This window comes from Lineus longissimus, chromosome 7 (assembly GCF_910592395.1).
Source record: "Lineus longissimus chromosome 7, tnLinLong1.2, whole genome shotgun sequence".
NCBI classification, from domain to species: Eukaryota; Metazoa; Nemertea; class Pilidiophora; order Heteronemertea; family Lineidae; genus Lineus; species Lineus longissimus.
The window spans coordinates 14,772,469-14,844,557 of record NC_088314.1 but is presented as its reverse complement, the minus strand read 5'-3'; the positions used below and the strand labels follow the sequence as shown (position 1 = coordinate 14,844,557).

The 72,089-nt window shown below is 42.7% G+C and overlaps 2 protein-coding genes, 1 long non-coding RNA gene and 2 pseudogenes across 3 annotated transcripts; all 5 read right to left on the bottom strand.

Moving 5' to 3' along the window:
- Window positions 1–7,673: 7,673 nt before the first annotated feature.
- Window positions 7,674–12,662, bottom strand: LOC135491595 (uncharacterized; annotated as a pseudogene).
- A 9,096-nt stretch (window positions 12,663–21,758) lies between these two features.
- LOC135491312 (uncharacterized) lies at window positions 21,759–23,372 on the bottom strand. Its single transcript, XR_010447804.1, has 3 exons — window positions 23,286–23,372; window positions 22,657–22,892; window positions 21,759–22,436 (listed from the first exon to the last, which is right to left on the bottom strand). It is a non-coding gene; the product is annotated as an uncharacterized LOC135491312 (long non-coding RNA).
- A 3,723-nt stretch (window positions 23,373–27,095) lies between these two features.
- Window positions 27,096–29,399, bottom strand: LOC135491594 (uncharacterized). Its single transcript, XM_064777567.1, has one exon. The coding sequence runs from the start codon at window positions 29,397–29,399 to the stop codon at window positions 27,096–27,098; it is 2,304 nt and encodes a 767-aa protein (XP_064633637.1).
- A 2,746-nt stretch (window positions 29,400–32,145) lies between these two features.
- LOC135491227 (uncharacterized) lies at window positions 32,146–36,795 on the bottom strand (annotated as a pseudogene).
- Window positions 36,796–43,531: 6,736 nt separating this feature from the next.
- Window positions 43,532–46,955, bottom strand: LOC135491593 (uncharacterized). Its single transcript, XM_064777566.1, has 3 exons — window positions 46,909–46,955; window positions 46,568–46,634; window positions 43,532–45,109 (listed from the first exon to the last, which is right to left on the bottom strand). The coding sequence occupies exons 1-3, from the start codon at window positions 46,953–46,955 to the stop codon at window positions 43,532–43,534; spliced, it is 1,692 nt and encodes a 563-aa protein (XP_064633636.1).
- Between the last annotated feature and the right edge of the window lie 25,134 nt (window positions 46,956–72,089).

Genomic DNA, 72,089 nt, shown 5'->3' with positions numbered 1-72,089 from the left:
TCATGCAGGTTTACAAAGACATGTTTAAAATTAACAGAGGGAAACAATGCAATACACCTGGGAGGTTTTGTTATACAACTAGTGAGAAGAGAAGTAATCATTTTAACAGAAGTTTTACATGGATCAACATTAGGAAAGGTGGACTTAAAAAATTGAAAACATTTAACAACATATTGATAATACAAAGGCATTTGGTTACCATGAGGACAAGAATTTCTGAAAGTGCAAAGCGCACCAGTAATTGGTGAAAGGGTGCCAAGAGGCACCATGATTAATAATATAGGTAGATATATGTTTAATTGCCAGAGCGGCTAACTTTTTACTGATATTAACAATGGCGAGACCGCCTGATAGAAAGGGAAGAAAAACAGTAGCACGAGCTACAGGCTCAAAATGGGCACGAGGCCATAGAAATTTAAAAATAACCAATTGAAATTTATTTACATAACATTTAGGCATAAAATACACACTACCAGTATACCATATCTTAGAACTCGCAAACGTACTAATAATAATAGACTTCTGTTTTAAAGTAAGACCAGATAACTTTGAAAAATTAAGAACTTTGATAAATTTATTCAAAATCGGACCCCAAACATCATCAAAAGAAACCGTATACCCAAAAAGACAACCCAGTAATTTAACCCTGTCCGGCCAAGAAATGCCAAAGGGGTGGTCACTCCGTGACTTCCACTTCCCAAGAAAAAACCCTTTGGACTTAATAAGGTTGAGAGAAAAGCCAGAAGCGAGACAAAAAAGTTTGACAATATTCATGAAAGAGGCCATGCCTCGGTCACTGGTAACCACACCAGTGACGTCATCGGCGAACATTATATTTTTGACAGACCCCGGCCGGCCGGGAAGAAATAATCCTTTAATGGCCTCTTCCTTACGTATTTTAATAGCCACAGGCTCAAGACACAAGATAAATAATAAAGGAGAAATACTACAGCCTTACCGTACACCACGAGAATATGAAAAAGGTTTAGAAACGTAATTATTTACAATAACAGAGGAAGAAACATTATTATAGAGGATACGAATCCATTTCTGAAAAGAATCATTAAAACCATAACGGGTGATTGCCTCAAAAAGAAAATGGTGGGAACATCTATCAAAAGCCTTTAAAATATCCAGGTTAATCCAGGCACAGGGAATATCCTTCTGACTAACAAAATCAAAAATATTACGTAATAAATGTAAATTATCTGTGATAGATCGCCCTTTGATCCCGGACGTCTGATCAATATGAACAATAGATGGCATGACATTGCCTAAACGAGTAGTTAAAATTTTGGACAAAATCTTATAATCAATATTTAAAAGAGAAATAGGCCTCCAATTCTTCATGTCCTCAGAATTGTTGGGATCTTTACACAATAAAGAAATAAAAGAGAGCCGCTGGGACTCTGACAAAAGGCCCTCATCAAAAATAAGACTATAAAGTGAAACTAGTAATGGGCCTACCAAATCAAAGAAACCGAGATAAAACTCCTTACCCAAACCATCCGAACCGGGCGATTTATTATTCTGCATGCCCTTCAGTGCAGACAAAATTTCCTCTAAAAGAATAGGTCCGTCACACAGCTCTGCGTCAGAAGACGAGAGCTGAGGAAGGTCAGAAAGAAAATCATTCATGAGGTCAGCGTCAATACCCTCATCAGAAAATAATTGAGAATAAAAGGTCCGAAAAGCATTAGAAATAGACTCCGTGTCTGAAAAAACTTGACCATCGACTACTTACTTATTAATAACTTTCTTTTCACTACGTTTCCTTTCCTTAATAAAATGATACTTGGAGGGCTTCTCCGAATCTTTTAAAAAATCGCATTTAGAGCGAATAAAAACACCAAATACCTCTTTGTTATGTAAAGAAGAAAGTTGTTCCCTAACAACATTGATTTGATCACTATAGTCTTGCGGACTAGAAGAAGATAATGAAGATTTTTGTAACATAGAATACTGCCTCCTAAGAGAATTAATAACGGATTTAGAAACATTGGCTTTACGCCGAGAAAAAGCAATAATAAAATCCTTTATATCCGACTTTAAAACATCCCAGCTATCTAAAGACAAAGTAAACCCGGTCATTTCTGCGACCAAAATTCATAAAAACTTTCGATAAAAGCACGATCAGAAATAATAGAGTTATTGCACTTCCAATAACTTCGCCCGAGGTGAATAGTATTACTCGTACAATTCGCATAATAATAAGGTCGTGATCAGAAATACTTGATGGCGTCGGGCATACCAGGAATTCTGAGACGTTACTCATTAATTCCTTAGAAATATAAAAACGATCCAACCTGCAGTGTACGGCGTTTGAATGCCAGTTTGTTGTCACTGATTTTGGATAAAGTGATCTAAAAACATCTGACAAAGAAAAATCCCGACACAAAGAAAATAATTCGTCCGAACCAACTAAGCCTCGGGCGGGGTTCCCCCCAACCTTGTCTAATTTGGTGGACATAACACAATTAAAATCACCACCCAAAATAATCTTGCGACTTGTATTGAAATAAGTATAAAGTGTGGTTAAAAAGGTCCTACGTTCGGCCTCATTTGTGGGAGCATAAATATTTACCAATCGGAGTTTTAACCCTCTGACATCTATGTCTATCTATCTATCTGTGTATCACATTTATATAGCGCCCTTATCAGTCCTATATTGGGCCGTTCAAAGGCGCTTAACAAAAACAGAGTCTCTATAAGAAGTATATAGTCTTTGACAACAATAAACAATTCTAATGTTGTTGAAAAAGGTGGGTCTTCAGGAGTGTCTTAAAAGTTGTGATGGAGTCCGCATTTCGAATATTACTAGGGAGGTCATTCCAGAGTGCTGCTGCGGCACACTGGAATGTACGCTCGCCAAATCTAGTCTTTGTGCGCGGGAGCACTAGCGAGATGGTATCTGCTGATCGAAGTACTCGCCGTGACTGACGGATCTCTAAAAAGTCAGACAGGTACTTGGGGGCCTGTCCTCGCATGGCTTTGAAAGCTAGCAGAAGTATCTTAAAATTTACCCGACTGACAATGGGCAGCCAATGCAGTTCACGTAAGACTGGCGATATGTGGGCGAATTTCGCAGTACGCGTGATTATCCTCGCGGCGGTATTTTGGGCACGTTGCACCTTGTCAGACAAAGCCTTGGTGACACCATAGAGCAACGAGTTACAATAGTCAAGGCGTGACATAACTAGCCCATGAACCAGTGACTTGGTAGCATCCCTGGTTTGACCAATGAGTCTTAGCTGATTGTAAGCTGACCTGCAAACACTGTTTACCTGCTGCTCCAAGGTTAAGCTAGTGTCAAATATGACACCGAGGTTGCGCACACTACTCGAAGATGTAATTTGGGTGTCACCAACTTTAAGAACCACATGGTCAATTTTCTTGAGTGAATGTGTTGATGCAAAGAGCATCAATTCGGTCTTTTCATCGTTTTTACTCAGCATATTTACATCAAACCAGGTCCCTGTTCCTGACAGAAATCGTTCAACTGTAGAAATGGTTGCCAGTTGGTTTGAAGGCTCCTTCAATGTGAAAGCGGCATATAGCTGTGCGTCGTCAGCGTAGAAATGGTAATCCTGACCGAAATTTCTCACGACACTTCCCAGGGGCTTTGTGTACATAGTATACATTTTAGGACCTAGTACTGATCCCTGAGGTACACCGTATTTAAGTAACACAGGCTCTGACTGTTTGCCGTCAATAACTACAGTCTGGTACCGATTTCCAAGGTATGACGCCATCAATCAAGTGCCCGACCGGTTATCCCGTACACGTCCTTGAATCGCGTCAGCAATGTCTGGTGGTCAAGCGTATCGAATGCTGCCGACAAATCGATCATAACAAGGATCACCACTTGACCTTTGTCCAGGGCCTTCAGTACATCACTCTGTACCTTCAACAGGGCTGTTTCTGTTGAATGATGTTTCCTGTAGGCGGACTGAAAATCCTCGTACAAATCATTTGATTGCAGGTGTTCAGCAAGTCGCTTGTCTACAACTTTTTCCAACAATTTCGAAATGAAAGGCAAGTTGGATACTGGTCGGTAGTTCTTCAGGGTTTCGGGATCTAAGTTCGGTTTCGATTGTGAGTCAAGAAAAATAAGACGGCCGTCTAGGTCATAAGAAAAGTTCCCAGTAACAACATCTGAAGAAAATATTAAAATGGCAGAGCCAGTACTCTTCTGAGAAGAAAAGGACCAAAAGGCTTTGGTACAAAAATAAGACTCAATCCTCTTGGCCGAGGAAAGAGAAGAAACATTTGTTTCTTGTAAAAATACAAAATCGAGATCATAATGTAAAAGAAAATTAGAAATTAGACGCTGTTTTGAAATACTTGAAAGACCCCTACAGTTTAGGCTAGAAAATGAAATACGAGACATTATAAATCGAAAATTGGAAATTCGACAATGGCTGAAAAAATGTACAGATATGGTATACTAAAACAACAATACTTACAATACTTACATAATACAATGACAAATAACTCCGAAAGGAGGAAAATAGAATCATAGTCCATGGGCGGGTCGAGGTGGTCGGTATTCCAATTAACACATTGCGTACACTACAAGTCCAGAATTCATAGCCATAGTCCATTAAGAATGTCGGTTGTCACTGTATATATAATCTAATCTCACCCTTCCTCAGTGTCCATTATTACACTTTCTAACTCTATTTTCTGTTTCTTATGAGAAGGAGGATTTTGCCCTGGCGGGATGACTTCACTTTGGTGAAATTGAAAACAACTCCTTGACTATTTCTAGTGCATCTAATTGAGACGGAGGGCCCATGGGGGCTTGTAGTTCTTGGCTCTGGGAAGTCTCCTCTGGAAACGGCGACGTCTCCTCCACAATCTGGCTCTCTTCTTCTGGTTTAGTGGCAGGCTCGCTCTCCTCCACTTCTTCCTCGTCCCCCTCGCTTTCACTATCATCGATTATTTCCTCACTTGGGATGAGGGGCACTTCCAACCTCTTTCATATTTCGAATTCTCACGGCCTCTGGCCGCAGCTCCAGCGTACGATGACGGAGGAGCTTTTGTTTGGGGGCAGTCCGCGCGAACATGGCCTATTTTATCACACTTTAGACACAACGGCAATCGGCCCCTACAGGTAATTAGCATAGAGTAGCCATCTGCAGTACGTATCCTATGCGGAATTTCGGACTTATGTCGTTCATCGATTTTTATGTAAAGGCTTCTTACTCCTGTTTCTACAGTATAGTCCTGTACATGAACTTTCTCGTTTTGAATATTTTGCACTTCCCCTAGAACCCCAAATACCCTTGCCAAAAACTTGTTTGAAATATGAGTTTAATCAGCTCCTCACTCACCGAGGAGAATATCACCACTTTCTTTCTACAACATTCCGGCACAACCTGTCCTAACCCGGCGAAGTAGTCAGCAACCTGTTTCGTATCGAAAACAACGTAATAATCCTTGGATGATTCCCTTTGGTAAATGCTCTGAATTCCGTGATCTTTCTTTAATCCGAATTCTTTTAGGATGTTTATAATGTCATTCCTATATGCGAAGAAATGGCATTCTACACGAACCGACCGTCTCACCACGTCTGATAAAACGTATTTATCATCGATAGGCCCGAAAGCCTCCGTCATCTTGAATCTTCTCTGGGTAACTGATACTTTCTCGCAGCAACCGACACTATTGATACGTAGCCAATAGGCCGAGAAGCGATGCCGGCGTCGGCTTCGAAAATTCTACATGTTGCAAACGGCGTGAATTGTCCAAGCCGTGACGTTTCGGCTGCGTGTGACGTAGTTGATTTGGTCAACGCCAGATGGCAGCAGACGACGTTGCAGGTGCCAGTGTCCTCGGGAATCGACAAGGCAAATTGTCCGTGGAGCGAGGAGTGTCCCCCCCCAGTACAGTAGTTCCTTAGAAAGTCGAAGGACGCGCCTCGTCCCGCGGTGGCCAAGCTGTTCTGGGCATGTGACTGGCTTCGCGGGCCCTGTGAGTTCGAGGTGAGTCCGTCCGATTAGGGCGTCTGAATGTAGGTCGCAAACACGGCGCGGAACGACACAAGCCAATCGAGGCGGTGAGCAAGTTATTTCCAAGCGAATCTTCCAGCGACATCGTAGATTCAATTAGCAATTATAGTTCGGATGCTTCGTCATTTGCTTCATCTGATAATGAGGAAGGTGCAGGAATTCATGGGGTCATCCTTGGATATCAATTTGAGCCGGTCGAAGAAGATTCAGGCGAGGAATCCGGGAGTGATGATGGGGAGGTCTCCGATTATGATCAGGAAGAATTTTGGCGTTTGCGAATGGAGGATTCGGACAAGTGGTAAGCTATGTTGGAGATTTGCTGAATTTTCTGACTATCTCTGGTCTTTAAAAGTGCCCAGTGATTGCTGCCGTTGACAATTCAAACGTCTTTCGGTGTCTGCCTAGTTTTCAGTTGGTATTCTTGACTACTTGAAGTAGATTTTCGAAGTTTACCAGTTGGTTGTTTACTTTTTTGTCCGAAAATCGTTTTCCGGACGTAGATTGACGATCTATGTTTTTCTTTCTAAGAACTAATCTAGGGCCTTTGTAAAAATGGGTCCTAAATGTCGGTTGGGACGCAAACATGATTGATTTCCCGTCTTTTTTTAATGGATAATTATGGATGAATCGGTTTTTTCGTTGTACTCAATTATGAGTCAATCATTCTGCACTGGTTGTTTCAGTCGGTCACTCCAGGCCCTGGACTGGACCATGTGGACCATGCATGCTCATGGAACATTGTTGTATGAATATTTTCCCAAACTTAGTTGATCGGCAGCTAGTGTAGGCCTCCCAGTACAACCCTACATGTATGGATATCGTGTCGCACAAAAACAGGTCTGTTAGTGTTATAAATTGCCTGTTTCTCTTCCAGGTGTAAATGTGGAGGCAGGTGCGAGGTGCAGGACACACCCGAGGAAAATGCTTGCTGCACAGAAAAGGGTCCAGTGCAAGACACTATCGAGGAGTTTAACAGGGACCATGTTGGAAACATAACCTGCATCACCGAAACATCCTGGATTCCAGTCGAATTGCTTGGATGTCTGGGTTTTGCGAACTGCCTACTCTCACTATAGGCAGCAGTATCGGACCAGAGTAGAAGGCGAAACAAATGAGAATGTAGTACTTTATATCTGTCATTTTTATTTACATGTACAACCATTTTATCCTAACAGAAATGCCAAAAGCCCAGGTAAATAACAATGCAGTGTATGAATATCAACCACAGCTTGTATGTTACTGTCAAAAAGCATTTTGAATATTGATGTGTTAAAAACTAAACACTACCTGGTGCATGTACATTGTCATTGTTATTATGCAATGGGGTTTATTCTTAAAAACTTTCAGATTCAGATTCATTTCAACATTAAGAACCCTGTGTTGCTTGAAAACTATGGTTCATCAGATACGATTTAATAGGTTTTTCACTGATGTCATTGTATTACATGAACAATACAATTCCTATTTCCAGGAAATATCGTTACATCGCATATCGACAATTCGTGAGATGGTGTTGGGGCATCCTTGGAAAGAAGAATCGTGTGCCTTTGCCCGCATGTGTGCTTGAAAAGATTCGTTTGAAATTTTGGGCCGTTGGTGACAATGTCAGTTTTAAATATCCTGCGATTGGAGAATAGACAATTGATTTACAGTGCAATCTTATTTCTTCCTTGTGGATTTTGGCTTAGCTGCTTTCTTGAACTGTGTTGCAGTTACAGTTGCGTAGCGCTTGTGCTGTTCGTTGTAGCTTTTAACAGCTGCAGCCTCATCAGGGTGCTCATATGCACTGGCCAGTGGCATAGGAAGGCTCATCTCTTCTTCTTCTGGTAGGATATTCTCAGTGCACCTTCGGCAGACTTCCGTCATCAACGAGGCTGCATAAACTGAAAATGGAATTTCAGTTTGATTGTAATACATGTTTGCTACATCACAATGGAAAGGGATTGAAATAATAAATGTATTTAGAAGGTAACTGTATCTATTCTTCTTTCGTATAGACAGGGAAACCATAATTCAGACTTACAATGCACCAGCTATATTTTAAGTTCATGTATTGTTTCAATTCCTACCATATGTAGTGTCAGTCTTGATTGGACGGATTGAATATCCCCTTTTTTGACTTTATGAATGGAATGGACCATCTCAGCTGACCATCCTCTGTTTTTGCCTGTTCCTTGTCACCATTTTCATTGTAGTGGAGAGCTGCCAGGAGGAGTCTGAAAAATGAACATCGACATACTGGATTTGTCACACATCTCCATGGTAACTGTCATCTGCATGTAATGTGCATGTAATACATTAATGTGTCAAAAATATGTACTTTCTGTGATTACACTACCAGCAATGATAATCTAGGAATACATCCATGTTGAACTCTGAAATATTATTCATTATAAAATTACTACCTGGCACGCATTGCCTTGTAGCTGAACGCGATCATTTTCGGAGCGAAATGTAGGAGGAGGCTATGATAAGCTTCCAAGCTTGATGTTTGCTCTCCAGTTGACATCTTTTTCACAGCTGGCTTGAAGTACTGATTGTCAATCAGGTTGGAGACCTTCACTGATGCCTTTGATCCTGAAACAATATAACATTTTTCATGTTATTAGTACTACAATAATGTACAATGTATGTACCATGTTTTACTTTAGTGTGATTACATTCAAGTGTGTGAAATACATACATGTACATTTAGCTCATAAGATGACCCAACAAAGTAATTTGTCACGAGTACATGTATGCATATTGGGTTTTATGTGTAATTTATTTTGCTGTATTTGAAAATAATTGGATACATGCCCTACCTGGTACAGGCCATTTCTTTTTCTTGTCTCTCTTCTTCAACCTGCCATGCCCACACTTTAGATATAACTTGCTATGTCCTCTGTGCTTTTTGTGGAGGTGGTTCTCAAGAGACAACCATTTTACAAGAATGACATCCTTGTCTCCATCCGGGGTTGATGCTGCACAGTAGTACAGATGATGCACTATCTACTTGCACCAGAGGGCAAGAACTTCACAATCCTTTTCCTTGGCCGCCTTGAGGATCTTTTTCTTGAGACCTTGATAAAATAATGTATCATAAAAATTGTTGCAAAAATTTGGCTGACAGGAAAACTGAATGAATGTCACATTTACATTATGTAATGTAAAATATATCTGTATTCTTCGTTTCCTCCCTTTTGAAGAGACAAGTTTATTACTATTGGTTTTAAATTCATTCAATGCCTGTTGTGTAAATTATACTCCTTGACGACACAAATGGTGCATTTTTACAATGTTACGCACATGTAGAAGAAACACTTACCCTTAGCGAGATGCCAGACATCAAAGCAATGATCTGCTTCCGGCAGATTCTCCCTTAGCCATTTGTTTATCTGGACGTGGCGGTCTGTCACTATCTTTGCAATGGTCACATCGATTGATTGCAAAAAGGCCACGCACCGAATTAGTCCCTCTTTTTCGCAGTTTACACTGTTATTGACGTTTTCCTCATTAGACTGAAAAATCGAGAATTACAACTACAATATTACCATGATACTAGTATACATACATGTATAATTGTAGATACCATGAAATATTCATTCGCAGCGAAAAAATGAAAAGATCAGAACCCATAGTGTACATTTTGGTTGAACATGCAGCAGACAATATTTTACAAGCTTCTCCATTTTGTACTGGTTCAAAAATATAAACTGTGTGATATATTAGACAAACCTGAACTAGCTGTACGTCTAGGATCTTGTTGACGTTCAGTTCCAAAAGGGAGTAGGACCCAAACTTGGCACAGTGCCCTGGGCTGTCTGACCTGCCATCTCCTCCAACAACTACAGGCTGTCCAGTTGTTTTCACATGTTCTATGACTTCTTGCTGGTTCTCCCTCCATGCAGACTCTACAGCTGGCCATTAGTAACGCCTCTGGTGCGGATAGAATGTGTTCGCATGAAACGCTTGACAGCCAAGAAATCTGAAGACCTTCAGGATTTTGGCGGCAGTTGATCCCGCAAAAAGGATTGCACTTGAAAGGAGAATGTTGCCAGCAGGCACATTCTTCAAGAATGGCTGACTCTCCCAAAATCTGAAAAAAATACGTTTACTACTAAGTATATAATTGTTTTTAAAAACTTTGGAAACATTTTTGTTGTTAAATGTACATGTTACCCAATGAAAAAGGTGCAGCAATCTCAACATGAATACAAATTGTGACATGTACTTGTCAATCATGCATTTTATAGCTGCAGATACATGTAGGCTACAATTAGAAATTATAAAATTAAAAATCACGCTGCCTTTCGCTGATTGCACTTGCGGTGTTCGCAATAAGTTGTCATGTCCTCAACGCTTGGAATATGCCATGTAATAACCCTTGCAGATTGACGGTCTGTAGCTTTTCATGGATATTTTACCTTTCAAATGTACACTCCTTGTTGGAACACCTTTGTTTAATGGACAGATATGTCCCAATCCTCCTTAGCTGTCTCTCAGCTGGCGAGGAACGAAGTGGGCAAATTTTGAAGAGGTCCATCAAGTTCGAATGAAACACCAGGTATTTCTTTGCCTTGGAAGGGTCATCTCTGTAAATAGATATGGAATACTTTTTAGCCAAAAATGAAAAAAATCTTACTTTTTTTTTGTACATGTTCATCATTGTAACCAATGCATTGTAACTTGTAGATTAACTTTAATACTCGGAATTCATGTTCACTGGTGTTCATCTCATGGACATTGTTATCTCAGTAGTAAAAAACTTATTCATTCTGATCATCATCAAGTTTCCAGTCCTCTTCATCACTTTCTTCATCACTGCTGCAGCTGACATCAATATCTGGCACCCAGCTTCTATCCAGCAGATCTTCCTCATAATCAAGGGATGCATCAGATTCTGACATTTCCTCATCTGATGCATCTGGGATGAGATCAACAGGCTGATCAGAAGAGCAATTGCACTTGCAGATGCAAGATGACCGCTGGCCAATTCCCACATCTGTTTGAGTTCCTTGAAAGGGAGTGAGATGTCTGTATGTAGATGTATGTTGTGATATAAATATTTACTCAAATACATGTATATGTCTACAAATGTTATAGTGTTATAGTGTACCGATGCTGCATTGCATTGGATTTGTCAATGTAATTATACTGAATTACAATTTTAAGTAAACACTCCTTATAATTCTGCTAACCCGACTAATTGTACAACTTACCAATGGATGACAGCAATCGGTTTCGAACAGATGAAACAAAGCCAGCAACCTTCTCAAGCTTCATCGTTGAGATGTTGATCTGTTTGCACCTCTGAAAATACATGTACATGATTGTATGAATAGAAGTAATGCGTGTGTGTGGTACAAGTACAAAGTTTTAAACAATGACCTTGGGGTGTGAACTTATACATGCTTTTTGGAAAATGTAATATCAAAGGGCGCCACCAGCAAAAAGCAGGCCCACTTGCCTTACTGAATTGTACACCAGTACATCTAATTTTAACCAAAAAAATGCACTTACTTTTTGATACTTTTTTTACTTTCGCCTGTGTAACTTGAACAGCACGTAAACGGTGGTTAGGGCGAAGGCGTACTTGGCAGTACTGATCAATGCTGTTACAAAGCTGCAAAAAGATAACAATTATCAGAATTGAGTCATCTCACAGACCCCCCCCCCCCCCCCCCAACAAGGACCTGTGACAGATTTGGCTTCTCTAACGACCTGTGTGAAGCATCTCAAGTAGGCCCTATAGCAAATTATATACAAGCAATATGAACAACGAAATAATGTTTCCCCTGTACATTTAGAACTGTTGCATAGACAGGCCCATAGGCATGGGGTCTGTTAGGTCTGGTACCTCACCTCAATGATCTCCTGATCAGTGCAGTCGCTCATTGGCATGTCAGGCTCAGGCTCAGGTTCAGGGTCTGCCATGGCAGCAAATTCTTCTGAAGCTTCTTTTAGTAACTGGAAAACCAAATAAAATGGTGGTAGTGTTATATTGCAACACAATAACATACTTAAAGATACCTCTGGCCGCAATACAGTTGGTGAAGATGACACTGAATCACTGGAGATCAAGCTAGACCATGGAATAGATGGGGCTTCTATGTACCTTGCATATTACATAAGTAATGACCAGACACTGCATCATCAGAGTAATTCATCACATCATAATAGAAAGGGTTCTCTTCAAGTGTAAAATGCTGAGGACCATGAATTCTGATGCACCATTCGAAGTGGGGCTCCAAGTCAGTAAGTGATAGACACCCAACTGGTTTCAGTCGCTCAGCTCACACTGGTCCGAGCTGCAGCTATAGGCCTACAGCGTACATTCACTCGACATAACATGTATTACCATGGCAACGGGAGATGTGCGTGGTGTTGAATGGACGTGGTGACATCGGCAAAAAAAAGGAAGAAAATTACTGTTTGCCTTCGTTTCTTTACTATGAGGCTTCGCTCAGGTTTCGGCGTAGTAAAATCATGCTGGGTAGCTGTACTTGTACCGGGAGAAGGAGTGGCGCCGGCAGGAGACTGGAGAGAAAACGTGGAAGTCGCAGGCGTTCCATGAGTTGGTCGGGCTGGCAGTCTGGACATAGATGGGATCGCATCGTCTGTACGTGACCAATTGAATTTCTTTTCCGGTCGCATCTTTCTCATCATGTTTATTTTGAAGCGGTTTGTCACGTTGTCTTCGAAATGATCGGAACACACGAACGAAGAGTTTTCGCCGTACATGAAGTCGGCTCTTGTGGAGTTCACAACTCGGGCCCATGCCGCATTGAGCTCCGGGTTTTTAGTTGGATTTGGAAATGAGAAGACCCCAACTCTTGGAGTTAGAATACCAACGTCAGTGCTTTTTTCATTTGTATTTCCGCATCCATACACAGCACATCGTTTTCCTTGATTTTTGCGTTTTCTTATACGTTTCCCGGCTTGCTTCTTACGCCGAGGTGGCTGATCTGTTTCGTCGGAATCGCTAAAAATATTTTTGTGACGGAGCGGGGATTTAGGCTATTGCACGGGCCTGGTCACAAATTAGAAAAAGACGGCTGAATGTATAATTATTTACATGTATTAAAAATTAACCAGAACAAGAAAAATATATTTATAAAATTAGCATTTCACCGCTCAATTCCAACAACTAAAAGTCTGTTTACACATTACCAAAGTCCAAAGCTCCCTCCACTCCGGCTCCACTCCCTGGGCGCGGTCAATTCCCAACAACGGCTCCTTCACCTACCACCGGCCTCCCAACACGTAACACACGTCTCTCCGAACTCCTCTCCCGTTACCACACGACAACACACGACACAAAAGTGTCCGTCCCGACACGCAGTCGGTCCAAGGCTACTCCAGTAGCCACCAAGCACGTAGCTGGTTTACAAATTAACGGTCTGGCGACACCTTGGCCGCAGAGCCAACTCACGGTTCGCCGACATGATGGCAGCAATGCCAAGGCGCTCCAACCCGCGGCTGGACGCAAATAACAGATGAGAACACCACGACTCTCCGACACACAGCCGGTTCACATTCCACCAGGAATGACGACCACGTTGGTCAAACGGAATTGAGTTCGGCACGTACGATGTACAACTTCTCCTTACAGAGGCCAGCCAGGAACTGCCCACACCCAGTCCAGCTCCAACTAATGAACCCAAGAGTTATATAAGTCTATGTCCATGAGTAATCACACAACGTCCTGAAGTTACCAAAGTCCTATTCAACACACTCAAGCCAAAGGTCTAAATTAACATGTAATAATATGACTGAAATACCAGTTACACATTCAGCCTAACCAGACAAATTATGAATAAATAAAACTAATAAGGCCAACAACTCAGGCCTAACACAAAGGCCTGTGATGCCATTCATCACATTCCTTCCCCCTTTAAAAGAAAAACCTGTAATGAAAATACAGTTTTTCTAACCAAAAGCAAACAATAAAATGTCCATCAATCACAACATGACGTAACCCACACATTCAAACACAGACAAACTACAACTTCCACACGAAAAATATCCACTCACACACGAGATAAACAATCCGGTGCAACATTATCTTTACCTTTCTTGTGAACTATGGTCAAATCATACTCTTGTAGGGCTAAACTCCACCTAAGGAGCTTCTGGTTCGAATCCTTGACCCGGTCTAACCAAACTAAGGGGTTATGATCCGTTTCCAGAATTGTCTCATGTCCGAGTAAGTAAGGTCGTAGCAACCTTACAGCCCACACTATTCCTAAGCATTCCTTCTCGATTGTCGCAAGATGCGCCTCACGGTCCAGAAGCTTCCTGCTCAAGTAGGCGATGGGATGTTCCAACTGATCGTCTCCGACTTGTGCCAACACCGCGCCCAACCCTCGCTCGCTTGCATCAACCTGCAATAGAAATGGTTTAGAGTAGTTTGGGGGTGATAACACCGGGTGCATCTGCAGAGCTTGTTTTAGATTCTGAAATGAAGTTTCACACTCCTCTGACCACCGGACCTTATTGGACCTCTCTTTCTTTGTCAGGTCAGTCAGGGGGGCTGCTAACTCTGAAAAACAAGGGATGAATCTACGGTAGTACCCTGCCATGCCCAAAAATCGTCTCATCTCCTTCTTGGTCTCTGGGATCTTGAACAGGGCAATTGCTTCAACTTTGGCTTTTATCGGTTCAATCTTCCCTGAACCAACAACATGTCCTAAATAATCTTGTGAAGCATGCCCAAGGAACACCTTGCTAGGCTTTGCTTTCAAATTCGCCTTTTTGAGGCGCTTGAAAACCTCCTCAAGATGTTTCAAGTGATCCGGGAACGAGTCAGAAAATATTGCCACATCATCAATGTACACGACAACATAGTCTTCAGTACCATCTAAGACTTCATTCATCATTCTCGTGAAGGTCATGGGAGCATTTTTCATAGCGAAAGGCATTACTCTAAAGGACCATGAACCAAACGGACTCACAAAAGTTGAAGCCAATTTTGCTGCATCCGTCAAGGGTATAGCATAATAGCCCTTGCAAACATCGATTACTGAAACGAATTTTGCCCTACTGACCTTCTCAATCAACTCTTCAATACGGGGTAAGTTCCCGCCGCTATCGGTCTCAGTTACCCGGTTCAAGGCTCTAAAATCAACACACATTCGGATGCTACCATCCTTTTTGGGAACTATCACCAAACCAGAACCCCAAGGGCCAGGCTTTGCTTGCTCCAGTATCTGGGCATGCGCCAACTCTTTGATGTGTTGCCACAGACCAGCCTTCTGAGATTCAGGACAACGGTTCTCACAGGCCTTGCACCTTCCACTAACTTCACATCATGGACTGCGGCATTAGTGGCCGAAGGGACATCTGAAAAAATAGCAGAGTATTTAATCACAAGTTGCTTAATTTGCTTGTTCTCTGTAGCAGACAAGCCTTCAGATATATGGACGTCTTTCCAAGTCTGAGTGGGCGTTTGCTTTGGAAGATAATTATCAACGTCAATTTCACTCTCCCCAAAGATATACGCCTGTGCATAAAATGCAACCTTGTCTCTATCCTTCCACTTCCTGAGCAGGTTCACATGGAATATACGAAATTTCTTCCTGCGTTTCCCAGTGTCGACCTCAAAATCAACAGGAGAAACCTTTCGCACAATGGGATAGGGTCCCTGCCATGTTGACTTCAATTTACTTGCAGCTGAAGGGAGCATGACCAGCACCTCTTCTCCAACTTCATAAGTTTTTTTCCGTGCATTACGATCATAGTAGGTCTTCTGTTTTTTCTGACTCTTTGTCACGTTTTCATGTACCAAATCTGTCATAGCCGCGAGGCGATTCCTCGCAGACAGAACATATTCTACAATGTTCTCATCTTGCGGGGTCTCCTCAGTCCAGCTTTCCTTTAGAACCGCTAATGGCCCCCGTACTGCGCGACCATACAGCAACTCGAAAGGACTGAACCCGGTACTCTCTTCCGGCACCTCCCTGTATGCGAACATGAGATACGGAAGAACCTTGTCCCATTCTTTCGGTTCTTCAGAAACAAATTTCCGTAACATACCTTTTAGAGTGGAGTGAAAACGTTCCACCAAACCATTTGCCATTGGATGGTAACACGAGGTCTTCATCTTCTTAATCCCAAGCCGTGGAAGCAATTGAGTCATCAGTTCACTCACAAAGTTGGAACCCTGGTCGCTGAGTAACTCGTCGGGTATGCCATATCTGGAAAACATTTCTATTAACCCATCCGCTACCAAGCGGCCGTCGTGTCCTTAAGAGGGATGGCATCAGGAAATCTAGTGCCATAATCCACCAGAGTCAACAAGTATTTGTTGCCTTTTGAGCTGCGTTCCACCGGGCCAACTATGTCGATAGCTACCTTGTAAAAAGGTCGCCCGACAACTGGAACACTTACCAAGGGAGCCGTTTCAGAGGCCAGTTTTCTTGAACATTTCTGGCAATTGGGACAAGTGCTGCAGTACTTCTCAACGTCCTTGTGTAGACCAGGCCAGAAATAATGCTCAACCAGTCGACCTTTGGTTTTAGTTACACCTAAATGACCTGCCAATGGAATACTATGAGCCAAGTCTAACAAATCTAACCGATACTCCTGAGGAACTAACAACTGGTCAAAGTATTGTTGGCGGCCTTCCATAAAAGAGCGTCGATATGCCAAACCATCCCTCCAGTAGTATCCAATGGAGTCCTTCGGCAACGACCTCTCACATTTTTGCAAAACTTTCTGAAGTTTTACGTCAGCTTTTTGCCGCTTGGCTAACTCTGTGGGGCCCAATCTCCACATATCTAAATGAGGCAAGTCTACAGGGACATTACTCTCCCCCTCCGCTATCTGTACATCACTCAAGAACTCGGCGCTCAAAATATCATCAGGACTTTCAACATCTCCTGCCGAATCTGCAACGGGAGTTGAGTCTAGTGACTCTGATTTTACATTACCCTGAACCAAGTCTCCAACAGCCTTTGGCTTCGCTTGTGGCTGTCTACTCTCCCATTCTGCTACTGCTTCCTGTTCTTTCTGTCTGGCCCTGGTGGTCACGGCAAAAGCTGGAACACCATCCAAGTCGCGAGCATCTGAAACTAGAGACATAGGTGAGAACGGTTCTTCATTTAAATTACCAATGACAACGAAATCCTGCTGAGACAACAAGACATCCACAGGTAACCGCTCAAGCACTCCTACGATGCACTCCTTCTTGCCCCGCGTACCAGACAGTACCACCTTGGCTGTGAGGACCTTTTCCGTCGTACCATTGGCCGACAGAACTTCGAAGCTATTCCCATCATATAAGTCGTCTGAAACCAAACAGGATTTAACTAGAGTATTAGAGCAACCTGTATCCAGCAACATCAAGACAGGGATCTCACCAACATACCCTCGAAGTTCAAACTGCTTGTGATTGACAAACCCCGGTCTTGATGGACTCAGGCAAAGATACCCTTTCTTAGGTTTCCTTCCTTGCATGTTAGCACCAGCGCCACTACCGCTGGCATTCTCCTTCTTATCAGGGCAGTCCGAAGCATAGTGCCCCTTTAAGTTGCAAAAAAACAGGTAACATTATCTTTGGAGGGCTTACCCGCACTGCCTGGACACTCTGCGGCATAGTGCCCCTTTAGATTGCAAGAAAAACAGGTAACATTGTCTTTGGAGGGCTTACCTGCATTGCCGTTTCTAACTTTCTTGAAAGACTTACCACCCGACCCCTTGGCTGGCTCAGCGAACTTAGCGATGTGAGATTTCTTTCTTGAATTGACATACAACTCTGCCCACTCTGTGAGCCTCTCTACAGTCTCAGGCTTTCTGTCTTTCATCCAAACCTGCAAATCTGGAGACAACATGTTAGTTATTTGTTCCATGATCATATGTTCTCTAAGTTTTTCGAAGGTTTTAACTTCGTTTATTTCTAACCATCTATCAAAATAGCGGGACACTCTAGTTCCCCATTCCTGAAACCTCTCTTTGGCTTCCTTGTTTGAGGTTCTGAAGTTTTCACGGTACGCTTCAGACCCAAGCTGGTACTTTTTTAGAATGGCGAGCTTCACCTTATCAAAATCACCGATGTCCTCAGTTGGCATGAGCGCATAAGCTTCCCTGGCTTTACCGGTGACTACAGCCGCCAACCTAGGTGCCCATGAGTCTCGGTCCCACTCATTTGCTGTAGCGAGGCGTTCGAACGTACCTAAGTAGGCCTCGATGTCCTCCCCAGCTGCCAGCTTTGGGATCTTTGGCCCATACTTGCCATACCTCCCAGCCATGTCCGACCGGGAATGATTAGCCGCTCTCTGTGTTATTTCTTGCTCGCGCATTCTGGAGATTTCAAGTTCCATTTTTAACCTTTCTTTTTCTAATTCCAACCTTTCCCTGTCTAGCGCCCTGGCAGCCTCCTGCTGCTCGCGTTCAAATCTCTGTCTCTCACGCTCAATCTCCACGTCACGCTCTCGTCTCTCACGCTCAATCACGGCGTCGCGCTCTGCTTTTTCCCGCTCAATTTGTGCCATGCGAATGGCATGAGCCATTTTCTCTGGTCCAATTCATACAGCCTTACATCCATACTACCATTTACCTTGTTCTCTTTTACAGGAGATAAAGCGACACCGCCACCCTTTGTAGGCGTGGACTTGGCTTGAGGACTGGCCATTACCTTGGCCTCATGAAAACTCTGTATAAATGCCTTTACCCGAGTCTCTTCTTGTTCTTCATGCTCTTTCAGCATGTCTATAACCTGTGACTTAATCAACCCAGAATAAATTAATCCTCGTTCGTCACACAGCACCCGCAACTCAGCAACCGTCAGCTTGGTTAAGTTTTCAGGCAACATCTTTCATGCAGCTGTAAGATTCACACTCAACATATACAGTAATTCAACAGGTTACACATATTGTGACCAAATTCGTCTCAAGTTTGCTTACTACCAAAATACAATTAAAAAACTACAATTTAGCAAATTTGCTACATATATGTGACCAGACCCCACTTCTGGTACCAATGTGACGGAGCGGGGATTTAGGCTATTGCACGGGCCTTGTCACAAATTAGAAAAAGACGGCTGAATGTATAATTATTTACATGTATTAAAAATTAACCAGAACAAGAAAAATATATTTATAAAATTAACATTTCACCGCTCAAATCCAACAATTAAAAGTCTGTTTACACATTACCAAAGTCCAAAGCTCCCTCCACTCCGGCTCCACTCCCTGGGCGCGGTCAATTCCCAACAACGGCTCCTTCACCTACCACCGGCCTCCCAACACGTAACACACGTCTCTCCGAACTCCTCATCCGTTACCACACGACACAAAAGTGTCCGTCCCGACACGCAGTCGGTCCAAGGCTACTCCAGTAGCCACCAAGCACGTAGTTGGTTTACAAATTAACGGTCTGGCGACACCTTGGCCGCAAAGCCAACTCACGGTTCGCCGACACGATGGCAGCAATGCCAAGGCGCTCCAACCCGCGGCTGGACGCAAATAACAGGTGAGAACACCACGACTCTCCGACACACAGCCGGTTCACATTCCACCAGGAATGACGACCACGTTGGTCAAACGGAATTGAGTTCGGCACGTACGATGTACAACTTCTCCTTACAGAGGCCAGCCAGGAACTGCCCACACCCAGTCCAGCTCCAACTAATGAACCCAAGAGTTATATAAGTCTATGTCCATGAGTAATCACACAACGTCCTGAAGTTACCAAAGTCCTATTCAACACACTCAAGCCAAAGGTCTAAATTAACATGTAATAATATGACTGAAATACCAGTTACACATTCAGCCTAACCAGACAAATTATGAATAAATAAAACTAATAAGGCCAACAACTCAGGCCTAACACAAAGGCCTGTGATGCCATTCATCACAATTTTCCATCTTTCAAAATATGTGTAATCTACTGCTGATGATAGCTGTATCCAATCTTGAACTCGTCTGAGGCTAACCATGCTTAGGTTATTTATGTATATTGGCCCAGGATACCATTGTTCTAGTTTCCTGCAATTACAGCAGGCTTATTGCAGCTGTCAAAACACGCATGGACTAGCTATCAAAACAACACTGGCACATCCTTTTACGTCACCACCGGTGGTGGCGCGCAGTGTTTATTTTAGGATTTGCATTTAGCAGACAATGTTTTGAGAGGAATATCAGTGATTATAAATGGCCATTATTTAATTGTGGTGAACCTGGATAACATTATTTTCACATTAACTTTATTAGAGAAGTACTATAAACACATTGATAAGATTAAACATGTATATTTTAAGCGTAGTGGTATCTCTTTAAGGATACGAATCCTTGATTGTGACTTCGTTAACGCATCTGTAATCCAGACAGAATCTGGTTGTTCCATCTTTCTTGGTTACTAGAGTGATGGGAGAAGCCCATGGACTTGTTGCCGGTTCAACAATATCTCGCTTCAACATGTCTTTGATTTGGTGATCTCATCTTGCTTGGGTGGAGGGAACCGTCGTGGTAATGTCATAGTTCGCTAACGGGTCCTTGTTCTCCCTCGGAACGATAGAAGATCCGAGGTGAACATCAGTAGTAATATATACTCTTGACGTCAATCTTCCAATATCAAGGTCACTTTAATAGACGAATCGGGAATTGAGTCGGTACACTAGGCCTCAAAGACGGGATTCCGATCCGTTCGCCTAGCTATCGCTCTCCATACTCCCTTTTAACTTACATGGCAATATTGCAAATCGCCTAGGCCAACCTGATAAACAATATCATTCGATATTCAAAGTCTACATTATCAAACCTTACACAAGTCAAAATGCAGGTCTTGGCGATATAATGATTAAGGCCTATGATCACTTCTTATCAGAGCTGGGCTCTACAACAGTAACTGACGAACGGGCTTCGCGTCACCTGTATCTATTTCATGCTTGATCAGCCCTGTCCTCCCTAAGTCAGCATTTGATTTAGCAAAAACACTCTGGTACTTCAGTAGCAAATCCTTTACTTTGTGCATTTCATTTTCTTCCAAGTCTTCTGTACTCCTTTTGTACAAATCTTGTAAATTTTCCGGTAGGTCCGTCGGCTCAACCGGTTTCTCTTCAGTATGATCTTTATCATCCGCAACATGATTTTCTTGACCAATTTCTATGCTCTGCTCCACTGGATGTAGGATACCAGCGGTTGTTCCCTTGTTAAGTGTCACTGTGTCATCGGTAACGTTCATTATTCTGAGTGGACACGCTTTACTATCTGTATCCATGAAGGTGCGACCCATTACCAAACCTCGCTTCGCCAGTGAAACCTTGCTGGGTTCAACCATACTCCATCTAGCTGCATTGTGCTTGTATACTGGTCTCCCTGGTACAATCATTTCTTGTCCGGACAGAAAAGCTACTGTCTTCTCTACCAGGATGCGACGACAGAAGTGTTTTTCCTCTCTGGTGTAATACAGAACTTCGTGGCCATTGCTTAAAGGCCATAACTCCAGGTATTTTGCCATTTCCTGCTGTAAGACGATTTCAAAAGTGCACCTAACAATTTATATAATACAGAAAACCCCATGCAATTTGCTCCATCCATTTTGAAGATATAGCCTTTCAGGTGTTTGACAACTAGATCACCTAATCAGGCTAGCAACTGGCTTGTTAGAGCCAGGCGGCGGGTTCACCAAAGTTGTGATGTAGATCAGGCTATTGCCCTACTTGGGAGGACACGTATAAATTAATGCTCTTATAATTGATATATGAAGTCTGTTTTTCATTGACATTTTCAATGTTCAAGTATGAAAGCATAATTTTGCCCATGATAAATCAGTTTATTGTATTCCAAAAAATATTTTAATTAAATATTTTAATTTTTTGGGAAAACCGGTGATATTTATTTTAGAAGTCAAATCTCACATCTAGAAAGTGTTTTTTGAGCTAATTCGCGAAGTGGGGAAACCAAATCAATGCCAAAAAAAACATAGACCCCACAAATATGGTCAAATTAGGTTTTCTAGACAATTTAGGCAAATTTATAGAACTTAATTAATTTTTCAAATTCGATTCTTTTTACAGAAAATTGCATCAAATACATCAATTTATACAATACTCAAACTATCGTAATGTATTTCTAATTCAAAGCTTCGATATACCTTGTAATACAGACAAATTTATACTATTTATATTATTTATAGTTCAGGAAATGTTAATAAATAATCATTCCATGTAGTCTTTTGAGAGCATTTTTAATTGTAAAAAATATATGCCTCCGTACACACAGAGTCTCTGCAATGCTCATTTTTATCACAGTAGTCTCGCGCAGCCAGAAGTTCTTTACTTATTAGTCTGGCGCATGCCAGACTTTTTGTACAGGACGTTTTCCCCAACGATGTATGTGAATCTTGTCACGAGCACAGACTGGAAGAGGAAGTCTTTGCTTTTTGCCCAAACGTTGCCAGCACCAGCGCACAAATCTGCGGTATGCAAGGTATCTCCATAACCTGAAAAGACAGTTTGAGAGAAAATTTGAGTTCAGATGAAACATAATGCATACAATGTAGTATGGTCATGAATCCTTTGTGCTGAAGGCAGTTGTTTCTGTTTTGTAAATAAATAGAAAGTGTACATGTACATAATATTGTAAATATAGTTCATACTGTAAAATATAAGTGTAGATAAATAGTCAGCAAGCAGAAGTGCTTTGAACTTATTTCAACTTACTTGTGCATTGGCTGATCATTTCCTATTGGCCCTTGATCTTGGATAAATTCATACATGGCACTTTCCAGGACATATCGGTCAAGGCAGTTGCTTGCGAATCCGGGATGCAGAGTTATGCAGGCAACTCCATCTGGCTCATAACTTTCCTTCTTGGCCAGAACTGGGGAATAGTCACTGCAGCACGTCGACTCTGTTCCAGGGCAGTGATTTGAGCTGTGCAGTTTCCACAGTCACACCTGAAGTGATAAACGTTTACATATTTACAAAAAATGATGATTAACACTAGACCAGTTGCCAGTTGCCCTCCTTCGCTTCCCTCAGTCTCAGTGATGATGAGGCCGAGTCCATGACATGGCAGATGGCAAATGTCCTTCAGAGACTGTTCAAATACATACAACCATTGAACCAATACAAAGCCATCCAAGAAGTGCCAGAGCATCAGATAAAGTCCAATTGTGTATAGTAGTAGTGGATGCATGTAGTGCTGTGTGCATAGAGAATGTAAACAAAACTTGTCATTTTCTGTTGCCTGCACGTTCAGGGCGTTCATCCTCCACTTCCTCATCACTTTCGTCCGAATGATCACTCTCATTATGATCTAGTGATATTAATGGCTCGAACGTGTATACCTCAACGTTTAAATATCCTTCTGTATCGACCAAAACATCCTCAAATTCACTGCTCTCACTCTGAACTGTATGCGGAAGCCATCTTGCTTTGTTCTGAATAGCCTGATCTATGATATCAACAAATCCCTAGCGGCCACATGTGGAACTAATCTAAAGTTGTGTGTGGTGGGAAATTCAAATAGTTTAAAATTGAAAATTGAAATAACTAAATAATGACTTTATTATTAGAATTTTTTTAATGTCTGGGATCTTGTTTTTTTAACCCTCAACATATTTCATGAGTATCAAGCATGTTTCAAACCTAGATATATGGCCTTTAATAAACTGTTCTTTCTCATGTTTAATATGCATTCTGTAGCTCTGAGAAAATCCATCCCGAGAATTGCCGGTACACTGACGTGCGCCACAATAACATCCATTATTGTCGGTTTGTTAAATATTCCTAGCTCTATTGTGCATTCACCAACAATATCAATCTTTCTTCCGCCAGCTGCTGTAAGAACTGTGCTGCAGTTTCTCAATTCCGGCTTTAAATTATTCGCCAACCTGTAGTATGTATCTGCCGAGAGTACCGTGATGGACGCTCCGCTGTCAAGGAGACAATCAATGGTTAAATTCCTTAAACGTCCTGTCACATAAAGCGCGTTCCCTTCATCACTAAGTTTATAACACATAGGAGTCTTGTTGTTCGTCTTGTTAGTAATGTTGGGGTCATCTATCTTGCTTATGATCGGGGGACACCCTTCACCTCCGACCTGTACTCGTTTCCCGACTGGCTTACTGTAGTCTCGGCATTGTGGCGTCCCATGGTTTGACTGTCCCTTGATTCATTTTTGAAATGCCTGGGCTGACTCTCCTTTCATTCATTTTCGAAATGCCTGGGCTGACTGTCCCGTCTAACAGGGTAATAATTCCCATAAAACTGGTTGTCTTTGGCGTTGTAACTTCTAAAGCACTGGTCATTATAGCGATCGTTGTATTGGTCATGGTAGCGCTCTCCGCTGTATCTGTCATATTGCTGATCAGTGTAATGTCGCAGAGGACGGTTGTCCCGGGGATTGCCCCTGTTGTCCCGATTTCTTGACGGTTGGTTGCGCCTGGGTTGTTCGCATCTTGTCGAATAGTGACCGTAGTCGCCACAATTCCAACATTTAATGTTCTGTTTACTAGGCCTGTCACCTTGACTTTGGCTTCCATTGCTTGCTTGCAGTCGGTTGTTATTTTGATGAATGCCGGTTATTACCAGCTCCTGTAACTTAGCGAAGTTGTCGGTCAGCTGATCAATTTGCTCATTCAACTTAGCGTCACTGGAAGTATTCTTCTAAACTTGGCGCACCATTTTTTGCCCAAGCCTGTATTACCCCTTTGTGCTTCTACCTTCCTAAAAGCTTCGACTTCTAGCGCCACCGCTACCGTGTCATTCAGCGTCTCTGGCCTAGCTTGAAATAGACGTATCCTCGATCTCGCTATTATCAAGCGTGTCACAAAAATGAATCTTAGCCATACGCTCTTTCCCCGCTGTGTTCAGCTCAGGATAGGCTTGACAGTCTAGCCTGAAAATGGCTTGTGCCATGTCCTTCAGACTCTCATTGGGCCGCCTTGCCTGTGCTCTCAATTCAGGCAGATGGAGCTCTGTCCTATGATTACCTCCAAAACGACCAGCAATACTGTCTGTTAGCGTCCCATAGTCGCGACGGGCTGCAGGCGCTAGATTCGTATAAATTTTCTGGGCCGGGCCCTGTAGAGAGGCAGCTAAAAACTCGCCCTCATGTTATCATTCCAACCATTTAGGTTAGCAATATTTTCAAAATGCGCAAAGAAATCTTTCCAATTCCCCTTGTCATCATACTTTTCTGGTAACACCATATTTTGGCTCACCAGCACAACTTGAGGTTGCTGAGGTAGAAATCTCGCACCATCATCCCCTCCCATATTATTGGGCATCTCTGGAACTTGTCCATTCATCTTACTTTATTATATTTTCAATGAGTGCAATATACTTTTGGTGCACGGGTGCAAGTGTGAGTGCACGGGTGAAAAGTGTGGGTGCACGGGTGCAAAGGGTGCAACAGTCAATTTCACTGGGTGCAGTGGTGCACACTTGAATGAGGTGCAAGAATCTCTTGTTACTTGGGTGCAGGTGCAAAAGTGCTAAGGTGCAAGGTGCAAGGTGCAAAGTGCAACTGACTTGGGTGCAGTGCAAGCTAAGTGTCTTGGTGTCAGGTGCAAGGTGCAAAGTGCAACTATCTTGGGTGCGGTGCAAACTTGTAAAATTGTTATTCTATGTCAATCTTTAAAAATTCTTTGCCGGTGCACGGTGCAGGGTGCAGGGTGCAGGGTCGGTGTATTCAATTTCAATATTCGGTCTATTCTGCGATTTGCCCCACGTTCAGGTGCCAATTGTCATATCCAGACAGTTCTTCAACTCATGGGCGACTCTCTAAAAGAATCCAACAGAAAGACGAATATTCTAAAAAGCACTTTGTTCAACGTTAATTATAATTACATACACTATAGCTCTACTCTGATGCTGATGCGATGCGATGCTGCATCCAACTCTGAACTGCCCCGAGACACGGCACGCACGTGGCAACAATGTAAACTGGGTCATCCAATCACGACGCGACTGCAACAGATGTTGTGACGTCAAGCTCTCAAATGTGAACAAACACACACGACGGAGAATGGCCGCAAATGTGGTTCAGAACATCGCTGATAAAACGGGGAAATATAATGAAATGAACACACAGGTTTGATTCTACATTGGCAGACGAATCAAACCTGGTATCTAGTTTAGAGATACCCAAAGGGACAGAGTCGTAATCATTGATGGGAGACGGGGCAAAATGCCGAGTTTTAGCGAGAATACACAGTGAAATATACGCGCAGAAACCGCGCTCAAAGAAAGTTCTGAATCACAAACACAACGATGATTATACTGATAAAACCTATATATAACTAATCTGAGAGTACTAGTACATGCCTCCCAAGAGTATCACCCTGCTATACTTAGCCAAATGATAATAAAAGCAATAAATCGAAGTGCGTTTGCACGGATGACTCACATAAATTATCTCCCGGAAGAACGGCTTCCAAATAAGGCAATGATGTCGTCATGACGATAGAAACATTTAGTCAAGACGTGATGTGACTGCTTGGGTCCGATGATAATACCGTTGTGAATGACGATCTGTCAAACTTGCGAGTCTTCCGTTTGATTGTCCTATACGTCATGACGTCTGTGTGGTGTTGTGCGACGACATATTTCCCCTGCGACGACACCTTGTGTTGTGATGTTGTGGCCAAGATGATGTGTGGTTGTCAGGGGTTCTTTTGCGCGTATTTGGACATTGTGGCGCCAAAAGGCTTGTGCGGGGATAGGCTCGAAGTATTATGCCTGGGTAACGGTTTCGGTGTAGATATAACCTCGTCAGTTATCTTATAGTGGTTCAACTGGCCTGCCATTGTAGTATGACAGCAATGACCCTGATGTCGATTAATGGTGACGACTCAAAAGAATCTTTTAGATAAGAGACAATGGATGGTAGGCCTGGGTGGTGCCCAGATTGGGGTCATAGCTTGGTGTAGCAAAGGCTTACTGGAATGGTATTTTTCAGGTCGCCCAGTGACGTGATTTGTGGTGAGGACAGGGGCATTGGGTGATGCCCCGGCTGAGAGCTGGTGAACGGAGATTCGGAGAGTAAAGGACAGCAGCGCTGGTTTAGTGCTGCGAGAGAAGAGTAAAAGGGTAAAAGGGTAACCTACATGGAAAAGGAAATAGTAGATACGCTAGCAAGTGTAGGTTTCCTATTACCAGGACGTGTTGTCCTTGATGTTGAGACCGAGCAGTGACATAGTGCGCAGTCGATGGATCCATGTAGACTCTTTGGCGGGTCTAATGTTTTTGGAGTTATCCGCATCTGGGGAGGCGTGGATGAATTCTAGGACGAAGATGCGTACATCATCCAGTCCATGGTGGTCGGTTTGATCGAAGTGATAGCCGATGATTTCAGCATGGTTGTGCTTGGTTATGTTATAGAAGTGTTTCTGGAAACGACCAATGATTGTCTGTTTCGTTTCGCCCACATACTGTTTGTTGCATGTTATACATTGGATACAATAAATGACATTATTGCTCTGACAACAGATGTTGTTCTTTGTTCTGTAAGACCGGCCTGTGGTGCGGCTGGTGATCCTACCTGTGGTGTCCAGACGTGGGCAGTATCGACACCTGCTGGGTGAGAGACAGATTAGTTGGTTTGTCTTCGTGGTTGTGCTTGTCAAGTTGTCAAGTTTTGCTCTAACTAGAAGGTCTCTCAGGTTTGGTGGGCGCCTGAAGCCTTGAGTGATGGGGCATTCGAACAGGTGTAATGTCGTTCGGTGCCTGGCGAGAATGTCTTTGTTTTCGCTGATGATTTTGTACGGTTCAGTTTGGGCTGGGTTGTACGTAGTGACAAAGAAGAAAGGTGGTTGTGCCTCTTCCTCAGTTGGTGTATTTGGTTGTGCGGTGATGAGGGCTGCTCTGTTTTGCCTGTGGGCTTTGATCAGTGATTCCTCTATGAGTTGGTTGGGGTAACCTCTCCTGGCGAAGTGTTGTGCTAGAATGAGTGAGTGGTGTTCAAAATCCTCTAATCTAGAGCATATTCTGCGGACTCTCAGGAATTGTCCGTATGGGATTCCCTGTTTGCAAGAGGCAACGTGGGCTGACGAGTAGAGAAGGTAGTTGTGCGAATCTGTAGGATTGACATATAGGTCAGTATACAGTTCGCCAGTGGGTAGCAGGTTTACCGTTGTGTCCAGGAAGTTGACACTCGAGTCTGAAATCTCTGCTGTGAATTTAATGGTGGGGTGTTGTGAATTCAGTGTGTTTACAAAACCATCCACTTGTTCCCTGGTGTGGGTAAAAATCGCAAATATGTCATCAATAAAACGTCCCCAGAAGTGTGGTTTTATTGGTTGGTTGTACACATAGCGGTCCTCGAAGTCCGCCATGAATAGATTGGCAAAGGACGGTGCAACTTTGGTGCCCATTGCTGTCCCAGATATCTGTAGGTAGTTCTGGTTGATAAACTGGAAATTGTTCTTAGTAAGGACTAGATCCAGTAATCTAATAATCGATTGGTTTGTGGGACCAATGACGTTATGTCCACCTGGTCTGTGTCTTACGAGGTGGCGGGCTACTGCTCTCTTTCCTTCTTCTGTGGGGTTGTTGGTGTAGAGAGATGTGACGTCTAGTGTGACTAGAAGGGCGTCCGGTGGGAGTGGTCCCAGGGAGTTTATTAGTTGGAGGAAATGTGTCGTGTCCTTGATGTAGGATTTGGTCATTTTCACCAGTGGTTGGAGGAAGTGGTCTGCTAACTGGGAGATGCGTTCAGTGGGGCATCCGTTTGCTGACATGATGGGGCGGCCTGGTGGTGGCGTTATTCCCTTGTGTATTTTCGGTAGGAGATAGAACTGGGGTGTTCTAGGTTTGCAGGGATCGAGATATGCATACATTTTTTCAGTGATTTCTCCTGTGTTAAGCATATCTGTCAGGAAGGATGTGACCTGAGTTGCATGGAGGGGTGTGGATTCCTCCGGGATGGAGCGGTAGTGTGTCAAATTTTTGAGTTGACGCTCTGCCTCCGCAATATAATCTGTTTTGTTCATAATGACAATGGCTGAGCCTTTGTCTGCTGGTTTGATGACAATTTGGGACAATTTTTGAAGTTGGGAGATTGCTGCTTTCTCATTCTCAGTGAGGTTCTGGGTGTGAGGAGCTCGGATTGGGATCCGATCAAACTGGAATTCATTGGTGCGAATGAAAGCCTCCAAGTCGGGTGGTCCCGGTGGGTTCCACTTAGAGGTTAGTTCTAACTTTTGTTCCAAAGAGTTAACATTCCCAGGGGTGGGTGGGTCCGAATCAGGGTCATCACTGTGGAAGAATGCCCGTCTCCTGAGGCTGACATGGAATTTGTCCAGGTCTTTGAAAAGTTCCCCAAAATCTGGTTCGCCCGGGGTGGGGCAGAAGTTCAGACCCTTACTCAAAAGGCTCGTTTGAGATGGAGTGAGAGTAACATCAGAGAGATTGATAACATACTCAGAGTAACTGTTCTGGGTCCGTGTGCGGCCCATGTTATTTATTTCTTTAATTTCATTGATTATGTCAAAAAATCGGTTTTCTGTGTTCGAAATTATTGACGGAAGGCCTTGATGAGGGCCTCCTCCCTGGCTGTCAGAGTGTAAGCTGGACTGGGACGTCGTCTCCTTGGTGAGGCGGGCCTGGCTTGTCGTCTCTGTTGTTGTGCTTGTTGTGGTCTCCTCGGAGACCTGGCTCGGCTGTTTGGCTGTGTCTTCTGTTGTCGTTCCCTTGGTCGCGTCGGCTTGGGCTTGGGGGCCTGTCCTCGTGGACCAACTTGCATGTCTGTTGTGGCTATGCGAGTGGTCCCTTTGTAAAAAACCTGTTTTGGGATTTGACGGGTTTGGAGACTGTCGCTGATGGCTTTGTGGGACAGAGCTGTGCGATTCTCTTCTCTGGTGCGGAGTGCGGCGCGTACTTCCGCTCTATCTTTGGAGACCAAACTGTTGAGAAGGTCACAGGATTTGGTGAACTCGTCCTTGTCATCTTTGAAGATTGTGGCGATGGTAGAGATGAGGGCCTCTCCCCTGGTGGCGTCCTGTTGAGCTTTGGTGTAAAGCTCGTCGGCCGAATGCTTTAGGATGCTGATTGCATGTTTGGTTCTAATTTGTAGACTCACCTCCGAGCAAGGAGTTAGGTATGGTGGTAGTCTATCCAGACCGTAAGCCCAGGCTGGTGGAAGTCCTGAGTCAGCTTGTCTGCGAAGGTCATCTGCTCTGGCAGTAGTTTTGACGAAACTGGTCAAATTGTTCCTAGCTTGTCGCCAGAGTGGAAGGGCATCCGCTCTGACGGGATGAGCGGACAGAGCATGATCTTGTGTTGTTTGCCCGATACCTGATGAAATATCGGTGCGTGAGCGCTTTCGGGTAGGTTCCGTCCCTTCCTCTGGCAGAGGTGGTGTGATCATTACAGACAGGATGTCTGCGTGCTGTGGTGGAGGCAGTGCCAAAGAAGTGGCGCTTGAACTCGGGGTGTAAAAGTCCGTGGTTTGCAGACTGAACTCTCTGAGAACGTCTATTGGGTTGTTGTCCCAAGATGGTCGCCTGAGTGGCGCGATGTCCCTGTGAGGGAGACCAGACCCGTTTGCGGCCCCACCAGCGGTGGGGGAAGCGGGTCCAAGGTGGGAGGTGTTTTCCGCATCTTGGGAAGAAGTGGGGGTGGTGGTCCCATCCGGTAGGTCCATCTTGGTAAGTCAAAGTCGGTGGAAGATCTCTCCTAGCAGTTGAAGTTAGAGAAATAAATAGTCAAGACGTGATGCGACTGCTTGGGTCCGATGATAATACCGTTGTGAATGACGATCTGTCAAACTTGCGAATCTTCCGTTTGATTGTCCTATACGTCATGACGTCTGCGTGGTGTTGTGCGACGACATATTTCCCCTGCGACGACTCCGTGTGTTGTGATGTCGTGGCCAAGATGACGTGTGGTTGTCAGGGGTTCTTTTGCGCGTATTTGGACATTGTGGCGCCAAAAGGCTTGTGCAGGGATAGGCTCGAAGTATTATGCCTGGATAACGGTTTCGGTGTAGATATAACCTCGTCAGTTATCTTATAGTGGTTCAACTGGCCTGCATAGATAAACATGACAATAAAGTAACATTTAGGAAGCTATAAGATCACCGGGCTGCAATGTCTGTATTAATGGGCCATGGGGGTTTTGCCTAATGACCATGAGGTGCGTAGATAAACATGACAATAAGGTAACATCTAGGAAGCTATAAGATCATTGGGCTGCACTGTCTGTATTAATGAGCTATTACTGGGGGCTTTGACCACTGATTATGAGGTGCAGAGGTTGACATGACAATAAAGTAACATCTAGGAAGCAATAACATCACAGGGCTGCACTGTCTGTATTAATGGGCTTTTGTCCAATGATTATGAGGTGCAGAGATTAACATGACAATAAAATCACATCAGTTTTGGGAGCTATAAGATCATTGGGCAGCACCGTCTATTGATGGGGGCTTTTCCCAATTACTGTGATGTGCATAGATTGAGATGACAATAAAGTAACATCTACACGATCTAGGAAGCAATAAGATCACTGGGCTGCACTGTCTTTATTAATGGGGTTTTGCCCAATGGCTATGAGTATGAGGTGCATAGCTTTCAAGACTGATGTGATGTTATTGCTGTGTCGATCTAAGATCACAGGGCTGCACTGTCTGTATTAATGGGGCTTTTGTCCAATGATTATGAGGTGCAGAGATTGACATGACAATAAAATCACATCAGTCTTGGAAGCAATCAGATCACTGGGCTGCACTATCTGTATTAATGGGGTTTAGCCCAATGGCTATGAGTATGAGGTGCATAGCTTTCAAGACTGATGTGATGTTATTGCTGTGTCGATCTAAGATCACAGGGCTGCACTGTTTGTATTAATGGGGCTTTTGTCCAATGATTATGAGGTGCACAGATTGACATGACAATAAAGTAATATCTTGGAAGCCATACGATTACTGGGGTGCACTGTCTGTATGAATGGGGCTTTTGTCCATTGAATGTGAGGTGCAGAGATCGACATGACATTCAAGAAACATCAAGGGAGCTGCAATGTTTGTATTAATAGGGAGTTTGCCCATTGATGATGAGGTGGAAAGAGTCGGATTGTTTTCCACAAACATAAGAAGCTATAGGATCACTGGGCGGCACTAGAGAAATAACTAGAGAAGGTTTTCAGTTTACAGTTTACAGTTTCTGTTGTACATGAAGTTTTACAAACAAACAATGTGCAGAATTAGAACTTTATTCTTCGAAATATAATGCAGAACACAAGGCACATGTTCCTACCTGTAACAATGGAGGACATACACTTGGTCTAAAAAGGAATGGCTTTCCAGCTGCAGTCCCCGCTGACACTGTCTGCGCTGGTCATCAGTTCGAAGTTTTACTTACTTAAGAACATGTACTTACTCAAGAACAATCTGATAACAATAGGCCTATACATGTAAATTATGTATAGGCAGAATGCCATATAGGCAGAATGCCAAATTAAACTTATACAAACTAAATTAAACGAATACAAATTATGTCTGTGCTGGTCATCAGTTAGAAGTTTTACTTACTTAAGAACATGTACTTACTCAAGAACAATCTGATAACAATAGGCCTATACATGTAAATTATGTATAGGCAGAATGCCAAATTAAACTTATACAAACTGAATTAAACGAATACAAATTCTGTCTGTGCTTGTCATCAGTTCGAAGTTTTACTTACTTAAGAACATGTACTTACTCAAGAACAATCCGATAACAATAGGCCTATACATGTAAATGCTGAATTACAAACTTGAATACAAGGTCTCATTATGGAATAGTAATGCAAAAGTCTGCGATGGACGCTAATGCAGCACCATCTACATGTACACTCTAGCTCATATTAATATCATAGTTATAGTTTGTCAACCATGCGAAAAACCTTCTTTTTAAGAGTGTCCTTGCTTCTATGCTGTATGCAGCCATTGTTTTTTTTGCTGAGTTTTAGACATTTTTCAACCTTACCGGGAGTTGGACGGTTTTTTTCTCAAAGTTGGATTTAAACAATTTCTGTATTTCCTCCTCTTCTGCGTGAGACCATTTAACTCTCGTCTGAGCACTGTTTTTCGCGGCAGTCTTCTTCTTCTTAGCGACTGGTTCATCATCTTCTACGAAACCATCAGAATCAACTGTTTCTTCGAAGACCTCAACATCGACGATACAGTCAGCAGAAGGGGCATGGGAAACATCCTCGATGAAGTCTTGATCAACTTTCTCTGCATCAGCTGAGGTGGAAGGTTGTGGAGTTGCATCACTAATTGGAGGAAACACCAGTCCTGAAATGGTATTTATAATTGACTCGGTATATAAAGATGGAATCCTAATAAAAACGCCGGCCACAACCATCTGCGGTTGTATTTTTGCCTTTTGTAAATTTTACAATCCATGAATATACACGTGTGTGTGCGAAAAGCATTAAAAGGAATATCAGGACCCTTTTAATTCACAATCAATGTTAACGCTGAAATGTTCCTTTAGGAACTTCGCTGCATGTCTTTTGAAAATAAATAAATTTCAGAAAAAAAAGTATTTAAACTCTTACCATCCATTTGGATATCCGCCAGAGTTTTGTTGTTGAACCTCGATATCTGGTTGTGATCTTGCAGCATCAAGATCTTGGCCACTTGGGTTCGCTCCAAATCAGCTGATGTGCAGCGATAGTAGATCTTGTGGACATCAAGTGTGTGGCCAAGGTGATTCAGTACCCACTGGAGTTGATTGGGCTTCAGGTCAAGCACCTGGAGAGCAGATTAAACTATTAATGATATTTCACAAAATAATTAGGCCGGGTTTATTTGCACAATATTGTGTATGCAAGGGAAATTTTAGTCCTTACATACACAATGGTTTTATATGCAGTGATCTCGATTCCTTGCGTACACAATGAGCTTTGGGTATTAATGTATGAGTTGTCGAGCTTCGCACTCATTGGTGTGAACGAAATGAATATTAATTACCTGTTGTGTCTCTAAGACAAAATGCTTCATTGCATACACAACAGGCTTTGTGCAAATAACCACTTCCAAATAATTATTTCAGGGAACATCCAACCAATATAACACTAGTTACACAGGCATTGTACCTCAAGTTATTGTCAAAATGAGTTCCGGTTCCTCTATTAAAGCAGTGGAAGGTTCTTTTGAAGGCTACAGGCATGAACTGAGGCATGCAATGCAATGCTGTCATTGAATAGGTAATGTAGTTATATGTAAGTTACCTGCGTAACAGTAGCCATGTATTTCCGCAGTCTAGTACTGGTGATTCTCGACGGGACTTTCAACTCTGCCTTCCTTGCTGCCTTTGCCAAGGAGTCATATGCTCTCACGACGCCTTCATCTGCAAAGAGAATCAGACCATTATGCCCCAATCAATAATGAACAACAACAGCAAAAAAACAGCATAAATTCCTTTGAGCAAAAAAGTCAAATATTTTGCAACCTTCTCTGAGGATACCCGGCTAAGTATAAGCTTGATAACAGGGTTGCCCTAGATAATACCTATGAAAACACAATAGGTGGCATGTGCTTTGCAAAAGGCAAGTCAAAACATCACAACGGCTGCAGAAATAGGGGTTGTCGCTGCCATTGGCGACTGTCTATACTTCAGACTGGGTTTTCTCAGATTATGGTCACATTAGGGGACGTGCTAATTTTAGAAAGGCCAACTTTTAAATGACAATTTACGAGTGCATCCTTTTTGGCAGCCCTTACCTCTGTATAGGTACTTGTTTGTACGTGATATCCCCACGGTGTGACGAACAGCACTACTTGCCAAGAAGGATAGCCCATCACGACACTCCTGCGGTACAATTACTGGCACCCCACGGCCTCTCTGGAAACCAAGGACATGATGATTAGGTGATGAGTACAGTTACAAAGATTGCGAACTGATGATCTACGCCAGCAAGAGAATACTGAAGAGTTTTTCTGGGTGTTCTGAATGATTCGTGTGCATCGACATCATCAAGGAATCTATTCATATATTTAACAATTCACTGACCTTTCCTCTGACTTGGAAAACCTCTTGTGATTCTAACAGCTGCTTTTCAAAATTGGACAGTTCACCAAGTAGGTTTCCATGACCAGATTCTCTGGCATGGTAGTCTTTCAACCTGCAAAAAAGCAACAAGGAAACTGAGTTAGACGAACAGCCAGTATGCTAGCTCCCTCTCTCCGAGCACATTCCATCTTTGAATGTAGAGTACATTGACTGGTTTACGATTGTCCAAAACAATGCAAGGTGCAACCCACGAATGATTACTGGTTAGGTTCAAACATGTCAGTGTGGCATTTTCCTCTTCATTAAAGAGGTCATCTACTGGAATTAAACCAAAAAAGAAATACTCACCTTGCAGCCTCCATCTCCCCTGTTCTGCGCCTGTTATACATGGTGAGACGGGCACTGATGCTCTCAGCAACATGGCAGAAGTTTGCATAGTCCGTCTTGGTAAAGTTTAGTTGCGCTATTTCATCCTTCAAGTGTTGATTCAGTTTCTCTATATCTTCCGTTTCCGGCAGCTCCTCCTTCATATTGAAGTGTCGCTCTTCCAAGATGACTCTGGCCAACTTGTTAACCTTTGTAGACCAGAAAATTTTCACAACTGACAATAGGTCCTCAGCTTCAGTGCGACGTTCTTTGTCCTTGTTCTGAATTGCCAGCCCTATCTTCACATTGATCATGCGTCGGAGGTCTTAGCCGATCTTTAGTGCATTACTTGGCTTTGCCAAGTCTTCCACATCGTCCATGTCAGCTGCTGCCGTGAGAAGAGTGGCTTTAACTATGTTGTCAAAATGTTCGTGTTTGAGATACTCTGCTAAAGGTGGCTTCACCCCATCTGTCTTCACCTCGGTCACATGCCAGAGGTTTCGCAGGAGCCTAGCACTAAGACGCATCACTTGCGAAGCATATTTCCCACGTTTTAATTTGTTCCCGATGTTTTTCTCCATCCAGATGTTGCCTAAAACAACAATTAGTTCATCATTGCGTGCAATGTTACCTACTTCATTCCTATTCATTGAACGGAAGGCTTCTTTCAGCAGCTGTTCTGATGCGTTAGAAAGGACTCTCCCTGCAATGGTATCGGACTGTGTCAAGACGGAGGCAGAACTCAAGCTCAAAGTTGACCTTTTGAGGCAGTGATACTTCTGATGTCGCCACAAGAGTGTTTTCTTCATCCATGTGTAACACCTTGGACAGGGACCATATTGTGCAATGTCCAATCCAGTAGTTGGCCATCTATCTAAAAGTATCTCTCCATTCTCTTGCTTCTGTGTTGTCATGTTATATTTGTGATTGAATCTCGCCCGCAACAACGTGAGCACTCTCGTTTTTCCTTGCTGAGCACCATTTCCTGCACCATCTGGGATTTCTGCCGAAGCATCACTGTCACCACTGGATGGAACGAAGTCTGAGTCGTCGTCGGCATCATCCATTTCACTGGCTTTTTTGGCTGCTGGTGAGTTACTCACAATCAGAGTGGAGCAGGAAGGAGTTTCAATTATTCGTTCAGTACTAACTGGAAAGATATAAACAATAACACGAAGGTGAATGTTATGCATGAAAAGACTGGGTACCTTAGGCCTTTCCACATTAGCACATACATGTAGATGACAGTGTATACCAGAAGAATTATTTGTTTAGGGCTACGACTGATTGACAATGGCAAGGCTGAAGGCTAAGTCCTTGTATCTGGTGCTAAGAGCTTCAGTTCGCTGCAAGATATTTATTGTAAACTGTATCATGATCAGTTTACAAGTACCCACCATGTTCATCACTTCCACTGTTTTCATAGACATTCTCGTTGTCACTGCTGTACGTGCAGCCAAACACATCTCTGCACATTTCTTTTACTCTGGCGTATGAGGCTGGTGACAGCGGGACTGCCAAATCTGTATTGTCGTCACTTTTAAAAATGAGATCTGAAAGCATGTAAGACGTGGATAACCTACATGTATATACTGGAGTTTTGCATTCCTAACGTCCAGCTCGATTTTTACACGTTTCGAGACCCATATGGGGTAATTTTTAGGCCTTTTATATACTCCTGTATGATTTGATAGTGAATAGCAAGAGTTGTAGGCGGAAAGTGAATGACAGGGTTTATATATTGATCCACTCTCAATTGTTCTGCCTGCTGGGTGGCTTGCACCGCATACACCTGTTCTATACTACTATTGCCGCTGATGAAATTGACACTATTGCTGGTCATTGAAGTAGGTCTAAAGAATATTGTTCCCGTCGTAGTCATACCCAAATGTACACATCACTGGCTTACTACAGTGGGCGTTAGGAGTGCGAAAAACTTTTATTTACTTGCTTGGTGATCTGAATGCATGTCCAGTTTCTTGTACCCAAGTTGTGCAACACTGAATTCAGTCTCAACTACATCAGCAACCAGATCACTGCGATTATTACTGTTTTAATGGAATCTGCCAGTGGGCAGTAAACTAGTACTTACCATCAGCATCACAGTCTTTTACATCATAATCTAGGGAAACTGGAATGAAAATTCAGATTGCTTGATGACCTAGGAAATCATTGGGAGAATATCAGGCACATACTAGATCATGCGAAGAGTTACAGCACAACAGTGGGACATCTAAGAAAACACTTGCCATATTCAGTGACATGCACAGTGAAGTGTCAAAATGTTACTACTGGATCCGAGCACTTAAGAGATAATGCCAGCGGCCTTGCTATTTAGCCCTGCACCGCCCTGTAATTAATGTCCTGTACTGCCCACATTGGGGCCTGTGAAGAGCTATTCTGCCCTAGGTCATTGATAGGCCTACATAGGCTACATAAGCTTTAAAAGGGTATCGCCATTGATATATAGTGAAATCAGACAAGGGTAATAAAAGATTAGCACTCCCCGAGAGCACTCCATTTCCAAACCACAGATCTAATGCGAACGCATGCCTATGTCATTCAGTAGCTTTTGCATAAACCAATTTGAAATGAGCTTTGAGTTTCTTTTATTCAATAACTATCATTCACTCACAATACCATGCCCTCGATCTATAGGCCTAATAAATTCACGTACTGGTAAAAGTTGTCCTTTGAAAGTCTCAAATAGACACACCTCCAAATCAATCCATGGCATTATCTCTTAAGTGCGCGGATCCAGTAAATACATGTATGTACATGTATCATCCACGCCACATTCATCTTGGGATTTGGCCAACAATCATCATCCGATCAATGGTGCAACAATAAGATACAAAGAAGTTAGATAGTAATGGGTACATACATGTAACATCCTTGTCAACAACGATATCCGGATTTGTAGTTGCACCATCAGTAGAAACACTTGTAGTTGCACCAACAGTAGAAGAACTTGTAGTTGCACCAACAGTAGAAGAACTTGCAGTTGCACCAACAGTAGAAGAACTTGTAGTTGCAACAACAGAAGAAGAACGTGTAGTTGCAACAACAGTAGAAGAACTTGTAGTTGCACCAACAGTAGAAGAACTTGTAGTTGCAACAACAGTAGAATAACTTGTAGTTGCAACAACAGTAGAAGAACTTGTGGTTGCACTAACAGTAGCGGTTGTCTCAGTTGTTAGTTCCTGGATATCACTCTTGGAAGTAGGAGCTGAAATTATTTATGATGTTTGTTGAATGATGGGAGACCAGCAAAAGCAATCAACTTTATAACTAAATTATTATTGGGCTGTACTACACTGCGTTGACAACCATTCATGTAGAATTGCTGAGCACCCGGCTGTCTGTATTGATAAGGTATTTTTTTAACCATTCAATGATTATGACTGAGGTGCAGAGATTGCCTTTAGTATTAGGATGCCATAGGATCATCGGGCTGCACTGTCTGTAATAATGGGGCTTTTGTCCCTTGAATGTGAGGTGCAGAGAATGACATTGCATTAAAGTTACAGAAGTTAGGTAATACATACATGTAACATCCTTGTCAAAAACATCTATATCAGGATTCGGAGTTGCACAAACAGTAGAAGAACTTGTGGTTGCACTAACAGTAGCGGTTGTCTCAGTTGCTCGTTCCTGGATATCACTCTTGGAAGTAGGAGCTGAAATTATTTATGATGTTTGTTGAATGATTGGAGACCAGCAAAAGCAATCAACTTGATAACTAAATTATTATTGGGCTGTACTACGCTTAATGACCTTTTTAACATGTGCAGAAGCTGTTCTGTGCCGTGAATCATTTGCGTAACGTCCCATGGTCTCTGGATAAGATGTGGCAACGAAAACGATATCACGTGTAGCGCTTGCTTGGGGTTTTACGGTGGTGTGCCCAGTTTGCTCATTGACTAATCTGGGAAAAAGTTATCCCGCAGTGAAGTTGATACATTTAAAGGGAAAATGTATTAGATTTGTATTACTTGTGTGACCCCATATGCAGGCTAAGTGACAATGAACATAATCGGTTTTTATTTGATTTCCTAGTAAACTACTGCAAGCAACAACTTTTTACTGTAAAACGTGTTTCATCTACGCAAGAGCAATAAAAAAATCACTTACTGTTGGTGTTCCGGCAGGGGTATGTGTCCTTTCCTGAAATTTCAATGGAATTTAGTGAGCTGTTGAGCAAATAGAAATATTAACAGTAGCACCATCTTGCAATAACTCCGATCAATGGTCTATGGACCAGAGGTGCTCGCCTTGTGAGACAAAGGCGGGTAGATGTCGTCACGGGTACAGTTAAAGTTTACCCAGGACCAAACTGGGTAATCCTAAAAGTTACCCAGGATTGTCCTGAGTAAACTTTAGGACACTTAAGTTTACCCAGTCTAAAATTCGGCCACTTAGCGGGTGTTTTGGTGCTGTCAAGGACATATTTATGTGATCTACACTGTCAAGAGAATTTAACACGAGTCCTAAGCCAATGCCGATATTTTTATCAATAAGTGGGAAAAGAAAGACCAAAAGACGTATAATTATGTCCCTGGCAAAGAACAAAGCACATGAACATCCTGACAGTGACTTGAACTCATCCACAGCGGTTTGGATAATGAGCCCTGCTGAAAGACTACATTACAATAGCAATGGAGCCATGACATGAGACCACCGGCCGTCAGAACCGGGGGGGGGGGGGCATGTAGGCTTGCGTTGAGGCTGAGGGGCAATTTATTTCCACAAGGATGGAATTGCGGGAAGTACTTCTCACAGCTTATGATTTTCAAATTTTAAGAGAGGTCCTAGACCGCCGCCAGGCGCTATTTAGCACCCACTTGCGGGCACTTGTTGGATGTTCCAACAGGCCTGACCAGGTGAGATAAATGTTACCTGTTGAACATCTGTTCCACCTTGTTCATTCACAAGTGTACTGTTGCCTGAAAAAAGGGAACACTGGCGATAATGAAAGCGGACAAGATGGGAAGGGTTTCTGTCATAAGGGTTAAACTTGTGTACCTAGGAGGAATCCCTAAAAGGGGAGATGTGTGGGCTGATCTAGCAGGATAAGAAGCAAAAACAGTAGGAAGATTCGTCTATTGTAAGTCTACTCTAATTGAGTTAGAAAGGCAGTAGAAGAGGACAAGAAATTCTTAAAAATAGTGCCAAAGGCACTGTGCCCGCTTGGATACAGAGTAAATTATATGGGTATGGGTAGAAATGTGATGCAGAAGAATCCATGCCGAGTTGGGGTTATCACAATTTGACCTACTTAACCCCTAAGAAGTTAAGTAGGTCAAGGGCAAATTTGCTCACAAATTTGATGTGTCGCATCATGCTGCATCTGCGGTATGAATTTGAGCAACCCAGCTCAAGGAATTGGCCAAATTTTAGAAAATTTTTACAAAAAGCCCCCCAGTGGTCAAATTAAGAATCCTCTTGTGCCCAAAATTAAACTTGGCTGAGATTTTAGGCTCATACATAAAAGTCTTCCAATATGAAATAATCCGTGAAAAAAACTGAAAACGGTAGAGTACAGACAAGGGGAAAACAGACATTTATTCATCTTTCACTATTTGACCTACCTGTGATACAAAAGTAGGTCAAGTACAAACGTGCTCCAGAGTATGATGTGTCATATTAAGATACACTTCTGGTATAAATTTGAACATCCTAGCTCAAAGCATCAGCAAGATATGGTCATTTTAAGGTTTTTCACAAAAGGCTCCCTATTGGCCAAAGTAAGAATCGCATCGCACCCAAAATCGAACTTGACCGAGAGATTTACCTCATAAATATGCATGTGTCAAAAACTGAAGGCGCTAGAGCGCAGACAAGGGGAAAAACTGACATTCATAATTTTTTCGCTATTTGACCCACTTATACAACAAAAGTAGGTCTAAGACAAAAGTGCTCAAGGGTATGATGTGTCATATTAGGATGCACTTCTGGTGTAAATTTGAACATCCTAGCTCAAAGCATCAGCAAGATATGGTAATTTTAAGGTTTTTCACAAAAAGCCCCCTATTGGCCAAAGTAAGAATCACATCGCACCCAAAATCGAACTTGGCCAAGAGATTCAACCCATAAGTACATATGTGCAATATGAAAATGATCCGTCAAAAACTGAAGGTGCTAGAGCGCAGACAGTTTACGACCGCACGCACAGACGACAGACCACAGCTTTTCATGCCAACCACAGCATAAGCCCTTCTGGCCTTTAGGCCAAGCGGGCTAAAAATTAGAATTGGTCTTATAACCAAGACAAAGTTACTGGAGATTTTGCGGGATGGTAACGGCATCTGCCAGATCCAATACTCCGTTACCCCTTTTACCCTTTGACACCCAGTTGTCGGTAGTTTTATCATTGTGATGTTGATTTTTGAGTGTTTGGTGAACTTTTGAAGGGTTGATGACGGCACTCAGGAAGAAATTTTAGTTCTGTTGATGGTACTGGTAGTGACTTGGAGGTCAATGATGCTGATGCTATAATGGCATATACATTTGTATATAGGTGTACTTTTCTTAGTTCTCCACCTGCTGGTGTGTTGGGGTTGGGAGACAGAATTTCAAGGAAAAAACAATTTGGTCCATGTGACCTTGACCTTTGACCTTTTGATCTGGGGCCAGTGTAGAGAACATTTGGACAAAGTTTGGTGAAGATCGGATGACAGGAACTTGGGATACAATGTATAGCGCAGACAATGAAAAATGTCAGATGGACACACTACTGTTCTTGAATCTTGAATCATGAATGGTACTGTGCCTGACCGCGTTTCGCGTATTGATGGCACAGGGGTAGGTAGATATTACTGGTGGCGCTGGCTAGCCGAGATACAGGTGGTATCGATCTCGGCTTGGCTCACTTTGTTCCAGTCAACCACGGTTCGTGGAAAAAAGGAGTTTTTGAAGTCTTCCGTTGCGGTACGGATCACAAAAAGTTTGTTAGCGTTTTTTGCTCTAGTTTTGCTCTGTCCTGGTGTTATGTAGTCTTCCTTGTTAAGACCAGTTTCGTCGTTTACGATTTTATGCAGCATTTTAATTCGATTTTCTTTCCTGCGCTTTTCGAGGGTATCCCAGCCAAGGTTTGTGATCATATCATTTACACTGCTGTGCCTGCTGTAGTCACTGCATACAAACCTGGCTGCTCGTCGCTGGATTCTTTCTAGATCTTTTATGAGTTTTGCCTTGTGCGGGCCCCATATGATGCTGCCGTATTCCAGTCGTGATCTTACTAGTGTCTGGTATGCAATTGCCTTAAGTTCTTTTGGTGCGAATTTAAGTGTCCTTTTACAAACCCAAGGGTGCTGCTGGCTTTTGCACAGGTTTTACTGATGTGGTCGTCCCATGTAAGAGAGCTCGAGAGGGTGAGGCCTAGGTATGGGGAGGAGCCGACTTCTTGCAGAACATGACCATTCAGTTCGTATAGGTATTGTAGACTGGAGCGCTTGGAAGGGTTTGTTCGGATGATGTAGCATTTACTAGCATTAAACGACATCCCCCACTTGGTGGCCCACTTCTCTAGTTCAGCCAGGTCATGCTGCATAGCGTGTTGGTCTTCTATAGTCCTGATTGGCCTGTATAGGAGACAATCGTCTGCGAAGAGTCGAATTATTGATAGTACCACATCTGGTAGATCGTTTATATGTAGCAAAAAGAGTAAAGGTCCCAAAACTGACCCTTGGGGAACCCCAGAATCCACCGTTGCTATGTCGGATTTCTCTCCCTCTACCACTACCTTTTGCGTTCTACCCATAAGGAACTCCTCAATCCATTTAAGGATTGTGCCGTCTACCCCATAGTGGCTGAGTTTCTTCAACAAGCGCTTGTGGGGGACAGTGTCAAAGGCCTTACTGAAGTCCAGCACCGCTATGTCGACTTGAGTCTTTTTGTCCTTAAAGCCTAAAAGGTCGTGTGTTGTGGCCAAAAGCTGCGTTTCACATGAATGTGATCTCCTGAACCCGTGCTGTACCGGTGACAGCACATTGTGGGTGTCTAGGTGTTCCCTTATGTGCCTGCTGATAACATGTTCCATAAGCTTACTATACACGCATGTGAGTGAGACTGGTCTGTAATTCGACGCTGCATGACGGTCCCCTTTCTTAAACACAGGTGTGACATGGGCCTTTTTCCAGTCATCTGGGAGGACTCCTGTCTTGGCGGAAGTGCGAAAGATCGTTGTCAGCATTGGTGCAATCTCGGTTGCTGCTTCTTTTAACACTCGGTCGGGCAGTTGATCTGGTCCACTGGCTTTCTTTGGGTTGATTCTTTCAAGTAGTGCTTTAATATTTTATCCTCACTGATGTGTAGCTCCTCTATGCTTGGTTTCTTGTCCCTAGCTGGGGTCGGGATATCGTCTATTTGATCTTTGGTGTATACTGACTTGAACTGGTTGTTCAGTATTCGAGCTTTCTCTCTTGGCTTAGTGTGTAGCTTCCCATCCTGTCTTAATGGTGAGATTCCATTATTGTCATTCTTCTGTGACTTTACGTACCTCCAGAAGGTGTTTCTGTTTTCAAGGTTGAGCGTGTCAGTGAGGTACTTCCTGTGGGCTTGGTACAAGTCCCTCCTGGTCTTCTTCTTCTGCTCCTTATATTTTGTCTTACTGGCTGCAGAAGGTTTTTTCCTCATCTTTTTTAATAGTCTGTTCTTCTTCCTGATCGATCTTCTTGTAGCTTCTGTCGCCCATGGTAAGTTCTTGCTTCCTGTCTTAACTGTCTTCTGTGGGACGTGACGTTTGGTTGCATCCATGATTGCTCCCTTCAAGGTTGTCCAGTTCGCGTTCACTGATCTCTGGGCCGCATGTTTCTCGAAATCTAGACTCGACTCTTTGATGTCCGCTCTGAGTCCATCCCAGTTGGCCTTGTTGAACAGTGGGACGTCCCTCTTGGTAGTGGCTGCTTTCTGTGGCCTGATGTCGCAATCTGTGATTACCATATGGTGATCTCCTATTCCTGGCGCAGTTTGTATCTTCTTCACAAGAGATGGGTTTGTAGTAAAGAAGAGGTCCAGGTTGTTTTCCCCCCTTGTTGGTTGAAGCTGTAGCTGTGTTAGGGAGAATACATTCGCTATCTCAAGCAGCCTTTTGCACAAGCCTGTTTTCTTCGCCTCTGGCAATACTGTCCTCGTTTCCCAGTTTATTTCACTGAGGTTGAAGTCACCACTCAAGTGTATCGTCCTGTCTCTGCATTTCGCTGGTAGCTTGTCCAGAGATTCCTTCAAGCATTCCAGATCCTCCAAGGTCTTGTCCGGTGGCCGGTAGTAACTACCCGTGACTAAGGACTTTGCTCCTTGCAGATGGATTTTAACCCAAATTATTTCTGCTTCTGTGTCTAGATCAGTCAGTTCTTCGCACTGGTAGCAGTCTTTGATTGCGACAAACACTCCCCCTCCGTGGAGAGTTCTGTCCTTCCGGAACACTTTGTAACCTGGCGGGAATTTTTCAGTGGAATTGATGGTGTTATCCAGCTTTGATTCACATCCTATGATAGCATCAGGTTGTATGTACTGCACCGTTGCTGCAAGTAGGCCTGTTTTCCCTTTGATGCCTTCACAGTTGACGGTCATCGTTCTCCAGTTGTTGTGGTTCCCTGCCTGTCGTCGGTTGTCGTCTGCTTGCCCCCTAATGCTGGAATGGCTTGATGCGCTCCGGCAACGACTGGTGCTCTGGTTGTGGGGGGAACTCGCGATCCTGGGAGAGAAACACGAGTCGATTGATGCTATTGTGTCGTTGACGCTATCCTCCGAGTTGCTACTAAATATGCTATATTGGTTGCTCACATTCAACTCGTACTGGTGAAAAGTAAAAGACATCACATTAGGGCAGTCACATTTGGCGCATAACCACGTAATGTCTGATTGTTCTAAACTCTTTATGTGTTCTGAGCAGTATGACAAGCATGAGTAGTGGTACCAGCAGTCGCAGTTGTCACAACAAAATGCGTCTGCTATGACTTTCCTTTCACATATGCCACATGGAAATATGTCTGCTTTGGCTATTGGCCCTGGGTTCGACTCGATGTCTCCGGACAGGAGTAGGATCAAGCTGCATAATGCTGGATATTGCTTTCTAGTCGATGGGCTGCTGTACAGGATTACTTTCCTCATCTCAGTGCAGTGGTGATGGGCCAGTATGGCTAGGTTGATCTGCGAGTCTTGCGATGGTGGCAGAATCGGTGAGAATATTGTTGCTGTAGGTCTACATCTAGCATGGTTTTTAGGTTTGCATTTGACAGCAGTAATGATAATAACAAGCGTCAGAAGCGTGAAGCAGGGCGAGCTAGCAGGTCTCAGGCGCCTACCTGATGCTCTCCGCTTACATCGTCGGGCCGCCATCTTGGTTTTATCGGGACTTTTTCTGTTGCTGTTGACAAAATTTGTTCCAAAGGCATATAAGCTGGTCAAAAGTCGGGAATTTGGATACTCCCTGATGCTTGTGTCTTCACTTCCTTATCTAATCAAGTCCTGGAACCCTAGGGCGTGTTTTTCTCTGATAAATTAATACAATTTGTGGAGCCGTTCATTCACTGATGTTGTTGTGCCGAGCGCCACCTACCTCTCTGTTAAACATAATATGACCCAACCCTTCCGACAGGCAATCACACCTGAATCTAAAGCCATTGTTAAATGATAGACTGATAAAACAATCCTACTGTCAACAAGGTTGTGCTCATGACATTCAAGCTTATTGGTGAGTGAAGGAGTGTTCTTAGATAGGTGTATCAGTAAAACAAAATGTAAGCAGCATGTGAGGCAGGTTTAATAGCCACTAAGGGTGATGATGCATGTGCATATGCAGATGACCAACAAGGACCGACACCAAGTATTTACCTATCCTGTTGTGCATCTTCAGCCTAAATTTAAAAAAAACAAGAAAATGACACTGATGTATAGGGAAGAGTCAGTTGGTGCAAGGAAGGCCAAAAGAGGGCTCAACCTATGGCATGTATGATATTCAAATAAGGACTGATGCCAATTGGCACACAAATACAAACATATCTTTTTAAACCATAGAAAAAATTATGAAGTTACATGTATGAAGTCAGGTTAACTATCAACTGGACAGTACTATTCTTAAATAATTATCCACTTGACTTCATCTGAGTTTGTATCTAACCTAAGCTTCAATTACCTAGACTTTTTGTTGCCTGAAGGGATTTTGTCCTCTGGCTTAATGAAACATGTACCTAAGTAGCTGAGAAAGGGTTTCTTTTTCCCACTGGTTGAAAGTGAAACAACATTGCAACTTACTGTTGTCCTCATTGGAAGTGCATGTGTCAGCTGCACGAGGACCTTCACAGCTTTCATTACTTCCATCCTGAAAACCAAAAGGGAAGCTTTAACTAGGCTTTGTTCTGTTTTTGTTTTTGTTTGATTTCAAGTATTGGTACATTGTAATTTCAAAGAGATCAGTATTGTTATTTATCTAACTGACTGTCACATCTTTAGCTGTGGAATTGCCCACTCAAAATCAGTGGCCTAGAAAGGGGTGCCACTTAAAGATATTTTGTGAAAACTCTGCTGTCTTAATGCACCTGTTGCAATCTTTTGCTGATACATTACTGTAGTTCTTGGGAAATGATCATGCTTACTTATGCTCAGATGGCATTGAGAGAGTGAGATGTGTGTTTCCATCCATCTGGCATATGCCTACAGACAGGACAGATAATGCTTACTAGCTTTGGTTTTTTCACATTCAAAACCTCAGGAAGCTCCTCATCTGAGTCTGCCGATTCATCCAACTGGAAAGAAACATTTCTTAAATGCATTAGATAACAACGCAGTGACCATCGGTTGTTCCTACTGGTGATTGAAGTGGCCTAGGGGGTACCCACGAAATGCTGAGGCTAAAGATTGTCAATACTGAAAAAAAATGTTGTCAAATCATGTGAGATTAGCAAGAAACAATAGAAACAAGAAAACAAATGTTTTATTTGAATGAACAATAATGAAGACAATTTATTATGGCATAATGCTCTTGTCTATTTTGCCTGCTTTGTCTCTTTCCCACCCCCAAAAATTGATTTTTCACCAACATTTAGTGTTTACTGAATTCACGTCGAATTTGGCAAATATTGCTAAAATGTTCTTCGAGGATTTTAAATAAACAACAGGGTGATTTAGTCCGAGCCCCTCAAAAATCCTGCTTTTAGAGCTTTGAATGTGCTTTGAATGTCAATCATGTCCTATATTTTAATTTCTTTTAAAAATTTTTAATTTTAAAATTCTGCGCTGCAAATTAACACTTAGTAGATTAGCATTTCTACCTACACATTGAATTACAGAGCTTAGTTGTTGGTTTTGGAGAAAACAACGTCTCGAGATTTATCAATAGGTGGCACCACCTAATGGCAAGCCACCACATTGCTCTCAAAATCAAAAGAATTAATACCTGTTCTTGATCAAGTAATGGAGATGAACCACCGATCTGACCTAGATTATTAAACGTAACGTGAAATGTTTTAGCGCCAAAGAGAAACCACGCCCAACCAATCACAAGCCTTGATTGCAGTGAATGACGTCAGTAGCGTAGACTTTTATGGCTCGATCGTCTGCAACGTCAACACCAAATTATCTAGGTCAGCCGGTGGTCCATTTGCTTTAACATACTGAAATATGAACGCCCTGGCTTCAAAAGTGTATGTGTTATGGGAATTGGGTGGGTCTCCTCTTATCTGATTGTATAATATGGTTGTGTAGACAGGTACAATGCACTACTCACCTCCTCAAAATGCGATATTTGAATATACAACTTCCCCTGGCCAATATGAGTTCGTATTCGGGCCCCTGTCATTTCATAGCCCTTAGCATAAACTGCCCTGCATAGTTCCTTATTTGAATATGACAGGAACAAGAGCTGACTCGCCACAATATGGGATGTTGTGCTTTTGTTGGCCAGAATATCTCGAAGGCGGCTGCGCACAGCAACTCAGTGTCGTCTGTCCTTATGTCTGTAACACTCTCTAAAACGACCTGAAGAAAAAATGATACATGGCTGATCATGTGCAGGATTAACAATGACCATACAAATACACTAATTTAAGCTTCTCTCACACTCTTTGGACTTGATACAAAAGTACTTCCAAAGTAAGGTGACATCATGTGCACCTGATGTCAATATTCATTCTGGTTTGGAACACTGCCCAAGCAGGTCATGGCTATTCAAGCTAATGGTTCAGTAATGTCTGTTGATTTCCAAAAGAAAGAGCACATGAAATTGATGAGAGAAGCATATTTTTATTGTTAGAGGACGAGAAGAGATAAGTTCAGGAATGGATTATTTCAACGTGGTTTCGTATTCAGGTCTTATACAACATGTACTTCTTCGGCAAAGGTGGTCATGACCTTTTTGGGACGAATTTAATTTTGGGAAAAGCACATAGGTCGTTCTTTGTATGATCATTTTTGCATGAGGTTTGTGCTATGAATAACCATTAAATACAAAATAAGGAGTCCTTCTACAGCATTGAACAATGCAGACAACTGGGCCTTGTAATTATTTGATGATTAACGGACAGGAACCGGTTGCATTATAAAGGATTTGAAGCACTTTATCTGCTGTCTCGTTTAATGTAGCCTACAGCTAGTGGCGCGATTTGAGAATAATACTACCTAATTTTGGATGTGCACCAAACGGGGTCCATGGCCGAATGGATAAGCCATCTTAATCATAAGGTCGCGGGTTTGATCCATAGGCATGAACCGTTTTCACTTGTTCTTCCCAAAATGTCCAGTTTTTTCATTCCTAACAAGGTGTGTAAAGGGTTGTTCAAGACTAAAAGAGACAAGAGACCCGGCAGAAATTCAAAAACTGAGAGCTAACCTTTTCACTCAATGAACGAACCCGGGGTGTACCTATCCACCAGCTGACACTAGCTCTCATTCATTGACCACCGTCTGTTACAATAGAATGCACAATCCAAACTAGATCTGCTAATTCAGCACTCGACCTCAACTTACCAAACATTTTGACATCGGAGTTGGCAAAGAACATTGCCGTATAAAAACGACTTTAACCGGGCGACGAGGCGCTGCCTTTTTCCCTGCTGCCCGTGCAGGCTTTCGGACATTGCCCCTTGTGTCCGCTGAATAAGATGTGCCGCTCCTTGGATTGAACTTAAATTTTCCCGGCGGGCTAAAACAACTGGCAACATCTGCCGCAAGGTTTTTAGGATTACCAAGAATCCGTGTGGTACCAGTATTAGCTGAAATATAAAGTAAAGGTGAATGAATAAGAAAATTTTGTTTGCGAGGCCTCTTATGCCATGTGGCTTTAAAGTAGAGGTATTTAACACTAGTGTTATGTGGTTAGATGCATGTAAACAGCGGGGTTTTAACACCTATGAATTCTAGATTACTAAGTAGTTAACTTTGGTATCGCATGAATAAAATAATGTAGCCTGGTCTTTAGGATTTTGTTGTACAGTAGAACCTCCCTCAGCGGACACCTCTGCCAGGCGGACACCTCTACATTACGGACACGTCCGGCCAGTCCCGATTTTTTCTAAGTCATTTCCAATAACAAAAACCTCTGTACGGCAGACACCTCTCTATTCCGAATTGCGGACAGGGTGATAGCCAATTTTTGGTCCAATTCCCTCCCAATTACGGACAGTAGGCAAAAACAATGGTTTCCCGCGTGCGCTTGGAGAGTCAAGTAGGCCCGACAGGTGTGATATTTGCGTAATTAATCAACGTAATTACCCCATGGCATTGTGTTTTTGTATCCTAATTAAGCCGCGGCATTTGTTTACTCATCTTTTCAACTAATCACATAGGCCTATTGCATGTATTGTGTCAACAGACACTCATAAATCCATGCGGTTTTGTCAGTGTTGCGGTGAATATGCGTTAGTAGAGAAATAAGAAAAAATTAATTATTAATCAAAGGTGGCTGATGGACAGAAATTATGGTGTTTTTTCACACATTATGACATTTCGAGGTGATTTTGCAATACAAGGGGCACCTTTTACTAGAGAGATTATTCACGCTCTGAGTTCCAAAGTAGCTCACGTCATTCAACGCAACATCACAAGCAAATACCGATCAGCCAACAGGTTTAAAGTTTCTACGCTAGATGTCGACACAGAGAAAACCAAGACCTGCAAGGCGGGAACTTCAAATCCACCTCTCGTACGATTTGGCTTAACCTCTCTAGGGCGGACACCTCTCTATTGCGGACACCTTGGCCCAGTCCCATGGGTGTCCGCAATAGAGAGGTTGTACTGTATGTGTCACTATGTTCATGCATGTCATGTAAGCAACTGAATAACAGGTACATGTAGACAAGTAGGCTTAGCAATCTAACCATACTTTATATCTTGATCCTGATCAGGGTTAGAAAACTTTTGATTCAACTGGTAAACATGCTATTAGAATAAAGGTTTAGTGCTCATGATGAATGAGATTAGAATCCATCTCGGAGTTTAACATTGCTTCAAGCATGGAAATGGTGTACTACTGGTAGTATGTATTCATTAGCGAGGTTGAGAAACCGAACGTGTGACGGGTACTTGTACCGGTACGTATAGAAGTATCCATGCATGTTCACGTGTCCCGTCACTTGTGCATCACATCACAGGTACGCGTACACATAAACGTGCGGTTTCTCAACCTTTCTATTCACTCAAAATTTCAAGGTTGGAAAATAGAAATAAATATATACATGTCAATTTTCCAATAGTACCTCGGTCTCGCTCATTGAATACTACCATGTAGGTGCATTCTTCGGACCATCCTCCAATTGGTTCCGTGAATTTGCCGTTCACCAATGGAACAGCCACCCACGACCCTCCTGGTGAGGTCCAGGCTGAAGATTGTTAAAAAAACTTCAGGCCAACTGCGCCTGGAAATTGAGACAGTACAGTCTCAAGTTGAACCTCCTTATCTAGGGTCAGAGGAAGCCGTATAAAATTTTCAGGGCCATTAATGCCACATCCTTTCGCCACCCGGATCCAACGGGCCATAGTTTCTGAAATGAAAACAAATATTTTAAGGATTTTAAAAAAATTCGGGCTTTGTGGTCTCTCCGCCCCTCCTCCTTCAGACTCATTTTAACTTAATTCCAGATGGACGATGAACACCGGACGGAGTGCCATGACATAAGCTGACCCTGGTCAGCTAACAATACATTTAAGAAAAATGAAAGGTCCAAGCATGAATAACTCTAGAACAACAAAGATTTTAAGGGTTATGTGCTGTACGCCAATCGGCGACTACCCATATGACAGTCAACTTTCAGACCTTAGTTTGTGTGCCCTACCTAGGTGACGTTAAGGGTTATGTGCTGAACGCAAATTGGCGACTACCGATATGCGAGTCAACTTTCAAACCTTAGTTTATGTGGTCTAGACGATGTTAAAAGACACATTCAGGCTTTTTACCTGTGCTACAGAAGAAGAAGATACTCACCAAGGGCTTGATCAGAATTATTCACTCCTTTTGTTTTTATTTAGCAGTCTTTTGTCTGCAAGCAAAAGTTCAAGAACTCCCAGAAAATTGCAATCACAGTCCCAGAAGTTCACCAAAATATAAATTACATGTACAGGCAGGGTATCCCCCATAAAAAAAAGGAACAAAAATTCGGGTAATCCTGTAATCAATGAAATATTCCGCCGTATTAGTATCCTTCTTCGTAGCCACATTAAAGGGGTTTCCTTTTTCTATGCACTATTATTCAAGCAATACAATATGCACAGGCGTGATAACAATCAAGCCCAATGGTCCGTGTCATTCAGCACAGGTCTAGTGCGTTTATGACCTTATGCGTGGAGTAACTGCCATGACTGCAGGTGAAAGCAAACCCCTTCTATGGGACTACGAAGAAGTATACTAATACGGCAGAATATTTTCATTGATTACAGGTTTACCCGAATTTGTTCTTTTTTTTTTTTTATGGGTGGGATACTCTGCCTGTATATGCTATGCTTTGACAGCCTGCCCTTGGTTAATTCTAGTGATACAGGTTATTGATCGATGCGCCGGCCAGGGGCGAAACCCCGATCGGACAGCCTCTCAAGTAAGAGGCCGAGGGGTTCCCACTTTTTTTTAACGAAAATAATCAAAACATGTAAGATTAGGCCTATGAAAAATCTGATTTACTGCCCCAATGGAGGGGGCGCATGCTATGGGCCACTAGCTACCCTGGCGGCTGCCATTAATAAAATCAATTCGATTCGTTACTTACTAGGCCATACAGGCCAATCAATGAGTATATGACTGTATGCACCTGCCACTGTGCATGGATGCTCGTTATGCTAGTGACAGTGTGTGTGCCAGTGTGGAGATATACTATAGTGTCATAGGCCTGCCTGCTCACATGTAGCTAGGGCCTTGGACTGGTGCGTACACGGGGCCTAGGATAGATGCCTATGCCTCAGCATCCATCTCATAACACTAGCCTTAGCATCAATGTGTACACTACAATTAGATTGAATTTGAAAAAAATTGATTTGAATTGTCATTGAATTATACACATGGCTACTAGCCGGCTGGCAACTACTGAGCTAGGGAAGGACAGGTCTACTCGCCCCGCTACAGCAGCGTAGAGAATATATGGATTATGGTCAAGTTTGTTTTGGGCCTTAGAGATATTTGTGAGAGAATGTTACCTGATTTAGTTAAAAGAATCTGGAAAACACGTCTCAGATGGGCGCAGACATATTGGAAATGATAAACCAATCAGAGCCGTCGTTTCATTTTTACCCATAATTCCGTTTTCGCATATATATTTAGAATTTATCGAACGAAAATGTTTTTTGTGAGGTCGCATATTTATCAACTATCCAATACATATATTAGATGTTATTGATATATATATATTGTAATATCGCAAATATATATTGGATATCGCATATATATATGGGATATCGCATATATATATGGGATATCGCATATGTATATGTAATATCGAAAATAAATTTTATGTTATCCAATTTTGCAACGTATATCATGCCATAGATGGCTAGTTATACATGTCGGTAGTTGTTGCGTGATGTGCTGTGCATCATGAAGCTTATCAACAACTCTAGGTTTCTCTTTGCAGCAGTAGCACTCCATTTCCTTGGGCAAAATCTGACAATTTCCACACTTGCACCTGTAAAAATAGTAATTGGAGAGGGCCTTAGTAAGCCTGCATTTGAGATTTTCTTTTGAAATCATTTCGACATCTTTGAAAATGTGATATTTTAATTTTGACAGACCTCGTGTATTTGTTAAATCTTTAATAAAAGGAAAATAATCTTGTCACATTCCCTATTTGTTAGCTCTTTTCATTTCTGTATCATTGTATGGCCACCCAATATTCATACATGTATGCACTACACCATCATCAGCCCGTTCATAGGCCCACTGAGCCTGCAGTCACTGAAACATGCACTTTAAATGTTTATAAGAAAAAAGAAACTCACAGTCATGACCTGGTAAATGAGTTCATGACCCCAAAATATGGTGTATAATCTAGCTGTCTGGCTTCTAACATCCTGTCTCGGAGTCTGTACTGTTGCATTATAGCTTCAGAGTGGAGAAATGTTTGGTGTCATTGGAATACAATATTAGTGCATTCATGGCATCTGGACCATTCAAAAGGACTGGATTGCTTTAAAAGGGATATAATTTCATACTTACCATTTAGAAATTGTCAGTGGAGTGCAGAATCGTCGCCAATCTTCTGGATTGTCCTCACTGTCTTTGTCACTTCCACTCCCATCATCTTCGTCATCATCTACCTCGGGTTCGTAGAGATATGGCTCTTCAAGATCTAAAATAACTCCTTCTACTCCTTCCTCAAGATCTTCAATGCCTTCATCTTCGATAAGTAGACAGGCACTAAAATCCTCTTCATTTTGAGATTCATCTTCTGATGAAGATTTATAGAGATTGTCATCACTTTTAAACGAGATATCCATGGTATATTGTATGATGCAGTGTATGTGACTGTAGCCACGTGGCTTTGTTTTCTAATGGTGTGACGTAGCAGTGCTCATTAGCATATGGGTTAATACTGCATTGGATCAATTAGTGATTTTAGGACTTCTTGTTTGAGGTAAGTGATTTTTTAGCTCAGCTGAAAAGCTGAGCTATTCATATGAGTAAATGGTAGAATGAGTGTCCGTCTGTCTGTCTGTCTGTCTGTCTGTCTGTCTGTCTGTCTGTCTGTCTGTCTGTCTGTCTGTCTGTCCGTTAAACAGGCACGTTTCAAAACTATGGCGGATAGGCGATAGATTTTCCCTCTGAGGCGTTGAGACCCTTCAGGACTCCTGAATAGACCAAATGTGGGTCCGGCAGGATGAGCGGTTTGGCCACTAGGTGGCACCGAGCGAAATTTTCCAAAAACTTTTCCAGCAGCTGATTTCTTAGTTGGGGATCATGAATCAAATCTAATTTTATAGAGCAAAGCTTTCTCTTTCATTATCAATAGGCGTAGTTCATGAATTTCTCACCAGGTGGTGTTACTGGCGCAATTTAGTGAGCACACTCCAAGAAGAGCATTTTAAATTTCGCGCGAGTTATCCCACGTCCAATCACACGTGCAGCGAACGTCACGTCTCGAGTCTGCGCAGTTCAGACGTAAGGAGACCATGCTATGGAATAGATCGCGTTCTGTCAATTCAGAGGTAAGTTCTCATTAAATTCACAATTTCATAGGCGATAATATTTGGCTGCTTGTGTTATTGCATGTTGATGACATTAGGGAAGGCTTGGATTGTTTAATTGGATGTGATTAATTTGAAATAGTTCGTCGACGATCGTTGAAAAACGATCTGCGAAATGCAGCTTGGTTGGTCTGAGAAACGATGTCAAAGTCCGGCTTTAAATCATGGATTTCTCAACAAATAACTCTTGTCACATAGCAGAACTAATGTGAATAAACAAGACAATAATAAACATCGTTCTGATATCATCGGGTAAGGTTGCCAATGTACATAAACAGTGTAATTGAGGATCGACTCCAGCGATTTGAAATGTCAACAAACAATAAATGCGATAGCTGATACACACTGACACTTGCACACTGTACATAGCACAATGCTTCAAACGGGGCCGATTCATCACTCTTATCACAATGTATTCCCAATCATATCATCAATGAACTTCCTTGATCATTCGGCCCTAGCGCCTTATCAGTTGTTGTTGGCCTTGTATTTTGATATAAAACTTGGCTAGCTTACCTATTCTATCAAAATTAAAATGTTATCTCCTCATCATGTTTTGCAGGACAGGAATGATCTGCAGCTGCATTTGAACATATTTGGTGACCACATCTCAAAGATGACCAAGAGAGAGGATCGAGCTATGACTTTGCACATCCCATCGACTTCGGTGTTCACCAGTGCAATCATCAGAAGAGCCAGGCAATTCTAGTATTCAAGTATTTCATTCTGTAATACTTACCTCAAAATTTACTAAATAAAGAAAACCACATGTGGCAGTTGGTTAAAAAAATCAAGTCTATCTGTTTAAAGTTTTTACTTGCTATCATTATTATCAACATTTCAATGGTGGCATTCTGCTAAGGTTTGTTAAGAGTTTCACTTGACTTAAGCAGGGTGTACACTAGTAAAATATTAGCAACATTTTACCAACATTTTACCAACATTTTACCAACATTTTCCCAACATTTTTACAACAATTTTGCAACAAGCCCTTCAAGGCCCTGTGTTCACTAGCAACAAATTAGCAACATTTTTACAACATGTTGGTAAATTGTTGCAAACTTTTTAGTGGGAACAAAGGGAAATAGGTATTTTGGAGGGAAAATGGATGATTCCAAGGAGAGAAGATGTGTTTTGAGTGCTTCTGCAGCAATTTTAGCTGTCATTGTTGAGAGACGGAAGAGGCGGCGAAATAACCAAAGAGAATATGGACCAGGCCCTGGATCAAAATGAGGGTGGATGATGGGGCATACCACTGCCTGTTAAGGCCGCGTATCCATAGGGTATGCCCTTGTGTAGTGTGGCGTTATGGCGTAACAGCCTTGTGACCTGGCACTATAGCTGCGCTTACACCACGATATATTGGTGGACCAATTGCACTTACACCACCACATTGCCGCGACAAATTGGTTCGGCAATCCATTGCCGATACAAATTGCCGAGCGAATTTGTCCCACCAAGCTTGATGGTCCAAATCGCCCGGCTTGTTAAAAGCTCGGCTTTGTCGTGGTGTACGCGCAAATGGATCGGCAATTAGCTAGTTAGATGGTTCGGCTCCAGGCGGCGCTTTCAAAATGGCGCTTTCTGCGTTCTGCTTATTGTTTGCGCGCCATCTGTAGCCGGATTTTATAACTAGCTGCAGCGCTGGTGTAAGCGCTTGGTGGATTTTCGATGGTGCGGCATTGGTTCCCGAACCAAGATTGGTGGTCCATTTTCAGGTGGTGTAAGTGCGGCTTATGCCCTGCGTCTCCATTGGATATTCCTTTTTGGTCATGTAGGCCTTTGTAGTCCTCATTTCGCAGCAGTCAATCGCGTTTATCCGCACGCTGTCATTATTTCAGAAGACAATTTCTTATGAATATTGAAAATGAAAATACAAGTAACTTGTATTTTCACTTGCAACATCAAATTGACATGTACATGTATATAAAACCTGACTTTTAAGCAACAAATTACAGGTTCGTGCTTGTTATGATAATCATCAGTTTCGGGGTCCCAGAGTAGTTCCCGTTGATGAACCTCTTGAATTAATTTCGCCTCAGACATTGCTTCCGTGTTGTTCCCTCGCAAAAGAATGGACATGTTCAATCCCAATATGGGCCTATATTCCCAATCCACAGTGCATATATGCCCGCAATGTGACACGGCATAACCTATGGGAACGATCAATAACACCAACGAAGGTTCATTGTCCGTGTGGCGCGCCAGGCGGTAAAAAGGGAATGTTGTGCAGGGCACGGAACAGCCTATGGATACGCAGCCTAAAGGAGTTGCGGCTGACTGACAAGCCGTCATACAAAAACTTCTAGAAAAGGTTTCATCACCCTACGAAGCAAGACACTCACTTGAGAGTTGCTATACCTGCTTCTTGTTCAAGTCACATGAACTCCGGTAGATCACATGACGCAAATCCTATTTCTGATTGGCTGAAGAGTTTGCAACATTTTTACAACATGCAACAAAGAATTGCATTGCATTTAATTTGCAACAATTTTACAACATGTTGTAAGACGCGTTTTGCTCTGTACACACTACGCAACATTTTTGCAACATTTGTTGCAACTGGAAATGTAAAAATGTTGCTAATATTTTACTAGTGTACACAGGCCTTTAGGCAATAATGTTACCCTTTTAGTTAGGGAAACTGGTGCCTTCTGCATTAGGTGGACCCCACTTACTCATCTGTCAGACCGGCCTCACACGTCGGCAGTAGAGTTTAAGGTCCAGTCTGCGAGATTTACCCATTTCTACCCAGCCAAAAGCGGGTGATTGGGCTAGTCTCTCCATGTGATTCAATTCGCATGGATTCTTGTGTCCCGGTGCTGAAAGGATCCCTCCACAAGGGCAGACTACATCCGGTGGCACTGAAGTATGGAAGAAAGACAGAAGACGACCAATTTGCGAAAAGGATCATCATCATCATCATCATGGTAACAGCTGAGGATGAATCATGTTGCTGTGTGTAGAATTGATGGTCCAATATAGGTTAGGTTATCTGTTTGCGCACACATTGCAAGGGTGGAGCTTGCTTGAAGTAGATTGCGCCAGTCTACCGCAATTCACTGTTACACATCCAGAAGCTATTATCCTTAGGCTTTGAGTCCTTAGTTTAGTAGAGTTTGACGAGTAATGTAATATATACGAACAACGCAGCAACAACTCAGCTGAGCGCCAGGCCCTTGGGCCTCTTGTTCTTCCTGCATTGTCATTTTGTATATACTGGCCACGCAGGAAAAGTGTTTTTGTTCTATTTTGGTGATTTCAGCAAAGATTTGCAATTAGCCCTTTAAAAAGACATAAACACAAAAATGTGTTTTCTAAGTGTGTCTAAAGAGTGTTTTTAAGTTAACATTTACTTTTTACAGTGTATGCCTGTTCGTTGCATATACAAAACGTTAAGATATCAATAATTTTAGTCTCATCTTGAGAATTCATTTGCTGCTATGATTAGAAGGCCTAGGCCTACACTCGTTCATGATTGGTCCCAGAGCTACTAAAATGGCCATCAATAACCTGGAGCGAAGTACCTCAGGGAACGAGGGGTGGCACCAATATTAAATGAGCGCTGGTTTTTCACCCGAAGCGCGCGCGCCATTATCGGCCCGCATAGTGCGCGATAATGGGTGAAAAACCATCCTCGGCCCCCTTAAATAGGCCTAGGCGCCGTTTTAGGCTTAGGTCAACTGGCGGCGACATCCGGCCACTAAAGCACCCTTTGAGGGGCCGAAATGGTGCTGAAATGGCACCCTAGGGTGCCAAATCAGCACCTCTACCATCCATAGCACCCTCACAACTTGCATAGCACCCTTATCTCACTAAAACACTCCCAAAGCACCCTTGGTGTCGTAAAGTACCCTTGGATTTTCCATGGCACCCTATGAAGCACCCTTGTTTTTAGAGTGTAGTAAGGCATGTAAACATTCACAACAATATGTTTCAATGCTCCACTGTTATCTCTAATGTACGGTGGCTGTAAAAGGCCACGCGAAATCTTTTTTTAGAATGCCCGAATTTATTTTTTATAACTCGAGCGCTCGACTTACGTAAAGGTCACTCAAAATCTTTTTTTTAGAATGCCCGAATTAATTTTTTATAACTCGAGCGCTCGACTTGTATCTCGAGCGCTCGACTTATATCTCGAGCGCTCGACTTACGTAAAGGTCACGCAAAATATTTTTTAGATTATTTTTCATAACTCGAGCGCTCGAGTTATCATAATGAGGCTGTATCAAGATGCAGTCCATCGTAGTTGATCTCTTCAATCTCGGTCTTACCCAACTTGAAATTCGGTGCGTTTTATCAGAGAAGTTTGATTATGCTGTAAGTGAGCGGCAGTTACGTCGTGTTCTTTCAAGACTGGGGTTGTTTAGGCGTAAGAATTGCACAAGCTTAAATGACATTATCGATTTCATTCTGCGGGAACTCACCACATCGGGACAACTGCATGGATACAGGTTTATGCATTTGAAATGTATTACCAATGGCCTTGTTGTAAGTCAAGAGACGTTGCGAATGGTTCTGAAAGAACTAGATCCCGAAGGAGTTGAACTGAGAAAGAGTAGGCGACTTGTTCGAAGGCGATATACTGTGAAAGGACCTCACTACGTCTGGCACGTTGATTCGTATGACAAACTTAAGCCATATGGCATTTGTATCAATGGCTGTATTGATGGATTTTCGAGATACATGATATGGCTGGAGGCACATTTCACCAACAGCAACCTGGCAGTTATCGGGGGCTATTTTATTCGGTCGGTTGAGACAATAAAAGGCTGTCCGAAATTGATTCGAGCCGATTTAGGTACTGTAAATGGACATATTGAACACATGCAGACCTTCCTCAGGGAAAGTGACCAGGAGGAATGTTGTTTTCAGTATGGAAGAGGCACCGCCAACCAGCGGATCGAGTCATGGTGTGGAATTCTTCGAAAGGAGAATGCTGAGTTCTGGATGGCCCTATTCCATGAATTGCAAGGTCAAGGCCACTTCAGTGGCGAGGAGAAAGACAAAGAATTAATTCGATTCTGTTTCATGCCTCTGATACAGGTAATTACCCCTTTTCTGATTCCTATAAAGGCCAGCTTTAATTCTTTGAGCCTATTGTCCCGATATGAAAATTGCACCTGTCTTTCGAGTTTATCTAATATGAGGGGCAGCTGGAATTGAGACATAATATTATAACAAAATAGTATCATCGGCGACAGTTGTTTAAATTCACGCAACGGTGGATTTAAAGGAGCAGTGTATGCAATGCCCATGTGCCCCACACAGCGGTCATCTCTTGTGGTCCTCACTGGCTATGCGTTGAGTTCCAGGTATATCGCTCGCTATGTTGTAGAAGTATTGTGTACTCAATCAATGGCGCTCGACAGGCTATTTCTAATCGGATGGGACATCCCTTTCGGTTCTGAGAGGTCTATACACTGCCCCTTTTAAACTTAGTACAATATATGTATGATATTGGATTTCTAGTTATCTTAACTTCTACTCCGGGTTCGTAGCCGAATCAATTAGTAATCAGATAATTGCAGTCAAGGCTCCTTTGTGATTGATGAGAAGGCACTCTTTTTTATTTTCAGAATGAGCTAGACGAGGTGGCTCAACTTTGGAATGTGCATAGGATCAGGAGATACAACAATACGAATCTGAATCATGGGCGCCCGATCATGATGTACTCAATGCCAGCAATCTTCGATGCGGAAGATTATCTCTGTGATGTTGATGACACCAAGGTTGAAGCCTGCAATGAGCACTGCATCTTCAAGTCAGACTATCCGTGTGCCGACAAGGACATGTATGACCTGTGTTGTATACTGATGGACGAACATGGTCTCTTTCTGCCCAGTAATCCCGAGGAAGGTAGAGACCTTCATGTGACACTAAGGCGTATCATGAACAGACTTTTGGACTGAACTTTTTCCTTTGTATTGGTGGACTTAATTTCTACTGCATCAGGTCCCTGTGTGCATTGCTGAACAGTTAACCAGAAGTACGGTATTCGTGAGAAACTATAATCTTTATTACATTCTTAACATGAATATGCCGAAGTTATGAGGGGCCCTTCAATTCATTGAGTATTCAATACTTGAATGGTCCCTAATTACATACTACAATGTACAATCAGTTTTATCAAAAATATAAGTGATGAATGTTATGAGCAGGTAATGAACGTCTAGTTCTCGTCATTTCTACTTCGTCATTCCTTTATCATTGTTGACAGGTTCCAAGACCAGCAGTGATGCCACTAACACGAGTATCAAAACAAAATCATTTATACAGCTACAGGGACGCTCAGAAAAAGTGCCCTTTGAACATTGGTTGGCTCAGAAGAAGTGCCCATTGAACATTGGGCAAGCATTTGGCTGCCTTGCCTTTTCTCATGGGACAATTTCTCTGGGCCTTCATAAACCATCGAAATGAATATGAGTATATGAATAACTAAAAGCTAAAATGCAAACCATGTAATGTCACTCAAGAGTTAGATTCGAAGAAAAAGCTAAATCATGGTATGAGTCAGTCTACTAATCTTAGCATGATCTAAATACAAGTTTAATCACACATTGGGATATGCTACTCTGGTTATTGTTACATGTATGCACATGGCAAGCCGTTGTCCAATAATTGCAAAAACCAAGATTTTTCACTCAAAATCCTAAATTTTAAGACCAAAGTCGAGGTTTTTGAGTTAAAAACATAGATTTTGAATGCGGATCATTTTGCCATAAAAATTCGAGATTCTGGCTCAAAAAATAAAAGATTTTGAATGCAGGACTATCATTTTAGCTTCAAAAAACAGGATTTTGACAAAATCCTAGTTTTTGACTCAGAACTCAGAATGCACAACTATCATTTTAGCTTCAAAAACCAGGATTTTACCAAAATCCTTGTTTTTGATTCCAAAAACTAATATTTTGAATGTACAACTATCATTTTAGCTACAAAAACCAGGATTTTGACTGACCAGCCCAGTCCAGAACCACCGACTTCAACCTAGCGGGCAACCAGTGAGTCCTGTATGTGTAATCACTGCCCGGTGTTGCATGCAGATCGCTCGACCCAGTTTGGTAGTGGATTTTGTTTTCTAAAATCTAGGATTCTGAGTCAAAATCTTGGTTTTTGCAATTAATGGACAAACGGCTTGCCATATACGCAATATTTATGAGAATTCCATTTCCCACTCATTACTGTCTAGAATGTTAGTGAATTCATCCCTGAACTCTGGGTAGCTGTCGTATTCCGATGGTATATGCAGCTCCTTGGTGCAGGTATGGCCAACAGGTCGACGTTCAAGGCCTTTCATAGTGGTGAGTGTCACCGTAATTAGTGAGCCAAGATACAGGTCTGCCCCAGTACAGAACCTCAGGAATCGCTTAAGAAGCCGCTCGTCAAGACCACCAACGAATTTCCTCAAATATTTTGCCGCAGTCTCATCTTCCTTCCCTTCTGGAAACACCAGGGATTTCTTCACAATCTTTGTGGTTGGCTCTGGCGACCCACAGAAATTGATGAAAGACTCGTGCAGAAGATGAAAGGCCATTTGCTGGAGCTCGCTCCACCAGTTGTCAATCACAAACATCGGAGTTTGAATGAGTTGTTTATGTGCTATTTCTTCGACAACAGTGGCGATCGTGTTCCCCCTGAGTACGCTCCTGCAGCCGTATTGCTCCAATACACTCATCAGCTCATCTGTATCATCTGGGTCAAAGTTATCCAATGCCTTTTGTATGGTCTCCTTTTCGTCCTTGTCAACGTAGTCCAGGAACGAGTCAACTAACGAAGAATACGTTTTGCCGTATATGGTTTCCTCCATGAAAGGAACGGCGAGCAGATGCGGAATATAGCCGTATTCTCTCCATCCCACCAGATAAATCCTTGTCACCGACTTCCAGCTGATACTCGAGAAGTCATGCCTCAAGAAAGGCACTTTACAATGATGGCCGATGGTGCACTGGGAATAAAATTCCTGCCAGAACTGGGACAAACAGTCTCGTATAACTCCATCACCGACTGCCGCTTCCAAACACCCATTATCCGCCTTCCACCTCATGACCAGACAGTCGTTCGTTATCGATGGGTCGGAAAAGGCATCTATCATGTCCTTCATGCTCAATGCTCGTCTGATGATGACTAATTGCCTTGGATCCTTCTCAAATTTAACCTGCATTGGTAGAGTATCTGCTAAGTCAATACCGCCATGATCAACGTTGAATGCAGGACCGAATTGGATAGTAGGTTCGCCGGAAGCTGTTTCAACATCGCTGAGATCGACATTGAATATTGAACCGATCTGTAGGCCTATAGTCCCATTTAGAGCGATTACAGATCCCGGAGCCGTTTCTGAATGCACACCATGTGGTGCACCAACCGCATTAGGCGTGCTTGTGGAAGCAAAACTGGGTGATGTCGGTCTGCCAACCGCATGAGGAATTGGCCTAGCGTCATACAGCAGGTCAGGTCCACCTGTGGCAGAACTAGAAGTTGATGGTTTCACCAACGGCATGGTGGGATTTAACTCCGGCAAGGAGAGGTAATCGTCATCATCACTATCTTCCAGTTCTCGGGTTGACAAATAAAAGCACATTGTCCTCATTTTTGAGCGTTCGTACATTTCTCCCGACTGTTAAATCATCTTGAATGTCAGACCCTTGAAAGTCTTTCAAAGAAAACAAGAATTTCTCAGCTGGCCCCTGCTTTGAAACACCGGAAGGAAAAAATAGTTTCTTCCCCTCCTCAATCAGATCATATTTTTTATTATTTTTATCCATGCGGATATTCCTAGTGCCTCCCCCATGGACGTACGAACTTGTTTGAACACATGTCCATCATGGTGCATCCACCCCAACTCCACCGCACGATCAGGTTTTTCTGCACCCTTTTGCTTAGAAGTAGAGCTTTCTTCGCCATCACTGTCCTTCATCCATTTTTTGCGCAATTTCTCGATGAGTTTCGTCTTCTTCTTTGCTGGCGGTGCAGATTCGTGAAGACCACCATTCGCACTTGATGCAGCTGTCTTCGACTGTCCCTTACAAAAATCAACAGTAGCAATCCTGTCACCAAGCTTCCGTAGGTAGTTTGAGAGCTGCTCGTCAGTCATCAGAATGATAGTGGCTATATCAATCTGAAAGAAAAGACAAAAGACGTCATTGTTTACTGGCAACTAGCCTCTGAACGCTCTTAAAGGGCCTGTAACCAGACTTATTCATGAAGCTAACGTTTAAGATGTATGATAGAAATGCTAAAATGGCATGAGCGTGGTTACCAGGACGTGTTGTCCTTGATGTTGAGTCCGAGCGGCGACATGGTGCGCAGACGGTGGATCCAGAAGGACTCTCTGGAGAGTCTGGTGGCCTTGGCTTGGGCGCCATCTGGAGGGATGTGCATGAATTCAAGAACCGAGACAGTGATATCTTCCAGGCCTTGGTGGTCTGGGAGGTTGAAGTGATGGCCTATGACATCGGTGTCGATGTTTTTATTGACGCTATAAAAGTGTCCTTGGAAGCGTTCTAGTAGTGAGCGCTTGGTTTCGCCTACATATTGAATGTGACATTGTCTACATTGAATACAATAAATAACATTATTGCTTTTACAGCAAATTTTGGTTTTTTTGTTATAGATCTTCCCTGTAGTCCTGCTAGTGATATGTCCAGTTGTGTTAATGCGTGGACAGTATCTGCATGTTCTTGGAGAGAGACAGGACCAGCGTGGGGGCTTGGTTGTGCTGGGTGCTGCGACCGTGGAAGGCCCTAGTTTGGCTCGGACTAGGTTGTCCCTGAGGTTTTTAGGTCTTCTGAAACCATGTATAATAGGTGTCTCATACAGGTGTAGAGTAGTTTTGTGTCTTGCTAGAATGTCCAAGTTGTCCTTTATGATCTCGGCTGGTTGTTTAAGCGCCGGGTTGAAGGTGGTGACAAAGAAGAAAGGAGCTTTGTCTTCCTCCTGGGTTCCTATTGTGGTAGGGTCTGGATTGAGAAGAGACTGGCGGTCCTGCCTGTGTGCCCGTATGAGGGCCGTCTCTGTGAGAGGCTTGGGATAACCTCTGCGTTCGAAGTGGTGTGCTATCTCGAGTGCGTGTTTCTCAAAATCGTCTAAGTTTGAACAAATTCTTCGGATTCTCAGAAATTGTCCATATGGTATACCATTGAGGCACGACCTGATGTGGGCTGATGAGTATAGAAGATAATTGTGTGCATCCGTTGGTTTGGTGTACAGGTCTGTGTAGATATGTCCAGTGGATGTGATGTGGACACGTGTGTCTAGGAAAGTGACACTGGAGTCCAAGATGTCGGCGGTAAATTTAATGGTGGGATGATGTGAGTTGAGATCAGTCACAAAATTGTCCACTTCCTCTCTCGTGGTTGCGAAGAGGGCGAAGATGTCGTCTATAAAGCGAACCCAGACTAGTGGTTCTGTCGGATGAGTATAGACGTGACGTTCCTCGAAGTCTGCCATGAAGAGATTAGCAAGGGATGGTGCAACCTTCGTTCCCATGGCCATTCCTGAGACTTGTAAGTAGTTCTGTTTGTTGAACTGGAAATTGTTTTGTGACAGTACTAAATCGAGTAGTCTGATTATTGACTGGTTGTTCGGGCCGTTTTGTTGGCCTCTATTCCTTAAATGGCGTGCCACTGCTCTTTTACCTTCCCATATTGGGATGTTGGTGTAAAGGGAAGTAACATCAAGGGTGACCAATAGAGTACCGGCTGGGATATGTCCCAAGGCTGTGATTGTTTGTAGGAAATGGGTGGTGTCCTTGATATATGATTTGGTGGATTTAACCAATGGTTGAAGGAAGTGGTCGGCTAGTTGCGAGATGCGCTCTGTCGGGCAATCGTTAGCCGACATGATGGGTCTGCCAGGTGGTGGTAGAATCCCTTTGTGGATTTTAGGCAGTAGATAAAATTCAGGTGTTTTAGGTTTCGTTGGGGCTAGGTAGTCAAACATTTTCTGTGTGATTTCCCCTGTTTGCAGCATGTCTCTTAGAAAAGCAGTGACATTGGCCGCATGAGAATTAGTGAGATTCTCTGTCATAGGCCGGTAGTGAGTCCGGTTTGACAGTTGGCGTTCAGCTTCTGTAATGTAATCTTTTCTGTTCATGATTACTACTGCAGAGCCTTTGTCTGCGGGCTTGATAACAATATGAGGCATTGCCTTGAGTTGGGCCAATGCTTCACGTTCCCGAACCGTGAGGTTTCGGGAACGGGTTGGGTGGAGCAGGATCTGGTCGAAGTGATATTCATTGGTTCTGATGAAAGCCTCTAGATCCGGGGGGCCTTGGGGGTTCCATTTGGATGGTAGTTTGAACTTGCGTTGCAGAGTGTTCTCATCCTGGTTAGGGGTTGGGTCTAAGGCAGGGTCATTTTGGTGGAAAAATGCCCTGCGTCGGAGGCTGACGTGAAATTTATCCAAGTCCTTAAAGAGTTCTCCGAAGTCCAGTTCGCCCGGTGTGGGGCAAAAGTTTAGACCTTTGCTCAGGAGGGTATCCTGGGCTGGAGTTAGAGAGGTGTCTGACAGATTGATAACATACTCAGATGATGAGTGATGTGGGGAGATAATTGTCAAAACAATCCCTATTGTATGAATGATTACAGGTGCCGCTAATTGCATAAATTGTTAATTAAAGACCCACCCGAACAGATGAACATAATGATCTTAATATGAAATCAACTCACTCACACATATATAATATTTTTGACGTGGCAATGCGGTGAGATGCGACCAGCTTAATTGGCTTGTGTGACCGTTGTGAAGGCTCAAAAGTCTTCGCTTGATCTCTTAAACCGTGTAAGGTGTTGGAACTGACGTCAAGACGCAGTAGTTGACGTGATGCTGGGCCCCTTTATGACGTCATGGCTTTGAGACGGACATGACGTCATGCTCCTAGGGAGCATGGCGGCAAAGTTGAGCGGAATGGCGGGGAGGCGCGCCATGTGGGTTATGCCAGGGGTGGTGTGAACGGTTTCGCAGGAGTTGCTCATCAGACACTTATAAAGGCGATATTGATCAAGATGGGTTGGCCCTGCAGAGGCGGGCCGTGGACTGTTGATAGAAAAATGTTCCTATCCTAGATGTGCGGCTGTGGGGAGTAAAAGGCCGCATATCCAGTTGACCTGTAGGTATTTTACACGTCGGACAGTCTGGGACCGGAATGGTCCCGATATTAGTTCCAGGGGTCAATAGCTTGACGGATAGCCTGTCCTGAGTGGATAGGATGTGACATGGAGTGTGTCGGGATACGGTTTAAGTAATGCTGCCCCTGTCTGTGGAGTAAGACTGGGGGAACCCTGTAGAGTACACATAGGGAAAAGTTGTTAAAAGACGTGGCAATGTATGTGTACAGTACATACTAGTCTAGGACATTGAGTCCCAGCGGATCCATCTGATTTCGATGGTGTCCCTGAGTACAGCACTTTGGGGCGATTCTGGGTGGGCGTGGATGAAGGACAGGATTGATATGGACATATCATCAATGCCTGCGTGGTTATGGCTGGTGAAGTGCCGGCCGATGGTGTCATCTTTGTTGCCCTTGGAGATATTGTAAAAGTGTTTTACAAATCTGTCCATGAGGCGGAGCTTGGTTTGACCAACGTATTGTTGGTTGCATCTTTTGCATGTGATGCAGTAAATGAGGTTACTGCTTTTGCATGTGATGTGCTTCATGGCCGTGTATGAGCGCGTGGTAGTTGTGCTGCCGATCCTTCCTGTCAGGTTGAGTTTAGGGCAGTAACGACAAGAGGTGTTGGCTCTTGGGCACGCGTTGCGGGAACCCGGAGGCAAACGGGTTGAGCCGGCAGTGGGGATTGTAGGTCCCCCTGATTGTGTTGCGGTGTCGGTGAATTTGGCTCTGACCAGAAGATCCCGGAGATTGGGAGGTTTTCTGTGGCCAAATGTGATGCGAGAGTCATGTAGCTGACGCGTTGCAATGGATTTCAGGAGCACGGGCCAGTTGTGGCTAACAATGCGCTGTAATGCTTGGAAACCCGGGATAAAGGTCGATATAAGGAAGAAATTGTCCTCAGTCGTCCCTGGTTGATCGTCCGTGTCCAGTGGGGCCTCATCTCTGAGGAGATCAGATCTAGAGGTGGGGTAGGCCCGGATGAGGGCTGTCTCTACAAGTGGTGCAGGGTAGCCACGTCGCATGAAGTGGCGGCCGATCATGACGCCCTCACACATATATAATATCAATAATATTTTTTTTATTTCGAACAAGGCTTTTAAATGATTAGAAATAATATATTGGGTCCATCGATAGGGTTATTACTTCTCTTAATTTTATAATGTCATTACACTCACGTCTTGTCATTACACTAACACACGTTGTCATTACACTCTACTACTTTAAATGGAAAAAATATCCCTAAGCTCTCTTATGACAATAGAACAATTTTTACATTATGAATGGATCACATCACAGTCGTAACCTATGTGTATAGAAAGAACATATTCATCATTGACATATAGTGAGGCAGAAATTCAAATAACCAAAATGATAAAATTGGTCAGATGCTGTTTTGTAACTATATCTCCAACCAAGGGAGTGATGATATTCCAAAAGGAATCAGCTACATTTTCCCGAAACATCTGCTTATGTCATATTATTTTGATTATGACTTGGAATAATTCTGGATAAACATTTCTATATTCGTTTTCTATGTTTATATTTCCGTGAGTGTAATGACATTTTTCTATAAGATTTAATGTTGTGACCCTCACTGTGACCTTGATTTTAATCACAATTTTTTCCGCTTACGAGAAATAAAAGTGTCTGGTCATATATTATTGAAAACTGAACAGAAAACATGGAATTATTATGGTTCATTGTATCGAATGTCTCCACCTTATTTTTCCCTTTTTGAAATATTGACCCGTGTTCACCAATTAGCGCCTGGCCTTTGATCTTGATAAAATCATCTCACTCACACAATGAACGCCAGTGTTCACCAATTAGCGCCAGGCCTTTGATCTTGATGAAATCATCTCACTTACACCAGACCATTTTATAATGTACCGGTACCAGTTTAAGAAATAAATACAATGAGTGATACAGGTATATTTTGCAATAAATATTCTTTTATTTAGGAATACATGGTACTCTTGCAGTCATCAACTAACAAAAGGTGCCCACGATGAAAATGACGATAGAATTGCTGACAAAATGATGAAATCCAGCGAATGGCTCAATCTGAAAAAAGAACTATCAATTTGCTCTATCAGACACGTCAGAAGTAACTTTTGAATTATTTCCACTTCGGCATCCCATAAATGATAATGTTCAGTGACCCATTTTACGCACAGCCTCTCTCGAGCACGTCGAGCGAAGATGGATGGAGCAGGCGATTTCACGGGCATTTCTATCGTGCACTCGCTGGAGTTGCCGAGGGCCGAGGCCGGCACGTTCGTTCCTGGCATTGGGACATTTTGACTTGGGACGTTTTGGGCACAATGCAACTGAAAGATAAATGGTCATGTCTCATGGTCTATCAGAATCACTGTCAGATCCGCTTGCCATTGCGGCTGCTACGTACAACTAAAACATTGTTCATAGCAGCAAACAGAAGTAAAACAAACAACTATAAAAATGCCAAGCTCAATAAATATCACTTGTTGACTTCACCTTGAAAACCCTGGATACCCAGATCTGGAACAGCCACTGATGTGAAGATTTCTTATAAAATGTAAGCAAAGACTTGACCTTCCCCTCACCCCACTTGGAAACAATGACAGCCAATCCATTAACCCATTTTAAGGTGACTAAACTATTTTACGCATAGATGCGTGATTCGCCGTCTGTAGCAGTTACTGAAATCACGCTGTACAGCGTGGGTAAAGACCGATCATAATATGGTCCCAAACACCAGGGCCCGTAAGTTAAATTCAACTCGCACTACCAATGTATTATACAAAAAAACATATTTATTTTATCAATATCAACTTCACGTTAAATCATACCAACAAAAACTGCACTTATCTTATGCAGCAGAACCAATAGGGAATCGCAAAATTCCGAAAGTATGGTTTCGATATCAGCTATTATACGATATATGGAAAGTGCTTGAACATGTCAATGAATGCTAGTTGTGAAAGAATGAAATTAATTAAGAGTCAGACTTGAACTATTATATGAAAACGTGATTGAAACATCATGTTAATGCTATTTCTGACCGGACAAAATTACCAAACTTGAATTATTACAGTACAATATATGAAAAAATAATTGAAACATGTCGCTGCAAATTGTGACGTAACAGAATTAATAAAGAGCTCAGACTTGGACAATTATATGAAGAAAATTATTGAAATGTCATGTCAATGCTAATTTTGATGTAACAGAATAAATTAGGAGCTCAGACTCAGAACTATTTTATGAGAAAAATTATTGAAATGTCATGTCAATGCTAATTTTGATGTAAGAGAATAAATCAGGAGGTCAGACTTAGAACTATTTTATGAGAAAAATTATTGAAATGTCATGTCAAGGCTAATTCTGATGTAACAATATTAATTACAAATGTAGGACTCAAGACTAATTGTTCACACAGGGGTAATATATTCATCGATCACCTCGACTGTTCACACAGGGGTAATATATTCATTGATTATCTCAACTGTCTGTAATCTTTAGTTGCCCTCAAAATGGTCAGCAATTAACCTGGCACGTACGCGCACTCCTTGCACATGTTGCACTTGCACAATTTCAGGGTCAATTGGTGAGTCATCATCAGCCAAGTCGTCATCCTGAAAGTCTGGGTCTCCCCTAAGAACAGATATGTTCTGCAGGATTGCAGTAGCAATTATAACTGCAAAGCTTGTTTCCAGTTTGGGTCTAAGGGTGTAATGGAGACAGGCGAATCTTCGCTTCCAGCGACCAAACAGTCGTTCAATGAGGGATCGTGTACGTCTCTGGGCCCTATTGTAGTTTCGCTCAGCTGGTGTGACTGGATTGCGGAGTGGTGTCATCAAATAGGATAGACATGGATACCCTGGATCACCCTACAAATAACCTGAAATCCGAGCTTCTTCAAATTCATTTTTGATCTGACACTTGTCAAAAATTCGCGAGTCATGTGCACTCCCAGGCTAGCGTGCAACGATGTTGGTGATCAAAGGTTTCGCATCACAGATGACCTGAGTGTTGATTGAATGGTACCCTTTTCGATTCAGAAAACGCGCGGCATCATCCCCACCAGGATTTGCGAACATGAGTGCAGTCAATCAGCCCAATAACATTTGGGAACCCATACATATCATAGAATGCTTGGTGGGTATCATGTGTTGCATTGCGAGTACGTGGCATTCTGATGAAGTCGGCTCTTTTTTGAGCCAAGGCTATGCTCACTCGCTTTACAGCTCTGCTCACAGTGGTTTGGTGAATATGTATGTGGTCACCAACTGTGATCTGAAATGCACCATTGCCATAAAATCTGAGTGCCGTCAATACTTGCAAATATGGAGGCAATGCTTGACTACGACCTGTGTCATAACTAATATCATCAGCTACCAAATCAACTATAAACACTGCGTTTTCCTTTGTGAAACGGAATCTCCTGAGGAATTCCTCATTATTGTAATATTCAAATGGATTTTGGCGATCGCGGTATACCCTTTCTCGTCTGAGCTGTCGTTGGGCATGAAGTTGTTGCAGGTGGTGCAGGTTATGCAGCACATTCAACTGATTTGCCATGATTCTGTGTCACAAAAAGTGTTTGGCAGCATGTGGCAGAGTAATGTTTGGTGATTGCGAATGTAAACTATAAAATAGTAACAAATACATACAAATAGCATTTGTCACTGCTGCACCAATATACATGTAGATAGGCCTACATGAAGAGTCAACAAAAACAATGTCCTGTAAATAAATTTACAGTTATGATATATCCAAAGAACGGAGGAAATCACACTGAAGTTCAGCATACAAAATCAGGCAAGGTAGTGACTACCAACAAGCTAAAGTTGCTGCAACGAGTAGTCCCCGTACTCCACGTTACTGTCATTTTGTCTCCTTGCAAGTTCCCAATTCAACGTAGCAGTCCTCCGTTCGATTTGCAGAATCTCCATTTTTACGTCATGTACTTCACGCAGTTGTGTTATCTTAAGGTCATGTTCTTCTTTGGCAAAATTCACC

Coding starts and splice junctions, on each gene's coding strand:
- LOC135491594 (XM_064777567.1), bottom strand. CDS start 29,399: ATGGGCCGCACACGGACCCAGAACAGTTACTCTGAGTATGTTATCAAT.
- LOC135491593 (XM_064777566.1), bottom strand. CDS start 46,955: ATGGATGGAAACACACATCTCACTCTCTCAATGCCATCTGAGCATAA. Junction 46,635..46,908: donor TCAATGCCATCTGAGCATAA/GTAAGCATGATC, acceptor TTTGGTTTTCAG/GATGGAAGTAATGAAAGCTG. Junction 45,110..46,567: donor CACTTCCAATGAGGACAACA/GTAAGTTGCAAT, acceptor ACTTTTCACCAG/TACGAGTTGAATGTGAGCAA.